Source organism: Globicephala melas, chromosome 3 (genome assembly GCF_963455315.2).
Source record: "Globicephala melas chromosome 3, mGloMel1.2, whole genome shotgun sequence".
Lineage (NCBI taxonomy): Eukaryota > Metazoa > Chordata > Mammalia > Artiodactyla > Delphinidae > Globicephala > Globicephala melas.
The window spans coordinates 103,425,328-103,497,416 of NC_083316.1; the positions used below are offsets into that span (position 1 = coordinate 103,425,328).

Below are 72,089 nucleotides of genomic sequence, written 5' to 3' on the forward strand. Positions count from 1 at the left end.
AGTTAGAGCTCAGAAGCCAAGCAACTCCTATATACAGCTAAAGAACTAAGCAGAAGTAGATAGTAATCTTAGCACAATTATGGACAGAGAATCAAAATTGATAGGAAACTGAGAGATATACTAATGTAGCATCTACTACATCCTTCATGTGAAGAGATGGAGATCAATTAGATTAACTTTAAATTCCTATCACTAAACATTACATGAGTCAAAGTTCCCCTAATTCACACACTAGTTAACTCTTGCTATTTTTTTTCCTCAAATGGCTAACATTTATTGACCACTTATACTGTAGCAGGCACTACTCTCAGCTCTTTATATGAACTAATTAATTGAATCTTTATAACACTCAGTGCTACATATGTATACCTATTTTAAAGATAAGGTAACTTAGTCACAGAGAGTGTAAATAATTTGCTCAGGGTCACAAAACTGATAAACAGCTGAGCCAAGACTCAAACCCAGACAAGCCAGATCCAGAGTATGTGATCCTAACCTCCGCACTTCCTTTAATCATCATTAATGAATGTATTAGTCTCCCATTGCTACTGTAATCAATTACCCACAAATTTGGAGGCTTAAACAACACAGATTTATAATTTTATAGTGCTAGAGATCAGAAGTCCAAAAAGGCTTTCACTGGCTAAAATCAAATGTTGGCAAGGCTGGGTTGCTTCTAGCGTTTCTGGGGGAGAAGTTGTTTCCTTGCCTTTTCCAGCTTCTGATGGTCATCTGCATTCTTTGGCTCATGGCCCCTTCCTCCATCTTCAAAGCCAGCAGGGTCGCATCTCAAAAGTCTTGCTCTCTGTTTCAGTCATCACATCACCTTCTGTTTACCACTCTGATTCTCTTGTCTCACTTATAAGAGGGAGGACTCTTTTAATTACATGGGGCCCACCCACAGAATCCAGGATAACTTCCCCATCACAAAATATTTAATTTAACCCCCACCTGAAAAGTCCCTTGTACCATGTTAGGCAACACATTCACAGGTCTTGGAGACTAGGACAGGGACATCTCTGGGGGACTATTATTCACCCTGCCAGAGTCAGTCACAGTTAATTTGAAAGAGAAGTACCTGAATTGTATATGGGAATTAGAAGTGACTATCATGACTCTTCATCTCTCTCTCACACTTTTTCACATATGAATTATAAATTTTTTCTGAAATAAGACTAAATCAATACTATCTCTCTGCTTTATTCAGAAAATATTGCTTTGAGCTCTTCTTAGCTTGTGTATACTTCTTGATTATGGCTGTAATTTTCAATAGACTATTTTTACTTGCTTCTAGTCACACACAGACCCTAAATCAAAAGCTACACAGCCCAAAGGTCTGGCTTTACATGGAACGCTTCCAATGCAAAAATAATCTATTACCAGACCTGACTGCATTGATGTGGACTCAGGTGGCGCTGAACCTGCAAAGCCATAATTACAGATGGCAGGTGGATGGAGCTAAAGATAGCTTAAGATGGAAATTCCCTGTTTATCTCCTTACCATTTTGTTCTATCAAAGGTAGAGAATTTGAAAGGTAAGTGTGAGAGATGGGGTAGTATGTCAAATACTTAACAAACCTCCAATGAAATAAAAAACTAAATTCAAGTCTAAGCCCAACAATTAGATATTATTAGAAATTTCTTCATACAAAAATTAAATGTGATAATCACCTTCCTTCTTGTTTCCCTCTGCAGGGAATGGAACTGTAACAGTTATCCAGGTTGGGGGAGGGGATGGAGGTGATGAAGAGTCACATTGAGATATTGTCAGAAACATTTCCTGTCTGTGGCTTCTGCATAGACTTCTGTATTCTGAGCAGGGGGAACAAGAAAATTACAGCCAGCTCAATATTACCAGGTATTCTTCTTTACAAACATTTAAAAATGTGTACTGCACTTTAAAAGACTAACTTTATATACTTAATATATGCACTGATCTCTTTGTTGTGCTTCGGGAGCATATATCTGTTTTTCTCACATACTTATCATTTCAAAACACTATTTTTTTAATTTTGGGGAGAATAGTCAATCATTTTAAGTAATGGTCAATTTGAGACTCCCCCTGATATTTTAACATGCCTCATTAGAAAACTGTACACAATTGCAATCAGAGCAAACAAAGACAATTTGCTTTACAGTGAAGTAGCTTAATGCTTTCCTTAAAGGTATAACTTGATTAATTTCTTTTATGAGGCTAAGCAGGATGATCCAAGAAGAAAGATGTCACGTAGCTGCAGACTATTATTATTCATTACAATAAAGGCCAGGATAATAACAACCCAATAATAGAATACGAATCAACTTCAGCGAAATGACACAATGGAATTTACAGAAGGCAGCAAGCAGCTTTAAAGAAAACAGGACTGGGACCTCTCATGACAAAAAAATGAATCTTGTTTATCCCAGTGAAAATGAAATAAAAACTGGTCATCTTTGGGTCTGTATTCTAGCCCTGCATTTGCATTGGCAGAAGCAGCTCAGATCTACAGAAGAACACCCTTGCCCTTTTCCAATGGATGCAGGACGAAGTTCCTCCTATCAGCTTGTGTTTAATGCTATGAATCTGACTTCCTTGTCAGCATCATGATTCATGACAGCAAACAGAGAGAGTGTGAAGCCTGCATTTCTGTGGGTTGGGAACGGATTAGAGTATTTAGACAGCTTTCATGTCCAGTCTCAGCCAGTCATGCTGGACATAAAAGAAACTTCAGAAAATTCACCAGATCTACTACAGACTCAGACTGAGATCCAGGGAGATGAATCATTACTTGCTGAAGGTAAGTGTCATGAATATATCATTGAAGCCTACACTAGCAACCTTAGGGGAAAATCCTGTTCTTGTGTGAGTAAAAAATGCACATTGATCCTAAATAAAATTAGCAATATGTGTTGAGGAAACTTTGTAGGTTTCTATCCTAATGGGCTAGTGAAAAACTACCTAAGGGAGACAGCACATGCACACTATGTGCATTACGCTTGCCACTTGAATTAGGTGGCAATTGTTCTCTGTTCAACAGCAAATGTGTCCAGTGGTGGTTTGAATTCCACTCTTAGTGACTGTATATTATGACTTTGCCCCAGATTTGCTCCCTCTTTGGTTACTCAACACTTATTAGGAAGCTATTATGTACAAAGTACTGTACTATGTTACAGAAATATAAATTTAAATGACAATGTGAGCTCAGAAAAGCTCAGTCAAAAAAAAATATTTAGACCTCCTCCCTCAAAAGTGTTATCATAGGGACTTCCCTGGTGGTCCAGTGGTTAAGACTCCGTGCTTCCACTGTAGGAGGCATGGGTTTGATCCCTGTTTGGGGAACTAAGATCCCGCATGCCACGTGGCATTGCCAAAAAATAATAAAATAAAATAAAATGCTGAGTTAAAAAAATGTTATCATAAAGTTGCATACAGTGTGCTTGGGAGAAAAGGAGGGCATTTCTGAGGAGGTCTGATGGTAAGAGGCACTGTTTCTTGAGGACATCACATATGAATTTGATTTTGTGGGATGATGATGTGCTTGACATTTGGAGAAAAGGGGGAAGGAAGAAGTATTTTGGTTAGAAGGAATAGTGTGTACAAAACCATGCAGCTTAAAATGAAGAATATGTTATGTTAGAAGAATAGCTTGTCTATCATAGTATTGGAATATAGGGCTTATTACTGCAGTCAGGGAAGAAGGGCAGATAAAACTAAAAGGGCTGGTTGGTGAAACTTGCTAAAAATGTGCTACATAGAAATTTCAATCTTTATTATATGTTTTATTTTCTACTGTATTTAAGTTGATCTGTGCGTTAGAAATATAATGTTGATGAAAAGTGGCTTGAGAAGGTGTTAACAGAGGCAGGAAGAATCAATTGAGTGAGAGGCAGTAAGGGTAATATGAGAGCAAAATGCAGAGGAAGAAATGAAATTGGTAAATATAGAGATGAAATGGAAAGAACTTGTAGACATGCAAACACATACAAAAAAGAGCTTGTGTTTATCTTGAGTTACTGTGTAAACATCAATGTTTATAGGGAGGAAGGTGGTAGAGTGGTGGAGAGAAGGTAAAGCACTTGGCCAGGAGCAGACTGAGAGGGTGTGTTCAGGAGGAGATGTCCAGATCAAGCTGAGCTTGGATTGGATACATACTCTGAATGGAATGTAGGATCTGGGAGTCAGCATGATGGTGGTGATCTTTCATATGCAGGATACAAAACAGACCACCTAGAAGCACACGTTGGCAGAGGAGAGAGTGGGACACAAAAACCAAGGCAATGCTAATGAGACATGTATTCATTTTGTTCCCCTCGTTAAGTTTCACCTCCAGTGAGCGTATCTGGAAAGAGGGAGGGCACAGATTTGGCCCACAGACAATGCAGAGTCCTCAAACCCTCCCTAGCTCCTCCAGGTGTCTTCCCCACTTATCAATTACACAAGTCACACGTGCACATCAGGCTTTACTGAGTTGTTCCCCAATATAACAAGATCATAATATGTGAAGAAAAGATTGTGAACCTCTTCTCGGTCAAGTGAAAAGCAGTCTAGAACCTAAATCTTTCATGATGTGTGTTCCAATGACTGCACCCCAGTTCCTAACTTTGCTTGTCATCCATTCCAAAAGATCCTACTCTAAATCTGCTGTTATGAATCGACAGCCATCTTTTCATGATACATACCTACCTTCCAAAGGGTTTGATATTCTCCTAGCCTTCCTCATTCTCTAGCAAAACATGTCTGCACATTTATGTTACAGTCCATGGGGCTTTTATAAAAGAATCCAGGGTGGCTGTAACGATTTCAGATTTAGCCTCTTTAAGTTCTCCCTGTGAGTTTTGTGTGCAAATGTATGTGTTTTATTTTTTGAGTGTCCATTGAATAACTGCTGGAGTACAAGTATACTTCATTCTCTAGCATTCACACTATACCCGTGAAAAACTGATCTTGATTAAATACACCTGGGGTGCACATAGGGGTGATTCAGGTTAGGCTACCTGATGTTGGATTTGGGGGTTCAGTTACACTTCCAACAGCTCTAATATGATGCTCCCTCGTCCACAGACAAGATCATTAGCAACCGTACTTCACACAATGTGGAGCTAGAGGCTGAACCTGCGTCTATCCTGGTAAATGTTTCTGGTCTTGCCACACAGCCCAGCAGAACTGACTCCCTTCTGTTTCTTTAGAACAGATTTACCCACATGGAGTCTGTGCCAGGTCTAGTTCTTCCATCCAAGCTTCTTGTTAAGACTTGTTAATCCAGTGAAAGCCAGATTATAATGGGGATGAGGAGTGATCAAAACATGTAAATATGGAGAAAGAATTTGGCGGTGATGGGAAAGAGAGTGAAGGATACATTGAGAGGAAGGATTTTTAGGATGAGAAAGATTTGAGAACATTTGTACTCTGAACGAAAAGCATGAAGTGGGGAGGAAGAGATTGAAGACAGTAAGGAGATGGTATAACTGACGGTTCAGGAGCTCAGAGGGGACAGGAGAGTTTGAAATAAAGGATTTAAGAAATGGAAGCATCTAAAATTGTGGGTTCCTCTTTTCTGAGAATGAAAGAAATGGACAATGAGAACATTGTTTGCCTATCAAAGATGTTTGTCTATCATAGGTGCCAGGATGAGAGAAAAGCCATTTAAGGACAGAAGCCTATTTTATTCCCCCAGGGTCTGCTAGTCTATCCCCTTGCTTGCATAAGTGCAAACCGAGGCTTGTGGGAACCAGAAGCCTTGTGGGAAACCTTTTTGGTGAAGTGCTTGCTAACAAGAAGCCAATGCTTCAGTGGGGAAGACAGAACAGTATGCAATTATGATAAATAAACACACATAATGTTTTAAGTTGTTAAAGCAATTCTGTACTATTTTCTAAATACGGTCATCTCTCTTTTGTACTAAAATAGGAAGGGACTGAGGGGTCACTTACAAATGTGTCAGCTTTTTACAAGAAAGAAAATGTTTAATGTAAAGAGATGTTACTAACCAGCAATCATCGTAGAACGGAAAACCTAATTTTGCAGGATTATAGAGTTAAAACTTTTTTGCTTCTACTCTTATTTGGATCACTGCATATCAACTTTGTGAATCTGAGAGTTGTCAAAACCAGGAAAATAAACAATGCTAGAATGATTTTGGATTAAACTAACTTTGGAAATGTCTCATTAAAATCGATACTAGAATTAAACACAATGGTAAATATGGCAATTATACAAAAATCACAGGCATGAACCCATGAAACACCAACAGCAATTGGAGGATAGGAAGGGAGGAAAGAACTGTGGATTTGACACTAAAACTCAATAGGTGAACCTTATTAAGAAACATTACATGTGGCCTATTCCTTCTCTCCCTACCTCTGTCTCTCTATCACTTACACACACACACACACACACACACAGAGCAAGATGATTTGCTACAATTCTTCCCACAGAAGGAAACTGTGGGTTGTTTCCCATAGGACTGTGCATTCAGTTCTAGTTCAGGCTGGAGAATCTGGGTTTCATTCCAGCCCCAACAGGACTCTGACTACAAATTACCACACTGAGAAGTTGCCAAAATAAATATTATCTTTTAAAACTCTTAAAGCTCTGTAAAGAAGTGTCTTAAAACTACTTAATGATATGTTACTCAAATTGGCAAACCAAAACAACAGCAATGCCATGAGGTGTATCATAGCAAAGTAACAAATGTTGGCCAAGAATGACATTGGGACATTTATGAGCATGAAACGTTGTGATTATAGAACTTATTTGATAGGCAACCACACAACAGGTTTAAGACAAAATGAAGTAGATATGTGTTTCCTATTTTAACTGGGAAATATATATGTTTCCCATCTGTTTTTCAGATGGAAACAATCTCTATTCCTTCCTAAAAGAATTATGATTTTGTTCAGAGCAGCAAATTGCCTAGCCCTGGTGATGCATCAGCTATTCATGGCAATTACGGGTGACCCTGTGACCTGTTTAGCCAATGAGATCTGAACAGAACTTAGTTGAGAAAGATAGCACCATAGAAAGCTTTCTTTGTAAAAGAGGATAGATGAGGAAGGTTTTATTCTTCACTGCTTCTTTCCGTCTCCCACGCAGATATAATGGCTGGATCTGCAGCAGACATCTTGTGACTGTGAGATAACATTGGAGATGAAAATCAACATTCTGAGATGCCCAAGTAGAAAGAAAGAAAGATCCTAATTGAAAATAAACCAACACTACTAACAGTGAAACTCTGGATATCTTGTCATTCAAGAGAAAAATATATCCCATTGTTTAAGCTATTTTTTGTTAGCATAGTTCGCTTGCAACCAAGTATATCCCTAACTGATACACCACTGGTTTCCCTGGTTAGTAAGACTTTTCTCACTGTCTGGCCACATTCTTTTCTTATTTTTCTCTGGCACTTAGTTTGCCAGAGAAGTCCAACCTAAAGTCCTTAAAACATTGTGCCTCCAAATTTTCATCCATTTCCCTATCAATTGTTGTTATTAAATTCTATTGTCTACTGCTTGCCTACTTCTTCTGTCTTAGAAACCATGCTCATCCCCCTTAACCTCTGTCTACTTTCCAAGTTGAAGTGTACTTAAATTAGTTCATCTTCCTATTACCTCTGACTCCTACACAGTTCTCATCACAAAAAAGGCACTCCTTTATCCATGTCTACCACCACAGTCCCACCTCAGAGCCTTGTCCAGACCCTAGGCCGTGACTAATCCCACTTCCATTTAGTCATTCATCAATACTTACTGAGCCCATGCTGTATGCACATGTTGTGAGCAGGGCAGAAAAGATAATCGTTAAATGTTCGGACTCTAGAAACATAATACCTGGGTTCAAATCCTGTGATTTTGGACAGTTTATTAAACTCTCAGTACATCAGTTTCCTCATCTATAAAATGGAGATAATAATATCACATATACTTCTTAGGATTTTGTGAGTATTAAGGGAGTTCATGCATGTAAAAGTACTTAGCACTGTGTCTGGCTCATCGTAAGAACTCACTACACATTATTTACGAACCACAGCACTTACAAAGTTGTTTAACCTACCCTTATGCAATCAGGAACTTAAAATCACTATGGGGGAGGTGGTGTGGCTAGGAGATTGCAACATATATTACAATTTAAAATGAAATATTTGTGCCAATAAAGGAGAGTTAAGACAAAGAAAAATTTATTTCTAGCTCAGGTGATAAAGACTTCAGCAAAGGGAGATTTTGAGCTTCATTAGTCTTGAAACTAATGTATGCAGGACTCCTCCTTTCCCCATTCAGGCATCTTTCTTCAAGTCTTCCTTGGTCATAAATCCCCACAACTGAATCTGACTTCCTTTACTTAGGTAACGTGAACACCACTCTAAATAGTTTGGGGATGGAATGATGTTATGCGCCAGCGAAGATACTGGTGAATGTTGTGCACAGAGCACTGAGGAGGAGCTATGTCCTCTGCTCTGGCCAATTCCATGGGCCCCTGATGCAGCCAGCTCTCTGCAGCCCTTCAGGAGCAGTCTCTTTTAATTCCTCTCCCAGTCACTTCCTTGTAGACCAGGCTGATCTATCTGATGGTAGAGATGGAATAGTTTTGGTGTGAGTCATACGAAGGTATGGGGCAGGAAAGAGCTGAGCTGCTATAAGTGTTCCAAGTGCTGCTTGAGCACGAGGTGAGCAGGAACTGGGCAGAGGCTGAGTCTGTCTGGGGAGGATTCACGCTACAGGGAAGGGCCATGATGCTCCAGCTGACTCGGGAAGCCTGGATCCACAGCTCCCTCAGTCTGACATGGTGCTCTGGCTCAGGATCCATGTGACAGCGAGCCCTTCTCTGATGGTGTCCCGAGAGGAGGAAATCCCTCTGTGTTGTGTTCTAGTATCTTGCCCCAGTGTTACAGTTCTGCCATTTTAATATATGGCCTCGAGCCAGGGAGCATCCCAGATCATGACTTGCTCCAGGATTCATTACAGGCTCCCTTTGTTTTCTAGTCATTAAGTCCCCCATTATGGCTTATTCCCCCATTTTGGAAATTTACATTAAATAAATGTATGTTTAATATGTAACATTTAATATTTAATACATTTTAATTTTTATTTTATATATTAAATAATATATTTAATTTTTAATCATAACATATTTAATGTAAATTCCCCAAATATATGCATACCCATTATTTAGCTTCCACAATTATAATCAATAAAGCAAGTTTCTAGAAAAGTCACTCAAAATACATATGTCTTGTTAAGCTACTTACCCAGCACAACTTGCTCTATATTTACATAACTATTTAAATATGCATATAAATAAAACTTATGAACATTATAAATATGCAAATATTTATATAAATACTTGCTCTATACTTACATAAATAAGTACCCTAGTGGCCTTTCACAGAACAAGGAATGTTTATCTTAAGGTATTCTCTGTCTTCGTATCACCTAGGATCAGATAGCGACCTCTCTAGTTAAAGGAAACACACACACACACACACACACACACACACACAAATACACACACACAAACAAAAATCTCACCTCTGGCAAAACACCCAGGTATGTTTTCATTCTTGTCTGATTGGTCACATAGCTTTAGTATCTTTCCGTATCCATGGATTTATCTTATACTTAAAACTCCTAACCTCTTCCATCATGCTGCTCTCCTCCCCTCTCTACCCAAGCTGCTGTCAGGACCTGGAACTGAGAAGTTGTGCTTCAGCCCACATCAGAGCCCCAGGGCTGTACTGAGTAACTGTGAATGCTGTTCCTTGCAGCTTCACCCTCCCTCTGCTCTTTTCCCTGCCCTCTGTCACCTCCTTGTTTAGTTAAGTCCATATCTCTCACCCCCACAAGATTGAATGTAGGGGTCATGACCTGTTCATCGACAAATCACCTAGAATAAAATGCATAGATACAGCAGCTAATCTGTGTCCTAAAAAGCCTGATTCAAAAATTCACAATCTCTGCCGCCCACGTTCCTACAGCACACTCTCGATAGACAGGCCACACTTGCAGGCTGAATCATAATCGCTTCCTGTTGCCTAGCATATCAAATTGATACTGCTCAACTTGGTTACAGAGAGCTTCTGCCCAAACTCCTGCCTGTCTCTTAGCTGGTAGCACTTCTCTCACAGAGGATCTATGATCAACTGAAACTAGACCACCCCCTGTTCCTCATCCAGAACATGCCCCTTCCTCTGGGCCACAGCACATTCTATTCCCTCTCTCCTTTTCTCAACCAATAGTCTTTCAGCTCCTCCAAACATCCCTGCAATCACGCAACCTCTCACGCAACCAATCACGCAACCTCTCATTCTCTGCTCCAGAGGACTTTGGGCCTCACACACTTCCTTTAGCTTCCATCTCTCTTTTTTTAACAAAGACTTCATTCAGGAAGGACTCATCTTCCTTGCCTGGGCTGTCTGTTTTCCTAACTGGACCCAGACCCTTGCAGGCTTATGCTTTTACATCATCCCAGCTGGGACTAGTGCAGAGTTCGTCATCAGGAACACACTCAATAAATGTCACTGATCAATATGCAGCAATTAAGATTTTGCTTTGTTTTTATGATAGCAACTTCTCCCACAAAAAGAAGATGGACTTCTTGACCACCAAGTTGTTGTTGTTAAACATGCAGCACAATAATATATCCCTAAGCTTGTTTCCCTCCATGTTTCACACCACTTAGACTAATGAAAGAAATTCATCATTTCCGTGCTTTTTTCAATTGCGATGTACAATACTAGAAAGTGCTACAGGAAAAAAAATCTATGGCTATAGACTGCTTCTTGAAATAAAAATATCTGCCCTTTCTTTATGATGGAAAAAAAAAAAGAAAAGAAAAATACTTTGCACTGGCAAGGGGCAAGTTCAGGCATCTAATGGATCTTTCTGTCAGCTGTCATTTGTTTCTACCAAGTGCTATATACCCTTTACCAGAGATGAATACCACTTATGTCTACAGACAGACCTGGGGTGGCTTGGGGTGGATTGTAGGCATTTCAAAGTCATTCTTCTCCTATATCTCTGCCTGTGTTGTTCCAATGCCTATTTTCAATTTGCAGTTGTGCTGGGAAAACATTTTGATTCTTGATTTAAAATGTGCCCTCCCACAAGGTTCCAAGAGGGTTGCGGGCAGAGAGATAAAGCCTGTCTCTTTATGCTTCTATGCAGCGTGTGCTCTGTGGCAACAATACACACCCCACACTGTGCTCGAATCCCTGGTTTTATGAAAGTCACTCCGATTCCTGTTTGGTGGGGTTTTTGACATGCAAGTACTGTTCCCTGAGGAAGCAAGCCCCTTGCAGCACAGTGTCTCTCTCATCCTTTCTTTGTTTCCCACATTATACATGATTCTCAGGAAAACTGCAGCGTGAAAGGAACAAGAGAAACTGAAACTGCAATGAAAAAGCCAGCTGTAAACAGTATATCCGACACTGCTGACTACAGTTAAAAAACCCTGTTTTATGAAGATAATAAGGTTCAGGTTCTATGCTTTGAGCAGGGGTGAAACAAACATTCAGGCACCAACCAGATGAGTCCCAAACTACCTAGGCCAACTAAGGGCCCACAAACTCTCTTTCTCAGGTAATATAATCTGCAATTAGATCACATCCAGGAAGGCTGAGTGAAAGTTTAAATACATTATGAGCTAAGGCTGGTAAGCCAAGAACATACAATCAGACTCTGTCTGTAGCCAGAGGGGTTTGATCTCACCTCAGAAACATCCTTCCATCTAACAAAATACTAAAGCTTCCAAACATTTCACCATTGGAGCCAAAATGTATCTTTCATCGTGTTAGCAAAGTGCTATAAACTCCTTGGAGAGGAGATTCTATATTTATGCAGAATGTTGTCATCTAGATGCTGGTATTTACTAGATTTTATTTCATAACATTTTTTTCCCCCAATCAAACTAGCTGGGTTGAATTTCAAAACTGAGCTTTCTTTTTGGTGGCAGTCATGGGGAATGGGGAGGTTGAAGAGCATCAAATCAAAATCTAATGAAGTTTCTAATGATCAAATAAATAATCACTTGACATTTATTGCCATGCTTGGCAATCTGCAGAAATGGAATAGAGCAGAGATGCCTAAAGCCCCATTTCCCATAGATTTACATTATGCTACCACACAGAATTAAGCTGACATAAGCTCTTTAAGACCCACTAAAGCATCAGATTTTACACAACTTGTTTAGAATTTTTTTTTCCTTCTCCATGATCCCGTATTCCCTGAGTAACTCTTTCTATCCATTTTCGATTCCTTGTTCTTTTGCGAGGCCTGCTGGAGCCTTTTCTTCATGTCATTTTAGGCTATAACCCTGCAGTTTGAGTTTATCTTAGCTGCAAAATGCAACAGTAATTTATATGCTTCCTTACTCCAGCCTCCTCTGAGGAGCTGGCTGCCAGCTGTCTACCCAGCAGTTTGAAGAAAGAGCTGTAATGAGCGAGAGTGCATCGGGGAGGGGCAGCGCCACATCAGAGTGCTTTATTTCTGCTTCCTTAGTGAGCACTGGAGCCACATAAATGGCATTTTCTGGTGCTGAGTGACAGCGCCATAACCTCCTTCCTCCCCTCCAGCCCCCTCTCCCCACTCCCACCTCACACCAGCCTTATGGGGACAGGGTTTCTTGTTTCTTCCTCTCATTTCTGAATCAAGGAGAACAGAGTGAAAAGATGAGAGGAAGCCTGGGGCAGCTGTGATGTGGTGTGCGTTGTGAGTTTCTAGTGCAAACCTTGCCCCTCTGTATCAAGAATATGCTCTCAGAGCTGTAAGACAAAGCTTCCCAGTAGCTTAATGCACTCCACACTGTTAGATTTTAGCTGGGCTATTGTGAGTATATTTTCTGATGTGATTCAATTGAGGTTTCTTTTCTTTTGAAAAATATTCCATCAGTAGGCTTATTTGCCTCATATTTTTTTTAAAATAGGGCACACTCACTTTTGTCTCAAATCTAAAATATACTCCCTCGGCACACTATTTCTTCAATTTTGGGGGATAAAATATGTCCCCTTTCATGCACAGTAGCATATACAACAAGTTCAGGGAGTGCAATTCAGCACAAAGCAGTCACAAAGGATTTTCCCCTTACACTGCTAAAATCACATGGCTCTTTTTTGCCAGTCCATTGAAAAAAATCCCACTGGACAAAAGGGAAAGAAATATATATACACACACACACACACACACACAGACACACACACACACACACATATATGTGTATCACTGTGCCGGATATAAAGACATGCCCTGGCAAGGGATCTGGTTCCTTCCCTGTGATATTTCTGAATGTGTTGACTATTCACATCTCCAAGGAAGACATTGTCACTTTAGGATTCATATTTCCCACATCTCCCTTTAGCTTTGTGTAATCTTGATTTTGTCCAAAACTGATATATTTCAGGAGACATTGGCAGAGCAAAAACAATGAGCTGTGTTGAGCAAGGTTGAGCTCCAGATCAGTGGAATGCAGTTTGAAGGAAGGGTGGACCAGTAGTTAACTCTTCCAGGTACTGGTCCTTGATTCAGACACTACAGAAATGTCTTTTTGTATCATTTGCTTTACCTTAGTCAAGTCCATTGGCCACAACTGTACTTTCTACTGAGAAATGATTCCTCAGTCTGACAAAGACTTAAAATATGTTTTTTTGGTGTGTGGTACTCATTACCTTTTCTTCTACAGCTGAAAAATGTAGGAAAGATTCTCATATTTAGGAAATGTAAATTTACCGGAGGTTTCACACTACAGAGGGGAATAACAGCTTCTATCTGACTGCTTAACATGATAGCTTTGTGATGTTTCATTATAAGTGTAATTTGGGGGGAATTTACACAGAGAAAATAGGAGAAAGCTAACTGGAGGGTACGCTCTTTCTCTATTAATCGTTCTATACTTTCAGTAAAAGATAAGTTAGAGTCTTTCCAACCTTTCTTCTCATTTCCCTTCCAATGGTACTAGATTTATGAAGAAGGAAAGTAGATCAGAAAGACCCATGCATTTCTGGTGTTTTCTAAATGCACAACATACAGCCATTTTACTGCTGCAGAATCGCAATGCAAATGTACTTCACTGGTTCTAAGGTCTTTGAAGGGCAGGGGACCAAAACTTGCCACCACAAAACGTGTATTTGGCATGAGGATTATTTCAGGCTGAAAACAATCAAGACCCAAAAGACACAGGAAGAAACTTCAACCTTTCCCTTAGCTACCTGAAGAATTTAGATAGAGGGCCTGTTCCCAGAACAGACCTATCACCCGAGGTATCTGCAAAGAACATGGGCTAGATGTGGTGGGGAAAACTCTACGTAGTGCCTGGAGATAAGAGTTACTGTGCGTCCTATTGTCTGTGCACGACGCAGCAAACATTTATTTACCAAACATTTGCTTTTCCATCTCCATGTCAATTGCCTTCTCCCCTACCCCCCTCAATCCCAAACCACTATCCCTAACATCCTTTTTTGTCTTTAGCTGAAGACAGTATTTAAGGTGAAGGCTTAGGCCATTTTGACGAGTTACTCAGTTTTCCTGGGTCTCTTCCGCATATACATGTTATTAAACTTTGGTTTGATTTGCTCCTGTTAATCTGTCTAATGTCAATTTAATTCTTATATCAGTCAGAAGAACCTAGAAGGGTGGGAAAAAATGTCTTCCTTCCCAACAGAAATATGAAGGCCTCAGAAGTTCTCTGAGAAATAAACACTTTGGAAAGCCCAAAGAAATATACCCTATCCTACTTAATATAAGCCTGAAATCAAAGCAGTTTTCCAGACCCAAAGCAACATGAAATACAGTTGACCGCTGAATAATGTGGGTTTCAACTGTGTGGGTCCACTTGCATGCGGATATTTTTCAACAGTAAATACTAAAGTACTGCACGGTCCATGGTTGGATGAACTCACAGATGTGGAGGAGCTGTAGATACAGAGGGCCAACTATAAATTATATGCAGATTAACCCCTGAGTTATTCAGAGGTCAACTGTACAGAGACCAGGAAAAGCGTAGGACAAGGAGAAGGCAGACTGGTCAGATCTACCACCTTTTGGGAAATTCTGAGCATAAACCATAAATCATGGGGCAATCACATCCCACTTTTTTGGTGTTGGTGGAAGTTTGGGGAAGGAAGAGGATAACAGTGGTGGGCAATCATTTTTCATTTAAATGAAGGAAGCAGATGAATCAATGAAATCTATGTACATGATGATATATTGCAAGGGGCATTTTTTAAATGTGATGTTTTAAAACCTGGAGTTGACTGTTCTTCCTTCTAAGTCAGCATTTGCTTTTCATTGATATTCAAACATGGCTGATTTATTGTACTTCAAAGCAATTATCTTTACACTGAATTAATTGTGCTTTTCAGTATGTAAAAAAGTTTAATCCACTTTTATATTATAGACTTTGATACACTATAAAGTGTCTCCATTAAACAAAACCAAAACAAATAATCTTCAACCACCTCTAAAGGTGGAGATTAGCACAATCACTGCTTTCCAGCAGGAGGGCCTTGTGATAAGAGCAGAAGTTAAAAAATAAAGGGAAAAGTGATGCAGCAGGAATGATTTAAAAAGATGTCATGTGTAGACTCCGCTGCAGAGTGACTAGCAGAATGCATGAATGTTAACATCTCTGAAGCATGTTCTCCCTTTTGGTTCTGAGCAGGATCCCTAGAGAAACTGAATAGATGAATCAAAGTAAATGGCATCAACACTAGAAAATAATGCATAAAGAATAATGGTGTAGAAGTTGGGCAATAATCAAGATGACTCATTTATGCATCTTTTTTAAAATTTAACGTCCTTTGCACTAACCGTGACTTGAGGCTACTCTTAGGGTTTAAAAAGAAACTCTACAGCAATGTGTAACAGGATATGAGGCAATTCTTTGCCTATTCCCAATCGGAAATTCCCCTTTAGATTAACAAGTCACTTTTTAGCACATTCTCACTATATTTAGTAGTGAATTCTCCATTGCAATTGCTGGCATAGTAAATGCTAGCATCTAGACCCTAGTTTCACATCACAGGGGTTGTTATCACCCTTCCCTAAATTACTAAGTACTAATTTGACCTGATGATGTGACATTCATTACAAGCACCTTTAAAAAAATCTACATTTTTAGGTTTTCTTAACCTAAATACACATGCTCAGAATATTTACACACACACACAGACTACTTTGACTGAAAGTATTCTTCTTTAAGATGGAAATTTCATTTTGCACCTGAGTTAACTGAACAGCCACATGGAGCAATTGTTTTTCCTCCACACAGAAATGTAGCAGGTAATAAAGCTGTCTTTGTAGTAAACTGAAACTCACTATGTAAAAAAGCACTAATTTGGTGACTATGTTAAACACATATTTGTATAAAACAGTTCTGGCCCTGGAGGAGCTTATAACTAGTGAGAAGGGGCGAAAAAGTATTTAAAAATTTGGAAAATCGCCAGCCACATTTAGCAGTGAGTGCCATGTGAGTGGTGCAGAGAGTAAGGGCTCTCAAACTTCAGAGGAAGGAAGCACTGTTTGGGACTGGGGTGGCCCTGGAAACTTAGCTAGCTGCAAAGTTATGGGCTTAAACTTGGAAAAGGAAAGGGCTAGATATTTAAGAATAATGAAAAAGACATGCCAAGCAGGAGATGGGGATGAGAGTAGAGAATGCTATAGGAAAAAACAGGAACATGAACATGGGAGGAAATACTTGAAGTGAAGGAGTGAATAAATGTTTATTAAGATACTACAGGTGCCAAGCACTGTCTTATTCACTGGGTATATAAAAGTAGTAAGATCTTTGACATCTAAAGATCTTTAATAACAAAGGCCAACCCTATTGGGCAGCATGATGTAATGGCCCTAGGTCCATCCTAGCTCTGTATAAAACAGAGCTATGGTTTCAACTTGTTCTGACTCACAAAATAATAAATACACACCCACATACATTAGAGGGACCAAAAATATTCAACACAAATTCATTGAGGGCTTACTCTGTCCCAGGCACAATGCTACTTTAACTAGAGAATTGAGAATACGCCTGGTGATTAGAACAAGGAGGCAGACCAGAAAGTGGCTAAGAGCATAAGCTTTAAAAAAATTTTTAACCTGGGTTCCAGCTCTTTCACTTAGTTTGCAACCGTGGACAGTTTAACCTCTCTCAACCTCAGTTTCCTCATCTTTAAAATAACAGCAACATCTACTTCCTGGAGCTCTTGTGAGAAGTCTATCATAAAATTCATGGAAAGCGCATATAAGTGCTCAAAAAATGTTAGCTGTTATTAAGAATGCCCCATGAGCCTAACCTCACTCTCTGCAGCCCATACCCTCCTTTCTTCTCTCCCTTACAGGTTAGGCAGACTGATTGCCAACTAGCTTTCCTCTTTAGAATGAGTAGGGGTTGGGGAGGGGGAGAAAATAACAAGAGTAACTCACATATTTTGAGAGCATATTGTGTGTCAGGCCCTGTTCTGAGTACCTTACATGTATGAATTCATAATAAGGGATAAATTATTTCAGTAAAATATTTATTTGAACAGATTGTAATTTTAATAAATTGCTCTATGTCACTCAAAAGAATTTAACCCCACATAATACTGGCAAAGAAAAAAATTTGGCGTGGGCAGAGAGGGCAGGGCAAGAAAACGAAAAGTAGAATCTATCTGTTTTATGAAGTGATTTTGTTTCTCTTTAATCTGTGTGTGTGGTGGGGCAAAACAAGACTGCCACACATACCCTCACTGTGAGACAAACAGGAGCTGTATGACAATCTCAGCCAAGAGTTTACACATAGCGAACAGCATGGACATATACACTGATAGATATACCCACAGTCCTAGTTTTAACACTTGGCATTCTCCACATCATCATGTGTAATTAGCTATAAATGAAACAACAACGAGGAGGGGCATTTTGAAGCAACTGTGACATCTTCGAAGTTTAGGTGTTTGGTGTGCTGGGTAACGTTTACCTTCCTTAACAACTAATCAGAAATAAAAGAAAGTTTCATTCAGCAAACTGCGTGACTGCTGTTCAAAACTAAATGTTTTTAAATTGAGGGATTTGTTTGCAAAATGGAAATAAGCACATTGAAGAAAATATTTCATTGCGTTGGTAAATATCTGGTTTTGCAGAAGAGTTTTCTGGACGATCATCATAATATTGCTTAGAAATAATGTAGCACTTTAGACATTTGGAATTATTCTCTTTTAAAAATAACTTTATAAATTTAGACTCAGAATCCATACTGATTGTACAACTACTGTCCAAACTACAGGACAATTCCTTATTTCTTGAACCAGGATTTATGAAACCATCTGAAATATTTCTGGACTTCAAATAGTATTTACCAAAAAATCATATAAGAAGGTAAGAGCAAATACATGGGAAATACATGATGATATATTATAAACTTATAAAAGTAGTCCTTTTAACAACATGGAAAGCTTTTAAAAGAATGGCCAATTTGTTTGGCAGAATAAGATTTGGTCCACACCAACACCCGAAATCACAAAAGCCTGTTTTCTGATAATTGTGGGACTCAGAGAGTAATTCTAATTCAGTGCTTACCTTATTGTAGAGTGGCTTTTGGAAAATATATTCATTGAAAGATCTAAGTCTCACAGGCCCCAGCACATTCTGTGTTTAACCAGTTACTGCTGGCCACAAAAAAGGCAGTATCCATTCTCAGCAGGGAATTTTCTTTCTTGGCCAAAACTTAGAGCTCAGGGGCCAAACCAGAAATAAATCAATAAAAATCTGTTCATTAGAATTTCCTTGTTAGAGAGAAAAAAATGGAGGCAAATGAGGTTTGGGATTTTCTTTCTTTTCTTCGTAACATTACCTTTTGATTTTTCTAGGCTATCCCTTGCTTTTCTTCTTTTACCTATTTTCCCAAATTTCCATGTTCAACATCATGCCTAAAGCCTCTCCAATTTCATTAATTTTTGTTTCATCACATTCTTCTTCAAATTCTCCTTTGAATCTTCTCCCTTTCTAGATTCCCAGATTCATTTGGGGACCTAATGGATATATGTAAGCATGTGTACATTTATACACATATATACAGGTTTGCAATTAAGATAACTTCAAATGGCAGAAGTTGGAGGTAACCAGGGATAGGGAGGTCATGGTTATGGTGTCTAAGAGGCATAGTCTATTGATGAGAGACCTAGAGGGTCTGACTGGCCTCAAGTAATCTGGGGGCTAATTTCAAAGTCAGAAGCTGATCCTGGGCCTCTTGACTCCAAGGACCTGTCTGCTAAGTGATGCTACAGTCTTTTCAAAAAAACGTCAGAAGAAGCATTAATAGAAAGCTCAAGATTAGTTTTCAATGTTGTACTTCTTCCAACACCAACTCACACATAGCATGAATGTCTAAAGGTAAATGAGTTTACAAAGTTTGACGCTCAAAAGAAAAACAAAGGAAAGGAAATGAATACTTCAGAAGGAAGTCAGATCATGTTACCCAGACTCTTAGCCTTAGGTTCAAGAAGTGAAATCAGGCAACACAGAGGAACCACTTGGTTTAGAATTCCTCTGAATTCCTTTAGTCCCTTAGGTCAGTTAAAAGGAAATGATCTGACGGTTCTGCATCTGCTAGTGATTGAAGGCAAAGGGGAAGCATTGCGCTAGTTCCCCTTCAAGAAATATATAGTGCACATAGCTATTGTGAAAGTAAACACTGCAAATTGCAGCTGACCCAGTCTGACTAATAAACATGGAGACACCTCCAACACATGGGGAACGGATGCTTGAACAGACACAGGAGTTACGAAAAACGTACCAGAGAGAAAAAAACAATTTATTGCAAAGATGTGTGTGTTAGTTCCCATATTATCCTCAATATTTAGTCTGTTACAGAGAGTTATATTCATGATGAAATGCTCTTGAGAACTTGCCTACCCTTCCCCCTGTTTCAGTTCTCTAAACATTCTTCCCAGGCAGTCTATGTGATGACATAATAGAAGTGTAATTAGCTAGGGAAACTTTACAGGCATTTAAACCAACATTACTGGCATGTAGCATTGAAAAGACTCCCATATGGACTTATAATGGGCTGTGATTAAGTAAAAAGAAAACTTGTGTTTATCAAGGGGTGCTATTCATAACAAAAGGAGGTAAAGTAAGGCCAAGCTACTTGCACTTACCCTGCTAGATTAAATCATAAGTTACTGCAAAATGGATGTTTACCCCTTCCCAGCACGCCCATTTTAATGATGCTTGCTCTTGACCTTTGTGAACTAGAAAGTCAGGCCCCTAAGAGGGGAACATAAGTGTGTAGGCGGCAGTGGTGTTTGTTTTGGTCCAGCAGGATTTCTATGATCCAAGGGCTGAATGGGAATATTCTTTCTAAGCCAAATGATTCAAAGCCAAAAATTTCTCAGGCTCAATTCAAACCTAACTTCAAACTTGAGTTTTCCAGAGGAGTTAGAAAGACCCAGAAACAGGGAGAGAAGAGAGAGAGAGACAGAGAGAGGGAGAGGAAGAGGGAGAGGGAGAGAGAGAGAAACCTCCTTTAAGAAAAATAGTTTTAATCTAACAAGAATGAAGACTTAAATTTCACTTTTTGCATTTCCTACATGCTTGGAAAAATAGCAGATTTACTTACAATTTAGTTTGGTATCCTCTCATTCACATGACTCTTCCCAAACCACCAAGGACCCAGCATACTCACACTGCCCTCTTAATGTCCAAAGACAGACCAAGTCCAATTTTCACTCTGGTAGTCTATTGGTATTGTTATTATCTTCTCTGTGATTAATCCTGAAAAGCCTTTATGCGTGGAAAAAAAATTTGGCTTACCTTCAACTCTGAAATTAGGAACCTCTGAGAAATGACTTACGCTGCAAAATTCTATTGCAGGATGGTATTTTAGACTGTTAAGTGAATAATGCCAAAATCATTTTTTTCTGGAAAAATGCATATATTCTAATGTAAATCCAAGATAATAACAAATATTTGAATATTAGCCATTGCAAACACAGTTTTCAAAATGAATAAAGTGGCATCAACCTTAAAGAGAGTGCAAAACTCTTACAGTATTCTGGAATATTTTTGCATTTGTTTCCTAAACAATTTGAAAAACCATGTCAAGCAAGTGAAGACAGAGTAATAATAAAGGGATTTGTCGCATTCATGTTCATGTCACATTCAAGAGTGTGTGAAATTATTTTGCACAGGAATCTAAAATGCTAGATCAGTTCCTGGCATAACTCAAAAATGAGCACTTACTTATTCACACTCCTTGGTCTCTTCCAGATATAAAAAGAGCAGCTTTGGAAACGCTTCTGCAAGCAAAATATCTTTGAGAGGAAAAATTCCTCAATTTAATTCTAGCTATAGGACTTAGATCAACTTGGAGATGTCTGTGTCTATTAATAACAGTATATTCTTACATCTGAAATAGAATTTTTATTTTGCGAAAAGCATCTGACAGAGAAGTTTTGTCTTATTTTTAAGAGAAAGCATAACTGAACAACGCTCTTTTACAGTTCAGGTTCTGCCATGTGTGAGCCAGGAAAAGAACCTCTGTAGCCAAGAAGGACCCAGGTGATGTGACCATGTCTTTCTTCCCTGTGAGTTTTAAGTTCCCCTTGGGGCCTCCCACCTTACTCACCCCTAGGAAGTCTGCTCTTCCCTAAGGCTCAAATAAAAGCCAACCATTTGTTTGACTTTTCTTAGCACAGTTGAGCCATGTTAGAAATTTCCAGTACCATATATTAAATATTAAGTGTTAAAAATAGTTAATTTAACAGTTAATAGTTAATAATAGCTAATTAGTAGTTAATAGTAAGGCTAGATAGGGCTTTGGTTACGGTGCCCAAGGAAGCTGGGAAAGAGAGTTCTCAAGCTTCACACTTTGGCAGGTGGTACTTATAGGGCAGGAAGGGTACCAAACATAGGAAGGGTAGTCAGATGGTTCTGAGCAACTATATAGTCCATGCTTTGGCTTTGTCAACATTCATATATTCCCCTTTCTAGTCTTGAAAATCCCAATAACAACAACATGCTACTGCTTAACACAAATATACTTACTCTTCCTTTCCCCATAGAGGAACAATCAAAAATCTTATCAGTTAATGTATCCAACATTCTTCCTCTAGTTCTATCACTATACAATGATGGACTGTAAGCTGAGAGCTAAACTGTGATATTAATCATCTCTAATATACCCTACATAAGAGCAAGGGAACACATCAGTAAAGAAAACAATCTTTGTTTCTGAAATTGTTATGACCCTATACCTGGCACTAGTAAGTTCCTTCTTCCACTATCCAGTCTATACTCCATTTGTCTTCCTTCAGTAGCACCTGAGCTGATTCAGGGTTCTTTGCCTGGTTCTTTGCAAAACTTCACTCAAAAGCAGTATGCCTGAGTAGATATTATATAATCTTCTATAGAAGAGGCAGTCCCATGGGCATCATCAAAAAATCTACAAACAACAAATGCTGGAGAGTGTGTGGAGAAAAGGGAACCCTCTTGCACTGTTGGTGGGAATGTAAATTGATACAGCCATTATGGAGAACAGTATGGAGGTTCCTTAAAAAACTAAAAATAGAATTACCATATGACCCAGCAATCCCACTACTGGGCATATACCCTGAGAAAACCATAATTCAAAAAGACACATGCACCCTAATGTTCATTGCAGCACTATTTACAATAGCCAGGTCATCTGTCAATGGGCATCTAGCAACCTAAATGCCCATTGACAGATGAATGGATGAAGAAGTTGTGGTACATATATACAATGGAATATTACTCAGCCATAAAAAGGAATGAAATTGGGTCATTTGTAGAGACATGGATGGATCTAGAGGCTGTCATACAGAGTGAAGTAAGTCAGAAAGAGAAAAACAAATATCATATATTAATGCATGTACGTGGAACCTAGAAAAATGGTACAGATGAACTGGTTTGCAGGGCAGAAGTTGAGACACAGATGTAGAGAACAAATGTATGAACACCAAGGGGGCAAAGCCAGGGGTGGGGTGGGATGAACTGGGAGATTGGGAATGACATATATACATAATATGTATAAAATAGATAACTAATAAGAATGTGTTATATAAAAAACATTAATTAAATTTAAAAAAAAAAGAAGAGGCAGTCCCCGTCCCAAGGGGATATTCCTCTTTGTTACCATTGCTTAGCAGCAATCCTATTTCTCTTAATAACTAGGAAAAATAACCCCAGTAAGCATAAGGACCCTCCTTTTTGCTGATTTATTCAGGAACATGAGGTACCTATAATGGCCAAGAGCAGCTTCAGCTTCTAATTCAATGGAACAATTTTTACGTCCTCTGGTAAAAGCATTAATACACTGAGTCCTAATACCTCTAAATTCATAGAGTTTAGGGAAAAGTTCACGTGGAGCAAAAATTGGGGAAGTTGATCACAGGCTGCAAAAGTGAAGAAGCCACTCTCACTTCTGTCTCCTTATTGCCCAGACCCATGTTTTTAGCCATGGGAGAATGATCACAAATAGTAGCCACTGGCTTGTTCTATACCAGATTCTATAGGACATACCCCAGTCTCACAATGACCTCCAGCAATCGCAGAAATTAAGGCTTCAATAGACCTATCATCTTTTCATAATGCCAGATACTTCATATATGATGATGAACAAGGCATTTAATGAATCCACAGGTAGGGTCCTTGGCAGAAAATCATGGTAGACAAGGAAAGGGAATCTAAATACAGATAGTCATCTATTACAGAATAAGAAGGATATATTTGAACTCTCATTATAGGGCTGCTGACTCAGTAAGGTATGGAACCATATCCCATATTTGTCTCTGTTGCTAGCAACTTGGTTCCCTATGAGTGATGGTAATTAGGTTAGCCTTGGTGACAGTAAATATCTACTGGAAAGCTCATGCAAAATTTTATTTCTCATTCAATGACCACATTGCTCATGACCCCTATGGAAAAGCACTGAGGTGGCTTCCATGCCAGGGAAGGAGGCTGACTGACATCCATACAGTAGGTCACATTATCTACCTGAGTGTTGAAAGTATGTTCCACACCAGAGCCTCATTATGGTCACTCACATGGAAAACATATTTTCAAACTCTCAGAAGTTCATCCAAACAACTCTTACTGAATATTCTTTGTCACAAAACATCAGCATCTCCCTCACCTAAAATCTTATTCCTTCCACAATTACACAATTAGCTGCTGCTTCTGTATCAGTGGAGATTGACAGCTTTAGACATCTCTTTGCCAAACAAAGTAGACAGTGAGATGTGCCATTTGGAATTATGACCAAAGAGAGTGGACACTATCCAGTGTTCTTCAGAACTCCAGAGCTACAAAGGTCACAAAAACCTACCTCTGGCTGATGTCAGCGTACATTACAACATATTCTGTTACCTAGGTTTAAATGACATCCCCTTCATGTCAGTGAAACTGCCCGTGAAGCCATAGGTGTTGACTGGAGCAGGAATGGTAATATGAGAGAACTGTGTCTAGTGGGAGTGCTCACATTATCTATTTGTGCTTTCTATAACTATCTATCTATCTATCTATCTATCTATCTATCTATCTATCTATCTATCTATCTATCCAGCTCTATATATTTATCACCTATAATTAATAATAAAGTGATGCCAGCCTTCTGACTTTATAGCTTCTTGAGAAGTTCAAAATGGACACCTCAGGTTACATGGTCAGCTGTTGCCTGATGACCAGGTATTCAGTATATATGTGTGTCCAGGGTAAAACCAGGAACCTTTCTCAAAAGGAAAAGAGCTATTAGGTGAAGAGGCATGGCTTTGCTACAAAATCCTAGGGTCTTCCTAGTTCTACTGTTGTGTCTTTCCACGAGTTCAGACAGTTTCTTAATCTGCTACCAACACTCCTGCACCGAGTACCCTGGTTCAGAGGAGATGGTGCCCTTGTTGCTGCCTTGCAGCCCTGACCAGCAGGAAGTCTTTTCAAACTCTGATCATCTATCAAGTTTAAGCTGTTCCCAAACATCAAAGAGGTCTACCAAGCATTCTTTTTGTGTTTGTTTTACAGGTAGGTGGTGTAAGATATAGCAACTAACTTTCAGTTTGAAAAGGTTATTTTGACATGAGTAGAGTCCAGAAACATCACTGAGGTTCCAGAACTCTATATTTTAATAGAATTTATTTTCTGGTCTCTGGCAGTCATGTTTTATGACTTCTAGAATACTCACTACTCTCTAAGTCTTATAAACGTATCAGTATGTTTGTTGCAGCCTGGATGCAAGTTGATGAAGGTAAATAGCTGTCTGTCAGGTAAAAGCAAATGGCTTCTGATGCCCTTTGCTTATTGACATAATAAAGAAAACAAAAAGCATTTGTCAGCTCAATAGCTGCCTAACAGTCGCCAATACCTGAGCTGATTTGCACATATATGCAATAACAGCTGCAATGGAAGGTGTTACTTAATTAAACCCACAATAATCCCTGTCCTTGTTCCAGACCCACATGTCCTCTGTATATGTCCACCACATGAGTTAAAAGGGGTTGTGATAGAAATCTTCACTCAGGCACCTTCCATGCAAACCAATTCCACACACTCAAGCCAGGCTACTGATTCCATAATCTATTTTACGTGTACTTTCCAAAAACTTCAGACATAGAAATCATGTTCCTCCTTCCCTCACCTGACCCCTTCAGCAACACTTCTCACATACTTTTTCCAAATTTTTACTGATATGCAGAAAAGAAATCTCGCAACTGTTTTGATGTGCAAGCCATCTTCTCCCAAGCTTGACCTTGTAATTGGCATTATAATTACAATCTCTTTGAGCATTCTGTGTGATCTGACTTTTGATATAGGTCTGGAAGCAATGAGGACTGGTGGCAATGAGGACAAATACTGAGAAGTATTGGTTTCCTCTTCAAAGGTGATAACCCGGGGTAAGGTCAATCCAAGGGCTCCAGGCACAAAAAAGACAGCCTAAGCAATGTGGAGGAGGGGTGGAGGGCAAGAGGTTGCTGCTGCTTCTAACAAGGGATGATAATTAGGATATGGGGGCCTTGGGGTATTTTGAGATATCCAATGCCCCCTCATATGGTTTCATTTCATTATATAGGTTATACCATAGTTCATTAATCAATCAAAAGTAACACTGTAGAGAGAAGAAGGGAAGAGCTAGCCAACCGATCATTTACATGTTATATCATTGAGGTGAGGGATAACAAAGGGTCACCAAATGTTATTTATTGGTGACAGAAAATCCAGTTCTACTGAATGGAAAATTATTCCTCTACACATCAGACAAGTTTTCTAAAAACACATATGTAGTAGACAAAGCCTTCCTTTATTGTTCTGTTTGTATTTATGTAGCAAGTTTATAAATATATAACACACTCACAATAGGGAAGCTAAATTGTCCTGCTGACTTTTCACCCCTCAAATGGCAAATTACTTTGAAAATTCTAACTGGGAAGAAACTATTTCATACAGAAGAAGAATAGAGAGTATAAATTCATTGGCAAATAAGGTTTAAAAATAAAATTCCAAATTAAATAACCATTTTATAATGACACTAGGTGACTCTAGGGCATGCTTTACTGGGTTATTAATACATGACTCAAGCAGTTGAAGGCACCCAAGGTGAGCATTAATAGACACTAAAACACACCCTGTCACGCTTTAATGCTAAATTAATTAAGCAATAATGTGACCTGTGTGAAGGTCTTTCCTGGTCCAGCAATTACTGAATGGAAGAGATAAAGATATTTTCAGACATTGCTTGACCAAACAATTGTTAGTTTTAATAAACAAACAAAAAAAATTTTTATAAAGTACAGTTTGATTTTTTTTTGTCCCAAAGTTATTTTCAAAGTTAAGTTTAGGACAAAGAAAAGCAATTTTAGGCCATAGCCCTATCATTGTTTAAAGCATATTCCTTTCTGAGCTTACAAATATAAACACACATCTGATGACTTTGGTTTCACACATTTTTCATTTGAATATTATTAGGCTGATCAGTGGGCCATAAAAGTAGACACAAGAAGGGCAGATTCAAAATACACATGTACTTGCTATAGGAAGCAAGTTTACACTCAACTGAGTTTCTCAATGCCCTTACAATTTCTCTCTATTAACTCTTGTGTTTATCTACTTCTTTTGAGGCTGAATTTTTCTAAACTTAACTTCAGAACTACTGCTGGTGTGAAAAAGCTCTTAAAACATTTTCAGTGATAATTGCTTTGTAACTATAGACACCACTCTTCACATGTAAAGAAGATAGGAAAAATACATTTAGCATATGGTATAGATTATATAATTCAGCTTTTCCCGATTGTGAACCAGAATTTTGTCTATTTTGTACATTGATGTATCTCAAGTGCATAGAAAACTATTTGGTACACAGAAGATCTCAGTAAGCAATTGTTGTATGAATAAATAAATGAAAGAATGCTTGCGTGTACTGTGTATTAGGTTAAGAAAATCAAAGCAAAAATATGTGGTTCTTGCTGTCAAGTTGTTCACAACCTCCCAAGGAAAGAAATGAATGCTTTTGTAACTAGCTATGATACAATTTTGTTATTTATTTTTGTTTTTACTTTAAAATTCATTTTGAAGACCTTTTGGGAAGCATTCACTGTGCCCATTTTGAAAATGTGTTTTCCCTAGGCTGGATGGGGAACTCTGTTTCAGACAAAGAAAAAGATCACAAAGGAACAAATGCACAAAAGTATGTTGTGACAGCAGTATTAGGGCTGCAATGTGAGTGGGGTGCCAGAGAAGGCAGGAGATGAAGACAGACCAGAAGTTTGGACACCAATGGTAGAAGGCCTTGAACACCTGCCAAGAGTTTTTTAAAAAGAAGAGAGAAGTTAACTTATATTCAATGTTGCTTAGGAATGCAATTTAAAAAATGTATAAAGCATCCATATTACCTATTAGGGGTTTCTTGATGATCGCTATAAAAATATGTTAAATAAAATGATAGCCAAAGAAGTCAGATCAGAGTGAATCAAAGAGTAAATGGAATGGCGAAGATAATTTTTAAGAAGGAAAAGCATGGAGGACCACGCCTCATATTTAAAATCATAAATCTATACCAGTCAACTCAGTGGGACATGGAAAATTGAGATGGAACTGAATTAAGAGCCAAGAAAAAGACACACATGTATCGAAAGTGATATACGAAGGAAGTGGTATCACAAATCACTTTGGAAAGAATGGACAGTTAAGTAAGTGATGCTGGAATAATATAAAGCCATAACCATATTTCACTCTACAAATACATAAACAAAAATATCAGAGGGGTTAAAAGCTTAATGCTAACAAGCAAAACTTTTAGAGGAAAATATATTTCTTATATCAGTAAAGAAAAAGATTTCTTAAACAAGACAAAGCACAAATCCATAGAAAAGACTATCATTTGACACAAAAAGTTAAAATTAAAAAACTCTTCATGACAAAAGACACTATGAACCAAGTATAAAGATAAGTCATAGACTGGGAAAAGTTATTTTCAACCTAATTGACTTAGAGCTAGCATACAGAATATATAAACAAATCCTATAAATCACCATAAAGAATCCAATAGAAAAGTGGGAATTATATGAAAAGGTAATTTATAGAAGAAACCTGGATATGCCAATAACCACATGAAGAGTTGCTCATCCTTACTGATTCACAGTACAAATTAAAACAAGCAAATACCATTTCATATTGATCCAATTGGCAAAACTGAATGTGCTGATTGCTAACTAGAAGGTACAGCTACATCTGAGAGAAATTTGACAATACCTACTGAAGTAAAGATGTACAAACCACAGTACTCAGCAATTCCACTTGTAGATATATTCAATATGGAAAATCCAACAAAAGTACACAATGAATCAAGTGTAAGGATGATCATTTTAGCACATGTTTAAGTGAAAACTGGAAAGAACACAGTTGTTACTGACAGAGGAATTAGTGAATAAACTACTGCTGATTCATCAAGGGGAATACCTTAAAGTAATTAAAACATATCAATATGGATAAACCCAAAACACAACACTAAAATAACAGAGTTAATTCATCAAAGACTATGTACAGTATGATAGTATTTAAGAAAAATTGTAACTGTAAACAAATACTATATATTTTTATGTCTACATATATGGAGTATACAATCCTGTTTGAGTATAAAACTCTCTAAATTTAGGACAGTAGTTATCACTGGGGAGAGAGAGGATAGAAATGGGAATGTAGAAATATAGATGAGACTACCATTTTATGAAACAAAAATGTCAAAATGATAACATCTCTTAAACCTGTGGGAAGAATACATGAGAATTTGTCATAACATTTTTGGGTTAAATAATTCAGAAATAAAAATTAAATATACATAATTAGAGTTTAAAGTAATAAGTGCTATATCAAATGTCTGCAAAACATTTGTTGTAAGTAAACATTTTTTTTTACATCTTTATTGGAGTATAATTGCTTTACAATGGTGTGTTAGTTTCTGATTTATAACAAAGTGAATCAGTTATACATATACATATGTTCCCATATCTCCTCCCTCTTGCATCTCCCTCCCTCCCACCCTCCCTATCCCACCCATCCAGGTGGTCACAAAGCACCGAGCTGATCTCCCTGTGCTATGCGGCTGCTTCCCACTAGCTATCTATTTTACATTTGGTAGTGTATATATGTCCATGCCACTCTCTCACTTTGTCTGTAAGTAAACATTTTATGATGTGTATTACTTTGCAGGTATTTTAAACTCAATGAGGGAAAGGGCTACTCTCTTGGATTACTGAGTAGACAGGAGTTTTGTGCAGTTATGTGTAGATAAGGGACCTGGCAAGATAACTACATTTGATCAATAGATATTTGGGGGAAAGACTCTGGATCTCATTCATTAATTCATTTAATAATTACTTGCTGAGTGTATACCATGCTCTAGGCAACAATCTAGATGCTAAAGATCTAAGGAGACAAAAATCCTTGCTTTCATGGAACTTACCTATTAACAGGTGGAGATAGAAAACAGACATAATAAATGAGTAAAATAGAAGATCATACACACATTCAGAAGAAAGAAAAGTTGGTCAAGGTTACCAATGTTGGGTGGCGGAAGAAGTTTGAGGTGTTAAAGAGGGAGTGGTCAGGGTAGTCTCACTGAGAAGATGACTTCTGAGCAAAGACTTAAAGAGTTGAAGGGGAAAGCTACATAGGTACATGGAGAGGCAGCCAGGGGAAACAGTCAGTGCAAAGGTCCTGGAGCAGGAAGGTATCTAGTATATTCAAGGAACAGTAAGAAGGATAATGTAGCTGCAGAAAAGTGGAACAAAAACTAGGAGATGCAGATCATGCAGGGAGTTTTGGTTTAGATTGGATGGTTTTGAGCAGAAAAATGATTGACTTTCACTTTAAAAGACATACTTGTCACTGTGTTGAGAAAAGACAGGATGGAGAGCAGGATGAAATCAGGTAGGAGGCTGTTGTAATAATACAGGCAAGAGGTGATGATGGTTCAGATCAATAGGAAGATAGATTATGGGTATATTCTGAAGTCAGAAGTGATAGGTAGGATTTGCTAAGGAAATACACATGGAGAGTAAAAGCAAGATAGGATTCAAGCATCATTTTTGGCCTGAGCAACCAAAAAGAAGGACTGGCAATTAACTGAGTTGGAATTGAGCAGGTAGGGCATATTTGTGAAGAGAGAAAAGGCATTCAGTGTGCAACACAGAAAGCTCAAAATGATACCAGGAGAAAGGGGCTAGTGGGGGGAAAGGAAATACAAGAGCATGGGTTGCCTAGAATCCAAAAGAAAGTCTGTCAAGGAGGACAGAGTGATAAACTTTATTAAATGCAAGAGCATTTCTATTCAACAGATGCGGGGGAAAGCCAGACCAGACTGGACTTAAGAGATCAATGGAAAAGGCGAATTAGAGAGGCTTAACATAGAGAACTGTTTCAATGAGTTTTTTAAATTAATTTTTAAATTTTTGTAAAGAGAAGCAGAGAAATGGAGTGATAGATGAAGTGGGGGTGGGGGGAGTTCCACCTTTAAGTGAATTCTACTTGCTCAAGTGAGGTCAAGAAAAGATTTTAAAGATGAGAGAAATAATGGTTTGCTCATATGTGGAAAGAATGATGGGTGTAGAGAGACAGAGAAAGGAGAAAGAGAAAGAGGTGAATGTGAATCCAAGTGGAGTGCCTGGCATTAGATAAGAGAAAAGCTATTCAGTCTACAGTAGTATGAGGAAAGGTAGAATAGGTAGATGCAGATTCTGGTAGGAAAGTATAGAAGTGAGGATAGAATTTATGAATGTTCTCTTTCAACTCATTCCTTCTTAATGAAATAGAAAATGAGATCCGCAACTGTGAATAAGAATAGAGGGGGAAGAGTTAGAGATTTGAGGTGAGAGGAAATTGTAAGAATTATTTGTCTAGGATAGTAGGTGAGTGAATGGACTATGGAAAATATGACTGCTGGGCATTATTAAGGATTAACTTTTGAGTTAATGATCATGGATTTAAAGTGAAACCAGGCAACATGGTTCTTCAGTCATGCTTAGGTGTACAAGTACAGTTTATTTATTTAGGGTTGATGTTTGCTAAGAGATTATGATGAAAAAAATATAGAAAATGGAATTGTGGATGTTTGCAAGGAAGTAGTTAAAATGATTGAATTCAAGTTGGCTATATAGGAAAGACAGAAAATGAGATCGGCATGGGAGATGGAAAGATGATAGGATCATGGGTTGTCAGGACTGGCAAGGTAGAAGGATTGTTAGAGTTATGGTACCAGAGAAAGAGAAAGAGTGAAAGAAATATGGAGCATGTTCATGAGACAGTGGGTACTTGAAATTGAGATTGTGAAGGGGTATCAGTTAATAGCAAAAACATGGCTAAGATATTGACTTGAGAATCACAAACATGTAGGTTGAATATGAAACTATGACAATAAGGTCCCAATAACAGCACAGACAAGGAGAATGGTAGAAAGATGTTTGTTTCCTTTAACATTTCCATCTGGAAAAATGTAAGCTACTCTACCCATCCTGATACTATTTCTAAGATTTCTCAGTTCACATTTTCTCCTCTTTTTGATGGTGGTAACAAAATAGATGCAATGAAAAAGATGCTGTGCTACCCAAAAGAACAACAGTTAAGAATGTAAGAGAAGTAAAAAGACTACCATTGCCTTGTTTGCATTACTGCCTGCCCCTTCACTTTTAATCCTACAATTCTAGAAGACTGCTTTCACAATCATTCTCTAACTTTACACTTAGAAAGAATCAGTAAAATTGGACTTGATACATAAACTTTCTCTTTACAGGTGTCTTTTTCAAGTACATTTATTAAAATGGCTATTAAAAAAACCTTCGAATTCATGTACTGAGAAGAGACAATTGCTGCATCATTTGAACAATATTTGGTTTGGGGACTTCAGACAAGCTTGTTTGAAACTATACAGCAATAATATTTCCTTCTAGCTGATTAATCCCCATTCTATTCTACACATATATTGAGTAGCCTGAAGCATCTGAAAAGAAAGACTGTAGTCTTATATGACCACTACATTTGTGCACAAGCTTTAACCTTCCAATTTAAACTTTAGTTATAACTCCACTTTCTACAAGCATAGAAATGTCAGGTGCTGAGTTTTTGTTCATCTCTCTAGCATGCTCATTGAAGAGACACTTGGATATGTTTTGTTCAAAGTCAATGGGACTTCTGTCAGTGAAAGATTTCAGCAGTGTCTACAAACTGAACATTTGGTCTGATGTAGCACGCTGCGACCCAGAGCTGTAACAACCAGCTGAGTCTGCTCAAACTTCAGCCATCAAGCAGCCCCATTCTGTAATGGAATCTTAGTCACAGAATGCCTACATAGCAATGGGCTTCACAAGGTCATTTTAGAGAAACTGGTTAGTATAAACAGTCCTAAAAATACAAAGTTTTAAAGGATTTTGAGTATAACAAAACCAAGAGATACTACTAAGGTTTTACATAGATTGAATGCAGATGAAGCATGAAAAAGTAACCTTACCTTACAGTTCAATCAAATACTAAATTTAACACACAAACTGTGAACTAGCAAATGGAATCACTACTGACCCAAGGACTAAAGATTGGGAATATAAAGAACATTGATACGCATATAGACTCTATTGGTTGGGATCTCAATATTACACTAAGTGAATGAGATCTGTCACCCAAGGAAATGTCCAAGGATGTCACCAAAGAAGGGAAGATTCTGAAATACACTGGAAGGGAAGATTTATTCATATTAGAAAATATGATTATGGAATCACTAAATGTTAAACATATAATCTTTATATTTAGAGCTTATAATAAAGTATAAAGTAATTATGTTAATAACCAAAAAAAGGTTCTGATGTCAAATGGGTAAACCTAAAAAAGCATTGAATAGTACAAATTAAGCAATATCCAAAGCAAGAGTGCTCCGATTCTAAATTACCAGTCTTGGCTTTTATAAAAAATATTCCAGAAGTGGAGATACAATTTCTCATTGAAGTAGCACACCCAACCAGCCTACATATAATCAGATTGTTGAGAACTGACCAAAGCCAGTTTGTTCACATTTCGGCAGATACTGAATTCTTCAGTCTCAAGAGATGAGTAAATGCTACAGGCTCTTCTCCTAGAACTCTGATGCCAAGTGGAGAAATACAAGGAAATGAAGTCTTAGACCAAATTTGGCATTCATGTAAACATTTACTAGTAAAAAGACAACAGCATTTTTTTTAGACTCGCTGATAGCAACTCTTAGGAAGGATTCACTGGAGGCAGATTTATCATGTATACCATCGATGTATTAGATCAATGCGCTCTGCAGGCTATCCAGATGGTCCCAATCTCTTTGGATTATGTTATGGGAGAGACCAGGAGAGTTAACACAGCACTGGAGCAAATGGTTGCCTCTTCCATGTGAACAGAAATTCTAATCCTACATTCTGATTAGAATAGATAAAAGTATTCACCAAATTATCAGCCTCAGACTTTGGACCTGAGGCCATGTTAATGGCTCTAGAAAAATACATCCAGAACAGAAGCTGCAGTTAAGGATACTACTTAGTTGAGTTTTTAGTAGCCTGCTACCTACCATCTTTTAGCATTCAACAGGTTTCTGCAGAGGCCAACCCAGTGAATTAAATGGAAACAAGATGGGGACCTCCACCCTTTAGATCTATGTTATCTACTAAGGTAGCCACTAGGTACATGCAGCTATTTAGATTTAAATATTTATGTATTAAATAAAAGTGAAATAAAATTACACATCCATCTCCTCAGTCACACCAGCCATATTTTAAGTGCTTTGTAACCATTTCCATCATTACAGAAAGCTCTATCAGACAACACTGCTTTAGATCCTTACGGATAGCGCTATTTTCATCTACTCCCCCACTCTGGGATGCTTGTTTGATTTACTATTTTGACAGGAGGAGGGGATGTAGTTTCAGAGGCTTCTATTTGGGCTTCCCCAGAATGAAAGCTCATAAACCACAGGCCAAAGACTCAATTTGGGGGTTAAGCCTATTATGACATGTGTCAACCCAACTGAACATTCAAACCAGGGAACTGACCACTGAGTTGGTTAGCTGACCCAGTGGGCCCACTGTAAGCGAAATGTTGGTCAAGACTCCTTTTATTACTTGGTCCCTAAATGGGCTCCACTATAAGTGGGGAGTCATGATGACACTTTGCTTCTGAGGGTATTAATGTCAACTTGGACACTAAGCCCAACACTCCTAGACAAGCTTGGGTATTTCCCTTTCCTCTGTGTACAGCTACCCGAGTAAATTAATGTAGATTTTTAAAGAAAGGATTAAAGGGATCACCACTGTGTATACTTTCTGTAATGTTGCAGCATCATTTCTCAGGTTGCCTGTCTGAAAACCAGTTTGATTCAGAAACTGGAGGAAGGATCATGATTCTTTATTAGGGCAAGAGCACTCAGCCTCTGCAACGTCCATCTTTGCTTTCTTCTGATGGCTCAGGGTAAGTAGTACCCATGTTGGCTACACAAATATTTTGCCTCTAGGAATACTTTATTACATCCACATAACCGTCTACAAGTCAGGCCCTCTTGTCACTCCAACCCTGCAACTCATTAAGATAATTGTATCCATGTGGTTTCCTGCATCCAAGAATTGCCATTTGGCCTTTATTGTTTCAGGGTTCTGTAATACCTATCTGTTCCCTAATGCCTTTTCCTACCACCAGACCTGGTTAACAGAAGAGAGCCACCATTCAGCTTTCTACTGATGTTTGTGATTCTCTCACAAGTACATTCCTTATAGCCTTTCCATGGGACGCAACCACCTGGTGGGTCTTCTAGCTTTATATACCACATATACTCTAGTATGCCCACCATCTTGAGTCTTTCCATTTCTTTCTCTACCATATGTCAAGACAATCCTGACATTTCAGTGGCACTTACTGTGGGCCATCATTTCTCCATGCTTTTAGGAACCATCCTAGTCATTATTTCACCCATCTCCTGGGATCTTTCCCAGGATATTTCAATGCTGTGTATCTCAGGAAAGTGTTCCAATATAAACTCTTCTCTTTCCACTCTTACAGTATGCTATCCTTAGCCAGGAACTCTCAGACTTTGGTCCTTTCCAGTCCATGCCAACTACTTCTTACAGCTCCTTTGGAGAACTGTCCCCTTCTTTTCTTACTAGACTCATGTGACCATTGCTGGATTATGCAGTGACTCAACCCAAGTTATAAACCTACTGGCCAAGAGGTAGTAAAGGGACAGATTCTGAGGTTGGTAAGGTCCTCAAGTAAGGAGGAGAGTGCTAGGACTTTCTCTCATCCAGAGAGAACTCCGGTGCCCAAAGGAATGCCCTCCTGCATTTGATGGCTGGTTAAGTAAGGTATATCTGTAAGGGGTCAGCATAGTGCCTGAGCTCTCTGTGGATTGTCTAAATTCTCAGCTGAAGTTGTATTGCAGTTTAACTTCTCCTTCTGCCCAATCCTGGCTCCCTTATGCTCTCATAGGTGCTGTTCTCTAGGACATTCTCCAATAATCTTCCTGCAAGCACTTTTTTTTGTCTCAGAGTCTATTTTCCAGGGAAATGTGAGCTAAGGAAACGTGTACATTTTATTTGTACTCTCATGTCCCATTATGTGCCCCTTTCATATAACCCACCCAAATTATAGGCAAAAATGCTGAAATTCATTTGCAAGTAATAATATCAAAGGCCAAATAGTATAATAAATTAATGCATCTGTGAAATACTGAAAATGAGAAGAAGAGTTATAGAATGTTTCCAAGGAGAATAACTAGCAGGGTGTATTTGTTTGCAGATGATGAAGGAGGGATTTCTAAGCAGATAGTGAAGCAAATAAAAAGAAGAGGGGAAGAAATTTGGCATCAGAAAGGTTTATGTGAAAGAACAACATTTAAAGTGATGAGAATGCAATGGGAAGCCGGATTAGGGGAGTAGCACCCTATTAGAGGTGACGCAGGTGGCAACATGTGAAGAGACTGCCAGTCGGGAAAGCTTACGAGTGCTGCTCTGCAGTATACTCAGCCTATATCAGAACTGTTAGAACACCTGGTGCTTTATACTCTTGGTTAAGCCACATCGCACCTCATTAATGGTGTATCTATTCCCTTTCTTCCCTCAGCAAAACATTAAAAACTTGAGATGAAAGCATGTCATTCTAAAACATATTTGGCTCAAAGAAAAAGACGCTTCCCAGAACTACAAAAGATCTTTCTGTAATGAAACTTTAATTAAACTTTGCTTTAATTTGGATCACAATGAAGAAAATAAGGGACTTTTCATCTTGCCCCAAGTGGAAAGTGTCAGTGTGTGTCATGAATAAAATGCTGGCATTGAAATCTCTTGCAATCTTCTAGCTCTGTGAGCGCCACTGAAAACTATGACAACAAACCAATTGTTTGCAATTTCATCTACAAATAGGTATATCTTTAGGATGAATACACGTACCAGAAATATATTTTTGCATGCTCTCTAACGTGCTAACAAGAATAATGGTAATTTGGAGGAACAAAAGCTGGGAAATATAATTTAGAGGTGCTCCATCCTTTAGGGTTAATGAAACAATGGTTGACATCATTTAGTCCCCCTCAAAAGAAGCAGCCAAATGGCAACATACAATTAGCAAGCAACATTACTATTCAGAACAATACTATTCACAACAATTCTTAGGTGCTAAATATTTTAAATTATCTATAAAGAACACATATTTGAAAAATGTCAACCTTAGAAAAGACTCAAGTTCAGCATTTGAATGTGTCACATTTAGAATCTGGTCTGTTTCAAAGAGAATGTTCTTGCTGTCAATAGTAGTGTCTGTTACTTCTTTAATGAGAAGTAGTCCATATGTCTCAGATTTGCCCTGGACTAGAGACACTTGCCAAGAAGAGGCAGGAAATGTGTCCTCATTTGTCAAGTAGGAGGGAAAAGTTCATCTTTTTTTTAAGGAACTGAAATGCGTCCTATGTACTGAACATCATGACAGACATGTGGGTTACAGAGTGGAACAAGAGAGATGCAGCCTGGCCTTGAGAATTGAGAGGTGGTGTTAATGGGTATATTTTCCCCAACCACACCTTTCTTAATCATTTCGCTCCAGCAGGACAAAAATTGGGAAAGGACTGCTTTCAAAACTAGGGAAAGGTCTGCAAATGTTGATCACTGGGCCAAAGCCAGCCCCCTGTTTTTGGAAATAAAGTTTTATTGAAACAGAGTCATGTTCAATTTTTTATGTATTGTCTATGGCTGCTTTTATGTTACAAAGGCAGAGTTGAATTGATGTGACAGAGACAGCATGTTTTACAAAGCCTAAAATATTTACTGTCTGGCCTTTTACAAAACAAGTTTGTAAACCCTTGATCGAGGGGAAGGAAAGCACATTTGAAAGCAGATTCTATCTGTCCAGCAGCCACTACCAGTAGCAAAGCAGGGTAATACCCAGAGCAGTCACTAAAAGGCCTAGGCACACATTTCTTGTAATACAGCTTAAATTTATGAATGCTTGTGCTACAGAGTCATTCCTTTAAATGCATGGCCCATTCCTTTTGGTTTGGTTGTTACATATATATGCTGAATAAATAATTATAACTTGCAGTGAGATTAGCACACAATTACCATACTCTCACCACACTATTAATTTTCCACCCTTTCTATTGACTCTCTAATGGTAGCCACGTTAGTTCTCTCCTATGCACTAAGTAATTTGTTGAGCTTCAATACAATGAACATCCGGCTGCATGGGAGAAAAAAGAAGTTTCTAATATAAGAGCACAAGGTAAGGCAAGACATCACCCATCATCCTCATAGGTGATGTCTCTCAAGGTGTCTAGAGCTCATAAAGGAGTGAGAGGGATCCTGTAAGACAAAGGGTCCTCACAATGGTAAGTAAATTTATGTCTATATTGCTTTTTAATAGGATATTATCTTGAGATATTTATCAGGAAAATGCAGAATGTGTGGACCTGAGACTTGAGAACTGGGAATTACAGCATGAAAATGAGGACCAGAAGAGGTGAGTTATATCTCAATGATGTCCAGGGCTCCAGAGGGTGACTAGGAGCAGCCCCTCACCTGGAGGTGGCGATACACATGCACCTTCTACTCTCCCCTCTGAACTCAGAGGCCACCACAGACAGAAGGAAGGGAGGGGGAAGAATTATGTTGCTGCTAAATATAAGCCCAGAAAAGCTTTTAAAATTCTGAATTGACTGCGTTTAAATGTGTTTTAAATGAATTTGAATGAGTTTAAGCTTACTCCAAATTGAACAAAATTATGTTCTCCACCATTAGTTGAAACGACCTCAGAGCTAAATTAAATTAGAGAAAATTTAAAAGGTACAATTTTACACTTACGTTTGTGACTGGAAATTCATGCCAACCCAGAGGTAATATATCTAAAATCCTCCCTTCACTTTTCCCCTCTTGTCACACTATGTGAGTTGCTCTAACACATGTCAAACTTAGAGCAGGTTATGTGAGAACAGATCTCGCGGTGACACTGCTGTGGTGGGGAACTGTTGACTGAGGCATATGAATCATGGTCCCAGTTGTAGTCTCCTCAACTAGCTGAGGTCCTGGGTTGCTGTACTCAAGGGGCTCTTCACTGCACACAGACAGTAAACATCTTCAAAGGCGCCCAGCCTTATCTTTTTTAAGCTTTTAGGTCCCCAAAGTCCATGACGAGAAAGAGAACCCAAAGTAACTTTTTAAAGTATGCAAGGTAATGCGGTTTGTCTGCAGTACCTGTGGGTTATGCATCCACGCATTCAACAAACCACGGATCTAATTTCGACTGGTTGAATGGTGAACTCAGGGATGCGGAGGGCTGGGCGTACTATGCCATTTTATGGCCTTGGGTATACCTGGATTTTGGTATCCACAGGGGTCCTGGAACTAATACCCCACGGATACCAAGGAAGACTGTATATTATTTTAGACAAAGGAAATAAGATGTCTTTTCTCCCATCCAATAGTTTTGTGCTTACTACTATAGTAACCCCACTTAAACTTCCTTTTAACTGTCTCTGTTTATCCCCCACCTCCAATGGAATATGAACTCCTTGAAGATAGAGGTAGAAGCAGGTTCTTTCATTGCTGGAGCCCCAGTACTAAACCAGCCCCTGGAACCATGCACACAAATAAATGACTCTTCATTACCCTTCATGAGTCCTCCAAAGTCAGTCAGCCTCTCTCTCTTAATCTCTCTCTCTCTCTCTATTTCATTCTCTCTGTGTAATTTTTCCAGGGCACTGGGTATTCCCACAATGGAATCTACTACTTTAATCAGTATAGTAACAGAAAAATATTATTTTCCAATGGGGAAAAATCAAATTCACACCTCTACTTCCTTGTGTGAGCAAGGTAAAATGGTTTGGCTAAGAAAGGACATAGTTCTGAGAGTGAATGAGCAGTTTTTCCTCACAGGGTTGGACTTACTATACCAAAGAATATGAAGCAAGAGCTCCCAAACTTGTTAAGCTGCTAATATTTGGCAGATGTGCAACTTATAATCCTCTCAGCCCTTGGATGCCTGGGTAGTGAAGTAGGAGATAGATGGGCCCCTGGGCCAGACAGCGGGTGTTTGTCAAATGAAGCAAAACTGAAGTTTTGTCCTTAGCCAGACAAGAATGATACCCCTTTCCCTTCCTCCATTGAAATGGAGGGAAAGAACTAGCAGTGGGGAATTTGTTGCAGCAAAAACAGAAATGAGACTTTTCTTTTCTGATAAAGAAGGAAAATAAGGAAACAATGAACAGGTTGGGGAAACAGCATGAACAGGCCTGAAAGAGTTAAGCAACCTTGGTTATACTTTAGCTGTTACTACTAACAAACACTTGTAGCTAGACCTGTCCTTCACAAAGCTAATTACTCTCTGACTCCATATGACTTATACTCTGCACTTGGCATTCTTCTCCCCCTACACTTCCTTGTAGCACTCCTCATTTCAGAAAGAAGGTCATGGGCCGATAACTTCAGGGACACCAGACCCAGCTGCTGAGCCACCTGATGCCAGCTTTGGCCGTGAATTTACAGAAGAAAAGAAAAATAAATGCAAGGCTTTCATTACTTTGAGCCTTATCACCTACCCCAGACCACAAGCTCTGGCTATAAAAACCTTTCCCTATTCCCCAGGGAAGGAGGAGGGGTCACAGTGCTTGAGGCACTAGCCTGCTGTATTCCCTCTTTGCCTGGCAAAGAATAAAGCTACTCTCTCTTTCCTCCAAAATTCTGTCTCCATATTTCTGTTCAGCATTGGTGCACAGAAAGCCAGTATTTTGGCATCAGTAGGGACACTTGGACTGGTGTTCTCTGGCTAATAGTGGCCTTTTAGGTTCAGTGTGTTATATTCTACATGAGTTATGACATGAGAAAGGACAGGAAGCACTGAAAAGTGAGGAAGTTCCCCACAAGCTTTGAAGCTGCTACATGGGTATTGATAGGAATCTGTGGCATTTGAGAAATGGGCTCCTGGTTCATGATAAAAGGCTGCAGACTCCAGCCTGGGTGGAGGAATGGCCCCAGAGAAAATACTTCCCTCTGCTTCTCCTTCTCAGCACAGACTTCCTCTGTGGGTATGTGGCTCCAGTGAAGAGAATTCTTGCTACAGTGCTTCCTGATGTGGTCATGGCATGTTGTGAACTTGCTTGTAAAAGGCATTCCATCACTCTTAATATAACCTCATGGGCTTTATAACCCAAGGGCTCTGATACAAATCTTCTTGTGCAGGAAGAGTTAACAGGCTTGGGTTGTTCAAACCCTGTACATTCCCAAGACTGACCTGTTTTCAGGATCAGCTCTTGGCCAGCTTCTGGGAGATGAGCTCTGAGCCTTGGAATATTCTGCCTTGTAATAGTCTTTTTGTATGCCTTAGACTTGGGCCACAATTTACCGATTGGTTTGATAGTTTATGCTAACAATGGGATTTAAGGTGAATGCCTGCCTTTGCTGTGAGGGGCCGGAGTCTGAGTAGCTGAGGTCAGTCAATCCTGTGTAACTGACGACCAGTTAAAATCCTGAACACAAAGGCAAGCATTTCAGGGGAATATCCTTGGTTGGCAACATTTTGTTTTGCTACATTTTAACACAGATTGAACATCTAACTTGACATAACTTGAATTTTCTCCAAGCATCTCCTTTATTACCTTCAGCTTTGGAATTATAAATCTAATTTCCTAGATTTTTATTTTCATCCCTTAATTTTATGTTTAAAATCTTTGCTCCAATGTCCCCTAATCAGGTTGAGAGGTCTCATTTTCCTTTGGTTCTGCCCAGTCCCTCTTCATCTACCTTCTTTTCCCTTGAGCCTTTCACCTGCCCAGGCATTGTGTGCAAGCCCATGAGTCTTTCCTGATTAACTTGACTCTGACCTGTTAATATGCTCAGTCATCCCTGAAGCAAGTTCCACTGTCAAACCAGTACTTCAAATGTGTTCTTTTCTTTTCATTTCTACCCCCTATATAATTCACTTATTATCAACCGGTGCACAGTGTTTGTTCTCAAGATATCTGCTTTTCTATCATAAGGAAACAAACAAACAAAAACTAACCACAACATTCTAAGACCTCAAATATATTTCAGAATAAATTTTGTTTTTTTTCCCCAAGACTATGGCTACTTTATACTCAAAAGAAAATCCAACATGTTTTTTCCAATATTGCAATATATTTGGGTATAAAACCAGTATTATATTCATCAAGACACTTTTGTTTAGAAAACCCCCAAATTCTCCTTAGTAACTATATCAGTTTTCTATTGCTGCTATAGCTAATTACCACGGACTTAGCAGCTTAAAGCAACACATATTTATTGTCTCACATTTATGTAGGTCAAAAGGCTGGATTGTCTTGACTAGTACCTCTGCTCTAGGTCTCACAAGGCCAAAATCAAGGTGTCAAGTAGTCCACCTGTCACTGAAAGGCACTTCAAAGCTGAGTCAGACTGTTAACAGAATATTCCTTGTGGTTATATGACTGAGGTCCTTTTTTGTTAGCTCTCAGCTAGGAGCCAACCTTAATTCCCAGCAGCCTCACCAGTTCTTGCATGTGGGCCCCCACATTAGCAATTGAATTCTTCTCGCTTTTGGAATCTCTCCAACTTCCCCCTCCTGTTGCATGAATCTTTGGACCCTAGCCAAAGAAGGTACTTGGCTTTCAAGGGCTCATGTGATTACATTAGATCCACACATAAAGTTCAGAATATCTTCCTATTTTAAGATCTGTTCTCTTAACTACACCTGCAAAGTCCCTTTTGCCACATGGGCATTTTTGAGGGGCCATTATTCTGCCTACCATGGTAATTGTAACTCCAACTGTGGGACGGAAAAAGTCTAGTGAGTAGATTAAGTTTTAGGGAGAGCTGAATCTATTAGCTCAAAATACCTACAGGACTCTGACTCTCCATCCTGGTAACACGTTTCTCTGATTTAGCTTCACTCTTAGGTACTCCCCATAAAGTGGGGAAGATGGCCCACAAGATATCAGCTTACACAGGTTCAGTTAAGAGGTACATGTGCTGAGTGTTTGTGAAATGAACATGGGGGTCATATTTTTACTTCTGTTCCCAGCAGGATGTGATTGCCTATCACAGGAGTTGAAACATCCATCTCATCACCATAGGCCTAGAAACAACAGACCTGGATATATGATATTAGGGCTATAATTCTTTAAGAGGACAGGAATTGTAAGAGTATAGAAAGTGGTACATGTGTAGTTGGAAACAAAACAGAGCACAGGTATTATATTGAAAATGATCTATCTTGTCATTTACCTTCCACACAACCTAGGATGTAAAAGCTTAGGATAAGCAAGTAATCTCAGTTCTTGCCCTGACACCAAATGATCAAGTAAAAATTAATTTCTTTCGAGTTCAAAATTGGGATGATTTAATTTTAGTCGTGACATTCATTGTATTTTGAAAACTTAAATATCTTTAAAGAAAGATAGGTGAATTAGAATATATTTTGGCTACACGCCACAGAAAACATAGCAAGCAAAGTAAACAGTATGTGTATGTATTATCTCATACAACAAATGCATGGAAGGAGGGTAATTCCAGGGCTGGGTAAGCAAACATGTCTTCAAAGACAGATTCTTTCTATGTCTTATGTACTTCCCCAGAGTTGTGACTTGTTGCTTTAAGTTTCTTCTCTTCAAGGTCCGCAGATGGCTATCTCAGTTCCCAGAATCACACACAGAAACAATGTCAAGATGAAGAAAAGGAAATATCTCTTCATTTGTCTCTTTTACAAGTGAGGAAAATCTTTCCAGAATTGCTCGAACATCTCATTGGCCAGAATTATGTCACATGATCACAACCTAACCAATTAACTATAATGGAAAATGAAGCCACTAAGTGTCTAGGACCAATCAAGATTCTCCCTCAGAGCTGCTTTTCCAAAAGTACTTGGATACTCTTTAATGATGAACAAAGTCAGCATTTTGAAAGTGAGGAATAAGGGGGAAATAGCTACTGGTTAGACGACAACTTGTGTCTTTCACAGAGTGTGAGAAATATTTACGCTTTCAAAAGCTTCATGGATCATAAAATATTGAAGAACACCGGATGAGAGACCCAGAGCAGCCAGTATTCACCTGTCAGTAATCACTTAACCAGTTTTTTTTTCGTGTATTTGAAGAGTTAATGTGTTTCTTTGCAATCAAATGACAAAGGCTTAGTTTTCTAAACAAATGCAAAGAAGGCCTTGGAGCAAGAAGTGACCATCCTAACAAAATGTGATGGGATAAAAGGTGTGGACACATACGATCCAAACAGCAGAGATATTATTGCCATACATGTTCTGCTAAGGGTTTATCACCAGGTCCACAGGGAGAATAAACTGCAATATTAGTATCAGAATGCATGTGTGTGGGGTCTTTATGAAAGGAAGAGTAATAAAATATATGTATTATTCTCATGGCAGAGTCTGGTTCAGTCGTGTTCTATACATTTTTAGAGTCCATATAAACTTGGTGGTTACAGAATCCTTCTGAGTAATGATTTTTATACGTATAACCACTTTCATTGTTGGTAAATACTTAGAAAATATGAGACCATAGGCTCAAGAAGCACAGAGATGTTATCTGTTTCATTCACTATTTTAATCCAGAGCTTAATACAGTGGAGATAGATAGATAGATAGACCTCTGAGTCTATCTATCAAAAACCAGGAAGCATACCAATTTACAACTGACTTAACAAGCATATTTCTGATAGGAAATGTTTTAACTTGCCCTTACAACAAACTGGTGAGGTAGACATTTTCAAGACTAACATTCATTTTGCCATAACTGATAATGAGTTATCTGATTTCAAACAGTTTTAGAATAAAGTTTGAGCACTATTTTTATTACAAGGGCACAATTCTTAGATTTATATCTTTGCATATATCCCTGACTCAAGTTTTTTTTTTTTTTAAGTAAAGTTATTTGACATAGAATCAAAAAAACAATACCTTCAATGTTCTGCTTTCCTCAGTCATTGTATACTACCATTATTTTCCATATGTTATGCCTGGATTACATTCAATAGAAGTTGAGATTAAAAAAACCATAAAGCATATGTAAGTTCCAACCAACATAATAAAATCAATGAAATTCCAAGCATGTCTGTGGCTGCATCCTGAATCTATCTCAGATCCCAAGTGATACAGTACAAATGAAATGGAACACTTCACCCCATTCTACAAATTCCCTCTGCAGCCTTTACAGCAGGATGAGTTATGGACCAGCTGAAAGAGTCAGAAGCTCAGTGCTTTGTACTCTGCTTGTTTTGTTACATGTGACACATTGGGTCTGTGAATCTGGACTAAATTATGGTTAGCTCTAGGTTTGCAACGCAAGCATTTACATAGATCAGCTCTTCCTTGGGAGGTGGGGGTGGGCAGACTGTGAATCTTTTCACGAGCAGTATCATCCTACCAGGACCCAGGCAGAGGTCACACTGTGCCTGTTGACATACTGGGCACATTGCCTGCATCCATTTCATAAATGTTCTCTTGGCCCACTTCCTCACAAGCTGAATGCCGGGAAGTTGACAGGTGCACGAGTAGACCAGGCTGGTGCAGTGTCTGACTGTTTGAATGGCTGGGACTTTCCATCTGACAGGATTTACCCAATCATGATGGATAGTAGCTAGAGCACAGGAAAGAGAAGTGGAAGCTAGAAAGGAAACTAACTGTACTACAGCACGGGGTTCTGTAAAATGCCCACCTACGAAACGATATGAGGAGCTCAATATCTGACAAGAGTTGAGGGAATTAAGAGTAATTTGATTACAGGTGCTCAACTGGCATTCATTTTCCTCTTATTATCTGAGAACCCTCCCTCGAGAGAGAGTACTAACCTTCAAAAGGAGCTGATGAATGGCTCTATTAAAAGCTCTGTAGTTCTTTCATGGCTCTGTAGCATCTGACCATTTTATGAGCCCAGTGGTATTGTAAATAGGAAACAGAAGAGAGGAAATGTCCTCCTCAAAGAGTGTACAGATGACTCTCTCTTTAGTGATTTGTAATCCTGAAAGAGAGTTCGCACATGGACAGAATGATGTGAAATAGTGATATCTTCTCCCACTCCACAGAGTCCCCAACCCTGAGTATACCTCTTAAAGGTCAGATATTGCAATACTGTGTTATGTCGCACTGTGATGGTTTCTTATAGAAAGCAAATGAATAAAATAACTAAGTTAGATGTGCTTGGTTTTAAATAATTTGTTGTTGGTATTTTATATATTTGGTTCATTTTAATCTCGGTTAAAAATAAATCTCTAGGGGGCTTCCCTGGTGGCGCAGTGGTTGAGAGTCTGCCTGCCGATGCAGGGGACATGAGTTCATGCCCCGGTCTGGGAGGGTCCCACATGCCGCGGAGCGGCTAGACCCGTGAGACATGGCCACTGTGCCTGTGCGTCCGGAGCCTGTGCTCCGCAACGGAGAGGCCACAACAGTGGGAGGCCCGCGTATCACACACACAAAAAAAATAAATAAAAAAAAATCTCTAGATATTTTTTGATATCTACTTTCAAATACAATTTCTGCAATAGTGACAACTATGAATGGAAAATATCTTACCTGAATGATTCATAAATAAATAAACCTCACCATAAATATGATTTACCTATAATGAAACCATATGACAATACCTACTTTCCCCCCTCTAGTAAAAAGCAGAATAAATGAAATTTATTTAAAACTTTGTCTCCAATATTGGTATTACTCTTAGCTTATGTAATCTTAATTTAGAAAAAAAGTAAATATTTCATTGGTGTTACAACTTGTTTAATAGCTTCCTTCTGGTGTGTCACTGAGGAAGATAAACTAATATCTATATCTCATCAACAGGAATAAAAACTTGGATACTGATCTGTAACATATAGAAGAGTGCTCTAAGATTCAAAAAATCCAGGACTAATAATTTATGTGAGATATAAATAACTGTGTAAGTTCATTTACTCTCTTAAACCTGGGATGGGGATAAAATCTAATATCTTGAAGTCCTGGTGCTAGAAGTATGAAAGCAAAGTTTCCCTCTTTTAACAAAATGCATTAACTGTACCTAAACTATAAAATATTATTTAAATACATGAACCATAAAACCTGCTATAAAATTCTTCACATCTTCAGTCCCTAAAAGGTTGGTGGCACATATAAAAGTTAGATGGCTCCTCATAAGCTCAGGGATGAAACTAGAGTAGAAATATCCAAATGTTGCATTATATTTTTTTAGGTGGCAAATAAAGTTTTGGTGTTCTGAAACGTCCACTTAATTGCTCATTTAAAGGACAGAACGTTCAACTTTGCCCCGCAAATGGAATCATTCTTGCCTTTGCCCAGTACCTAAAAATTCAAAGTCATCAACAAGTTGAAGGGCACACTCGGATGTGAGTTTCCCTTGTGTGACTCCAGGACCACACTTTCCATATCTGTGCTCCACTGACTCTTTTATGACAGTATGATCAGTTAGTCATTTCTGGTCCAACTTCAGAGTAAAGAAAACACCTAGAAAGAGCAAATAACTGGCCATTTTTATCCACTTATGAAGTGATGATACATGGATTTCAACCCAGCTCTTGAGGACTCTTACTACCCTACCACCACCTCTGATTAGCAATCTGATTATTAGGGAAGTGACATTCATTTGGTGTCTATTATGTACTAAGCTTTGGGTTATATATTTTACACAGAGTATTTGTATCTGTTAAAAAACAAAACAAAAACCCTTGGGGAAGTTATTGTCAAGGAGAAAGAAAATTTTCTCTACTATTCTAGTTTCTTTTGGTTGGTCTAAGAATTAGATTGACATGAGACAGATGAACAGGAAAAAAATCAAACGGAAGTTTAATAACATGTATACGTGGGAGACACCAGGAAAGCTGTGTAACTTCCCAAAACAGCTGAAACACTCACCTTAAACATTATCTCCAGCTAAAGACAAAGTAGGATGTTGGGATAGGGATCTGGGACTTCAAAAAGGAGCAAGGCAATTCACATGGAGATGGAAAAGGAAATGTTTGGTAAACAAATGTGTGTTAGGCCATGCAAAGACAATGAGACACAGAGAGGAATTTTAACAAACAGACTTTGCTAAGTTCCTCCCTGTCTGCAGACCTAGTTTACACCTCATACTGTAGTAATCTATGGTTAATAGTTCCCTTGCTGGAACAGGCCGTCTATCTTCATTCTTTTAGGCAGTTAGGGAGAAGATGAAAGTTTCTTCCTGTGTCTTTTGGGCCTTGATTGTTCTCAGCTCAAAATAATCCACATGCCAATGAGACATTTTGGGGTGGCGAGTTTTTCTCTCCTACATTATTATGAACTTCATTTTACATTAAAGGAAACTGAAGATCAGAGACAAGTTAAGAAAATTTTCAAGGTCACTCAGCTAAAATAATAAAGCCATATTATGAAAACAATTCAGAGGACAAAACAGGTCACTGTCTAACTACCCAAAATTTTTGCTTTGCCTTACAACACACCACAACTCCTAGCACAGTACCTCCAGAATGAAAAGCAAAATTAAACAAAACTAAACAAAAATTTATACAAAATGAAAAGCTAAAATAGCAGTAAACTCTCAAAACAATAGAAAACTCATGAGTAAGAAAGTATAAATAAGAAAAATCTATGGAATTTTCAAGAATGCCTCAATTTAAAAAATTCAGGGAAATGTAACAAGATATCAGACAATAGATAACATTATGACCACTCTGACACATCCCTTGGAAAATCTCAGAAAATCTAAGAGACTTAAGTTTGGGACTTAGTTTTATCTATGCTTTAGTAACCTGCTCTGGAAGGTAAGTGAATAAGTAGAGAATTAGTCTGGGACATTACACACACAGATACAGAGCGGATGTGCACACAAATTCATGCATGCATTTGGTTATATTTTGCTCAATGTTTACCTGAAATATCTAAATGTAAAGGATTAGTGAATAATTTACTTTAAGAAAGACTACTATGGCAGAGACATTTTTGACTCAACAAATATCCATGTGCTCCTTAAGACTCCCGAAATCTCAAGCAGTTGTATGGACTCATGTGACCAGTTTCAGCCAATGAACTATAAGCAGAATTGATGAGTGTCATTTCTAAGTCAAAGCATGGAAGAGCAGGTACAATAGCTCCATGTACTCTCTTCTTCTCTAGCCAGAGGAAAGGTTCCAGATGGCAGAGTCTCAGTCAGTCTGAATTCCTTACTAACTATGTGGAGCAGAGCCTCCTCCATCAAACAGCATTAGAAATACAGCATGAGTGAGAAATAAACTTTTTAGCTTTAGGCCATTGACATTCTGGCGTCAATATGTTATTGCAGCATAACTTGGCCTGTTTTGACCTAGAGATTTAAGAGGTGCCAATGAACACAAAACTTCTTACTTATATGGTGATTCCAAATAAATTCCAAAAATGTCCATGTTGTAGTGAAAATGTAAAATGAGGTGTATGCCAAAATTAAACCTTGTCTTTTTCAGCACATTCTGAATTGCCAAAATAATCTCATAGGTACTTCCTCTTTGAGATCATGAAAATAGAGGTCACTAGTTCAGTGTGAGGTGTACTGAATGAGACACAGGACTATTAAGAAGGAATCCATTAATGTAAAAATATTGATTAAATACCTACTATATGGCAAGCACTCATCTAAGTATTGTAGATACAATGACGAGCAAAAACAGACATGGTTCCCTTCTCTCAGTCTACTGGTTAAGAGACATAAATAAAATTAAGCTACACAGAGGTTTTGAGGTTTGGATCAAGGTGGCAAAGTAAGAGGGTGTGGAGCTCACCTTCCTCCATGGACACATCAAAAATATACCTACGTGTGGAACAATTCTCACTGAAAACGAACTGGAAGCTAGCAGAAGGACTCCTGTATAATGAAGGCTATAACAAAGTTACACACTTTACTGGGTAGGAAGGAAAGAAAAGCACTCAGGTTGGGAGCTGTGCCCCTGGGAGGGGATTCAGAGAAAAAGGGAGATTACACCTATGGACACTTGCCCTGGAGAGTGAGCAGTTTGAGCTACAGTCCTCGGGTCCTATGTAAGAGAGATTAGCCCCCTTGGCTGGTTGGAAGAGAGCTGGGCCTAATAGAAGGGCTGTGGGAAGCCAGGACTCTGTTCATGAGGAGCACATATGAGTGAGCTTGTCCCCAAGGCAGGGTGGAGAGGGTGGACAGAGGTCTGCTCTAGTGGATGGCGGGTCTTCTGCAACTCCCTCACCACATGCCCCAGCCCAAATCAAGCAAATGCTCTGGCCCTGCTCACTCCACATCACAGTGTGGCAATGGATCTGGGGCAGTCATGACCAGTGAAAAGATGTGACCATGGGACACAGAAGTGACCCAGTCCTGGGGTGGAGTCTGGGTGGAGCAGTGGTGTCCATTATAGTACTTTCTCAAGCAGCAACTCAGAAGAAGCCCAGATCACTGATGGTGGCCACTCCACCACAGCTCACCCTGACATATGTCCAGAATCCACACATATCCCACCAACCCTACTGAGTGGTTCCACAACAGGACAGGGGCAGCGGAGGCTGGGGGCAGTGATCAGCTGTGAAGGACAAAGGGGACTTGCACACGAGGCAGTGTCTGACCAGAGCCGTGTGCGCCTGCACAGGTAGTGCACTGAACCGCTGTCCACAGCCGACATAAGCCAAGAGCCTGTGTGGACTCCACTTACTTCAGCACTCCTCCCACTCTGAGGCAAGGTTCCTTGTGCGAAAGGAGAAAAAAAACACACACTTAAAGGGAAAAGAGCCAGCTCGAGCCTGACCTTCAGGGCTTCTGCCCTAGCAGCTTAGGATAAGATCTTGTCCCTACTAGATCAGTGACAGCCACTGAGCAGAAGGAAATTCCTGCCTCACACTCAGCACCAGCTCTAGCCCCTCCATCTCCAGCCCCAATCCCTACCGAGGTGATAGTTGCCAGCACACCCTGAGGAGAGACATGATTTGCATCCATATCAAATCCTCCTTTTCTATCAAAGGCATTAGGCACACCCAGTCTACATAGGAAAGCTCCCATATAAGAACACCCCTTCAAGGCTGCAATAGGCTACTATTTCACCAAAATTCACAGAGGCAGAGAAAGTTAAGCAAAAAGAAAAGACAGAGAGGCTACTCTCAATCAAAAGAGCAAGAAAACCCCTGAAAAAAATAAGGAAACAGAAATAAACAATTTACCATGTAAAGAATTCAAAGCATTGATAATAAAAATGTTAACTGGATTAGGGAAAAGAATTGATGCACACAGCGAAAATTTTAACAAGGCACTAGAAAATATAAAAAGCACCCAATCAGAAATGAAGAATTCAATAATTGAAATAAAAAACACACTAGAAGGAATGAATAGCAGACTAAATGATACAAAAGAATGCATAGGCGTTCTGGAAGACAGAATAATGGAAATTACCCAATCAGAACAGGAAAAATAAAAATTAAAAAAAATGAAGACAATTTAAGAAATCACTGAGATAACACTAAGCATACCAACATTCACATTATAGGGGTCTATAAGGAGAAGAGAGGGAGAAAGGGATCAAAAATGTGTTTGAGGAAACTATGGCTAAAAACTTCTCAAACCTGAAGAAAGAAACAGATACCCAGGTACAGGAAGCATAAAGGTTCCCAAAAAAGAGGCAGCCAAACAGACCCACACCAAGATAAATCATAATTAAAATAGCATAAGTTAAAGAGAGAATTCTAAAGATAGTAAGAGAAAAATAAAGTAATATAGAAGGTAACCCCCATGAGGCTATGAGATGATTTCTCTGCAGAAACTGTGAAGGCCAGAAGGGAACAACATGGTATATTTGAAGAGCTGAAAGAGAAATCCTGCAACCTACGACAGTCTACCCAGGAAGACTATCTTTTAGAATTGAAGGCGAGATAAAGAACTCCTCAGCCAAGCAATAACTAAGAGTACATCAGTACCAAGCCTATCCTAAAGGAAATGTTAAAGGATCTTCTCTAAGTGGAAAAAAAAGTAAGAATCTACAGGAAAGAGAAAATCCCACTAAGAAAGAAAAATATATAGTAAGGACTTAGGATCAACAAATTAAATAAGTCTGTACAAAGATTAAAAGACAAAAACTTGTACAAGCAACTACAAAAAATAGTTGAAGGACAAGCATGAAGATGTAAAAAAGGACATGAAAAACATAAAATGTGAGAAAGGAGAGTAAAAACTGTAGATATTTTAGAATGTCTTTGGACTTAAATGACTACCAGTTTAAAACAAGTAGATACAGTAATAGGCTAACACATATGAACCCTATGGTAATCACAAATCAAAAACCTACAATGGGTGCACAAAAACTAAAAAAAAAGGAACACAAGCATACTACTATAGATAATCATCAAACTACAAGGGAAGAAACAAAAGGAAGGACTGAACAGAGAAGAACTACACAAGCAACCAGAAAACAAGTAGTAAAATGGCAATTCGTACATAACTATCAATAACTACTTTAAATGTCAATGGACTAAATGTTCCAATCAAAAGACATAGGGTAGCTTACTGGATCAAAAAACAAGACCCTTCTATATGCTGCCTAAAAGAGACAAACTTCATAGCTAAAGACACACACAGACTGAAACTGAAAAGACAGAAAAAGATATTTCATGCAAATGGAAATGACAAGTAAGCAGGGATGGCAACATTTATATCAGCCATAATAGACTTTAACACAAAATTCATAGCAAAAAACTAAGAAGGGCTTATATAATGATAAAGGGATCAGTACAAGAAGGGGATATTACACTCATTAACATATATGCACCCAATACAGAAACACCTAAATATATAAAGCAAATACTAGCAGATATAAAAGGAGAAATCAACAATAATACAATAATAGTAAGGGACTTTAACACTCCACTTACATCAATAAGAAGATCATCCAGACAGAAAATCAGTAACGCAATAGTTGTCTTAAATGACACAATAGATGGGTTGCACTTTACTGATTATCTACAAGACATTCCATCCAAAAAACAGTAGAATACACATTCTTTTCAAGTATACATGTAATGTTCACTAGAACAGATCACATGCTAGACCACAAAACAAACCTCCACAAATTTAAGAGGACAGAAATTATATCAAGCATTTTTTCCAACCACAATGGTGTGAGATTAGAAATCAATTACAGAAAGAAAAACAGGAAAAGAACAAACACATGGAGACTAAACAACACGCTATTAAAAAAACAGTGGATTAATGAAGAAACCAAAGAGAAAATCAGGAAATACCTCAAAACAAATGGCAACAAAAACACACCCCAAAATCTATAAGATGCAGCCAAAAAAGTTCTAAGAGGGAAGTTCATAGTGATACAGGCCTTCCTCGAGAAACAAAGAAACAAAAATCTCAGATAAACAATCCACTTAATATCTAAAGGAATTAAAAAAAGAAGAACAACCAAAGCCCAAAGTTGGTAGAAGGAAGAAAACAATAAAGATCAGAGAGGAAATAAATAAAACAGACACCAAAAAAACAACAGGAAAAATCAAGAGCTGGTTTTTTGAAAAGAAAAACAAAATTGGTAAGCCTTTAGCCAGACTCACCAAGAGGAAAAGAGAAAGGATCCAAATAAAAAAATAAGAAACTAAGGAGGGCAAATACCAACTGATATCACAGATATACAGAAAAAAAATCATAGGAGTATACTACAAACAGTTGTATGCTAACATATTGGGCAACCTAGAAGAAATGGACAAATTTCTAGAAATGTACAAGCTTCCAAGACTGAATTAGGGATAAACAGACAATCTGCACAGACTGATCACTAGCAGTAAAACTGAATTTGTAAAAAAAAAAAAAACCTCTCAGCAAATAGAAGTCCAGGATCACATACCTTCACGGGGGAATTCTACCAAACATATAAAGAAGAGCTAATACCTATACTTTTCAAACTATTTCAAAATAATGAAGAGGATAGAACACTCCCAAATTCATTCTACAAGGCCACCTTTACCCTGATACCAAAACCAGACAGACACACTACAAAAAAAAAAAAAAAAAAAATTACACACCAATATCTTTGATGGATATAGATGTAAAAATCCTCAACAAAATATTAGCAGACCAAATTCAACAATACATAAAAGGGTCATCCATCATTATACAGTGGAATTAATCCCAGGAATGCAAGGATGGTTCAATATTTGCAAATCAATCAATGTGAGACACCACAGTAACAAAAGGAAGGATAAAAATAACAATAGATGCAGAAAAAGCATCTGACAAAATTCAACATAGATTTGTGACAAAAACTCTCATCAAAGTGGGTATAGAGGGAACATACTTTAACATAATAAAGTCCATATATGACAAACCACAGCTAACATGATACTCAACTGAGAAAAGCTGAAAGCCTTTCCTATAAATTCAGGAACAAGACAAACACGCCCACTCTCACCATTTCTACTTAACATAGTGTTAGCAGTTCTAGCCACAACAATCAGACAAGACAAAGAAACAAAAGGCATCCAAATTGGAAGAGAAGAAGTAAAACTGTTACTATTTGCAAATGACATGACACTTTACATACAAAACCCTAAAGTCTCCACTTCAAAACTACTGGAACTATTAGAATAAATGAATTCAGCAAAGTTGCATTTTAGTTCCCTGACCAGGGAACTAAAATCCCACATGCCACAAAGCATGGTCAAAAATTAACCCCCCCCCCATACTTCAATTAAAAATAAGCTACACATATAAACCAGCAGCCAAAACTATGATAAAGAAAGAGAATATGAAGGCCATAGTGAAATGAACATGTAGGGCATCCAGCAAGGGCTTTCCTGAAGAACTGAATACTGAGCTGGAATAGGCAAACAGTAAAGGAAGTACTTCCTTGGGGTAGAGGGTCATAAGTCAGAGGACACAGTACGTGCAGAGGACTGAATTGAGAAGAAATATGTCTGAGAAATTGGGAGAAGGGCAGGGAGGCTGGAGCAGAAAGAACTAGAGGAAGAGTTGTGCAAGATAAGAAGCAGGTAGAGAACTGATCTTACAGATCCTTGTAAAATCTTTTCAAAGATATTGTTCATTATCTTCAGGGAAAAGTAAAACACTGAAAAGCTTTAAGTTGAAGAGGAAACTACCATCAGAAATACTTTTGGAAAAGATCACTTTGATTCCAGATCGAAAGAGATAAGAGTGGATACTGGAAGAACAGTTAAGAAAGGACTGTTTGTGTGACTAAGGAACAGCATTTGTGTTTTACTGTTTTATATTTTCTTAAGTGGTTGCTCCATTTGATGTACCTACCAGCAATGAATATGGGTTTCACCTTCTCCATATCCTTACCAATACTTATTTTTTGTCTTTTTTTTTTTTTTTTTTTTGCGGTACGCGGGCCTCTCAGTGTTGTGGCCTCTCCCGTTGCGGAGCACAGGCTCCGGACGCGCAGGCTCAGCGGCCATGGCTCACGGGCCCAGCTGCTCCGCGGCATGTGGGATCTTCCCAGACCAGGGCACGAACCCGCGTCCCCTGCATCGGCAGGCGGACTCTCAACCACTGCGCCACCAGGGAAGCCCCTATTTTTTGTCTTTTTGATTTGAGCCATTCTAGTGAGTAAAAAGCAATGTATCATTGTGGTTTAAATTTTCATTTCCCTAATGAATAATGATGTTGAGCATCTTTTCAGGTGCTTATTGGCGATTCGTATATTTTATTTAGTAAAATGTCTATTCAAATCTTCTGCCCATTTTAAATGAGATTCTTTTCTTAATAAGTTACAAGAGCTCTTTATCTATTCTGATATAAGTATTTATCAGATATTTAATTTGCAAATATTTTCTCCTAATCCATGGCATCTCTTCACTTTCTAGTAGACTTTGGAAGTGCAAAGGTTTTAAATTTTGATGAAGTCAAACTTATCAATTTTATTGTTTATAACCTATACTTTTGATATATCTAAGAAATCATTCCTTAGCCCGTTTATAAATATTTATCCCTAACATTCCTTCTTATTATTTATAGTTTACCTCCCATATTTTTGTCTATTATCCATTTTGAATTAATTTTTTGTATGATGTGAGTTACTGGTCCAAATTCTTCTTTTGCTTGCAGATTTCTAAGTGTCCCAGCCCCATTTTTTAAATGCTTAATTGTCTTAAAAAACAAAATAAATTTCTCGTGCGACAGATTGATCCTATCACATAGCTTCATACCTACTCATCCCTGACTGAATATGGGGCCTAGTGCACAAAAGAGACATAGAAAGTCTGGCAGAAAGTAAAAGTCAGAAGCAAAGAAACCACATGTAAATAATTAAAGGAAAGTATAGGAAAAAATGACTTCTCAAATAGAAAATATCAATAAAAAGAAAATAATTATTAAAAAAAGAACCAAATGGAAATTCTGGGATTTATAGTACAATAATTGAAATGAAAAATTTAGTAAAGGGACTCAACAGAATATTAGAAATGGCAAAGAAATGAATCAGATAATGTGAAGATAAATAAAAATTATTTACTCTGAATAACAGGAAAAAAGATAGAATAAGAGAAACTGACAGAGCCTCAGATATCTGTGACACACAATTAAACATACCAATATATGTGTAAGGGCAGCCTCAAGGGAGATGAGAAAGAAAAAGAGACAGATTAAATATTTGAAGAAATAATGCTGACAATTTCCCACATACCATTAAAAATATTAAACTACATATCCAAAAACTTAATGAACTCCAGGTAAAACAAAAAGATCACACCTAGATAAATCATAGTCAAACTGTTGAAAGCCAAAGATAAAGAGAAAAACTCGGAGGCAAAAAGAGAAAAACAAGTTGATTCATATAAGGGGAACCACAGTAGGTTTAAAAATTGTCTTCTCATTACATGCAATGGTGGACAGTAGGCAGTAGGGTGATATACTAAATGTGAATAATAATTTGAAAAAACACTATCAACCAAGAGTTCCATACAGCAAAATCACACTTCAAAAATAAAGTTGAGATAAATCCCCATATAAACAGAGGTAATGTATTGCTTACAGATCTGCATTACTAAAAGTACTAAAGCAAGCCCACCAGATGGAAGGAAAATGACAATATGTGGTTATTTGAATCCACATAGAGAACTACAGAAAAACAGAAAATGTAATTATATAGGTAAATAAATGTAAAATATTGATACCACGTAAATATAACTTTCTCCTTTTTTCCCTTAGCTATTTAAAAGACAACTGTATTAAAAATTATAAATCTGTATTTGGGGGCTTATATGTGTGACAATTATAACACAATAGAAGGAGAATAAATATAGCTATATTAAAATTTTCTATTTTTATTAGATTATTGTAATTTTAATCTGAAGAGATTATAAGTAACGTTACATACTATAATTCCTAGAAAAATCAATAAGAAAATAACTCAAAAACATAGTATCAATAAAAAACAAGGGACTAAAAGAGTACACTGTTTAACACAAAAGAATGCAGTAAAGGAGGTATAGAGGAACAAAACGGACATGAGCACAAGTAATATAAATACCAAAACCACAGACATAAATCCAAACATGTTATTAACTGCATTATATACAAGTATATTAAATAGTCCAACCAAAAAGTAGAGATTGACAGACCGAATAAAAATTAAGATACAACTGTACTGCATATACAAGCGATGCTATTTAGATTCAAATACACAAACAAGATGAAAGCGAAAGAATGGGAAAACATATACTATGAAAACAGTAACCATATTAAATAGATAGGTAAAATGGCTACATTAATATCAGAAAAAGTAGAATATAAGACAAAAGCATTACTAGAGACAAAGCGGGTGACTTTAGAGTGATAAAATTATTAATCAGGAAGTTACAACAATTATAAATATATACACCCATGCACCACACACACACACACACACACACACACACACACACACACACACACACACAAATGACTGAATTTATGAGATAAACAGATAATTAAAAACAATAAGTTGGAGAATTTAATGTTCCATCTCAATAACTGATAGAACAACTGAAGAAAATCAGCAAGGATACAAAAGACTTGAACTATACTACCAACAAATCTGACCTGACATTTATAGAACAGTACAACAATAAAAACAGAATAAATATTCTTTTTCTGTGCACATGACAGTCTCAATGAACTTAAAATGATTGAAATATTAAGTATATTCTTCAACTCCAATGGATCTTTTAAAAGTAGAAATTATCACTAATCATCAGGGAAATTCAAATCAAGACCACAATGAAATATCACCTTCAACTTATCAGAATTGCTATTATCAAAAAGGCAACAAATAACACATGTTGACAAGGATGTGGAGAAAAGGGATCCCCTGTGCACTGTTGGTTGGAATGTAAACTGGTGCAGTCACTATGGAAAACAGTATGGAGCTTCTTCAGAAAATTAAAAATAGAACTGCCATACAATATAGCAATTCCATTCCTGGATATTTTCCAAAGAAAATGAAAACACTAATTTAAAAAGATATATGCACTCCTATGTTCATTGTAGCATTTTTTACAATAGCTAAGATATGGCAACCTAAGTGCCCATCAGTAGATGAAGGGATAAAGAAGATATGAGATATTTATATACATATCTGAGTGAAATTAAGAGGTACAAGCTTCCAGTTACAAAATAAGCCCCAGGGATGAAATGTACAGACTGGGGAATAAAGCCAACAATAATGTAATATCTCTGTATGGTGACAGATGGTAAACAGACTTAACTGCGGTGAACATTTTGTGATGTATAGAAATATCTAATCACTGTGTCATGCACCAGGAACTAACATGGTGTTATAGGTGAACTGTACTTCAACAAACAAATAAACAAATGCCTAGAAAAAGAAATCAGATTTGAGCTTATCAGAAGTAGGAGATGGGGGAGGAAGAAGTGGATGAAGGTGGTCCAAAGGTACAAGCTTCCACTTACAAGATAAATAAGTACTAGGTGTAATGCACAACATTACATCCCTAGTGATAAACAAAATCAATACTGCTGTATGTTACATATGGAAGCTGTTAAGAGAGTAAATCCTAAGAATTCTCATCACTAGGAAAAAAGGTTATTTTTTCTTTTTCTTTCTTTATCTATATGACATGATAGATGTTCACTAAACTTATTGTGTTAATCATTTCATAATGTATCTAAGGCAAATCATTAGACTTTATACCTTAAACTTATTCAGTGCTATATAAATGATACAAATGTAAATTGTATCTCAATAAAACTGGAAGAAAAAAACAAAACCCAAAAAAGTAGAAATTATATAAAGAATGCTCCCAGGCCATAACGCATTAAATTAGAAATAACAGAAAGACATTTGGAAAATCCTTAATATTTGAAAATTAATCATTACACTTCTAAATAAGCCTAGATGTATCAAAGATAAAGTCTCAAGGAAAATAAAAAAAAATAGTATCTTAAATGGAATGAACATACAACTCATAGAAATTTGCAGGACACAGCTAAAGCACTGATCAGAGGACAATTAATAGCACAGAATGCATATATTTGAAAAGAAGAATATCTCAAATCAATAATCTAAACTTGCACCTTAAGAATATAAGAAATGAATAGCAAACTAAACCCAAAGGTAGCAGAAGGAAACACATGGAGAATTCTATGAGGTAAACCTGGAAAATTAGTTTGAACTTAGATTTTAATAGACAAATTCAAGCTTTATTTAAAAACCATGAAGTTCTCCACACTATTCTTTTCCATCTATTTTCTGTAAGTGCCTAGTTAACTATAAAGTATTTTCATCTATGCTATCATTTTCACCAATAGTTTTCTACTAGAAATAGCTGCTTAAAAGAGAGACGCTTGAGCTAACTTGAGATTTGGTGAATTGGTAATGCCATAGGAAGTAGGGCCATGATTTTGGACTCACGGAGAAGGAAATATAACTATAGTACACTACTTGGTTATTCCATGAACAAAATTTACATTGATATAATGTAAATACTTCTTGTTTTTCCCAGTTTTTAGAATATATAGCCAAAACACGTAAGACATAGTTATGTTTACAGATATCAATTTTGATAATGTAGAAGATAGGGGATACTAAGTGGGGACAGGAGGTAGAAGGGAGGTTAATATACTCATGTTACAGTGAGGAGAGTAAGGAAATAACACTGGAATTTGTACACTGAGTTAGAGTACATTGAACATAAGGGTACAAATGGGATCATCAAAAAATGTACTTATGAAAGTAGGCAGGGTGGAGACATGGAATACTTTAAGGGGATGAAATTCTCCAATTCCTTTCTGGAATGTAATTTTTTAAACTAAGAAATTACATTTTGCATTTTATTTCAAATTATGGAAGTGACCTGAAACATTACAAACAGAAGTGGTTAAGATTGTTTATGGGAAATAGACTAGAGCTGGGAAACGGCAGGACAGAAATTGCTATCTTTCATTCATGGTCCTTTCAGATAATTTGGTTTCTGTCATGTGCTGCATATATATTTTGATTAAATAACAAAACAATAAATATAAACTCCACTAATTCTGACTTTCACTCCCTGGTTAAGGGACGTTTCACATCTCAAAAGAGAATAAATCAAATACTATGCAACAGATATGAGTGTATTAAACTATTTCATGGTCTATACTTGTGCCCATGGTTCCTTAAGAGCTGTGAGGCTATTTCTATCATATTATAGCTAAAGAAATTGTAGCCCAGATAAGGTAATACCTATAGCCAGGGAAACAGTGAGGAGTATAGCCCCGGTTTCCTAAGCTCCCAAATTGACCGCATGCTATATATGAATACACTTCAATCTCACAAATTGTCACTGTACATGTTAATGAAGAAAACCATACTGTTGGTAACTGCCTTGGTTTGGGTTCCCCAGAATGCAGAGCCTGGGATAGTTAGTTTATCCTGGAAGCAGGAGTAAGGGAGGGGGAAGGGTAGAGAAAGGAAGAGAGGTCACTATTAGCGTGCACTACAGAGATTAACCTTGTGGGCAACAAGGGCTCAGTTCTAGAAGTTCTTCCCTGGAAGTGGACCACATACTTTCCAGAATTGTCAGCTTAAAGTGTAGGGGACTGGAGACTTTGTCCTCAGCTGAGCTTCCCCCTGGCAGAGGGTTGCCATGGAGGCCCTAACTCCCTTACACCTAGAGCTGCTACAGAGAAGGCCATAGTCAGAAATCAGAAGAACAGATGATAAATATTTGGTGGGACTCTGTCAGGGCACTGAGGAGTCCAGTGTAGCTCTGGCTAAAATAAGAGGCTCAAGAGGGGATGTGATGTGACACGGGGCAACAGAGGCATTTGCTAGAGTATCTTAGTAAATAAAGGCACTTGTCTTTGGCATATTTTAAAATGATTTATAGCCAATTCTGCTACATTTCTCTTCCAGCATATATTTCACAAAATAAATAGTCAGACATTTAAGTTGCTTTTACATATAAGTACTCCATTACGAAAAAAGGGGGCATCAGTCTTATGTTTGTCTACTAGTAATTTGAAATCTTCTTGAGATATTAATTTTTAATATATATTGTGAACTGAATTTTATTTGCATACCCATTACAAACATATGGCTATCTTGAAGACAAGCACAAAAATTTCACAAGCCCATATTTCTTTTTTGACATTCTGCTCTTCCCACAGGCTATGTTAGTCTAGTAACAAAGCAAACAGTCCTTTACTAAATTTTATTTACACTGATTATATAGCTATCCACTAAGTGGCCTTTGACACACAATTCTCACACTTTTTATATTCATTGCATAAAATGTCATATGTACACATGACATATTTTGAGATATTTTAATATGCTTATGTAAATGGATGCTTATATGTAAGGTAAGCCAATCTGCAGATACACCGTAAAGATATAACTCAAAGAGAGTACCACATTTTTTTAAGTTTCTAAAAATATTTCATAAAGTTTAAGAGTGAATATGCTCTTCTTTATTACAAGTAAATTCCTATTAAATAAAATATTATTTCAACAAATATTTCTGTATTTAAAAAGTTATTTTTGTCCCTATAGCAGGGGCAGCAGGGAGGCTACAATTATTGTGCTTTAGAAATGTAATTAACAAATAAACTTGCTCTCCTGTATATATGAAGCAATTGGTCACCACAAGCTTTGCCATGTTTTCTTTTTTTCCTTCCTCATTAGTGCTGACAGATTGGCCAGATTTATCCAACTGAGCTTCATTTCTATGACTAGTGGCAAAGCCACTGTCAGATGAGTTGGACCCTAAGCTCCTTTCCAGGTCTAAAATTCTACTCTTATTCTAGTTTAGATTTATGAGGTGGTTGGCTGGAGTTGGAGGCATAATCTATCCTCACTGAATAGAGAAAAATTAGTAGCCTATAGAGTAACTGTATTTACTATCTCACTAGCAACATATCACCAACAAAACAATATCACAATAAAAATTTTCAGTGGCTTTCCTGATTAAAATAATTTACTGTGTACAAAAGAGGACAAATACAATGTTTATTGATAGATCATTTGTTCTGCCACAAATCCTTCAAGACTTTTTATCCAAAATGATTTGGGCAAATATAAATTTCAAGTACAGCAATATCTCATGCTCATTTATCCTACTTAACTATTATCCTACTTAATAGTTCCTCTAAATTTGACTCTATAGTTTTAGTTACTTTTCTTAGTTCTGTTTTAAAATTTCACTTATATTTTATGTTATGTTATTAAATGCAGTCTAACTGTAAGCCACAGATCAACTGTGGACTGATTTGAAAATAAATAAATGAGAAAAAGAAATCTAGTGAAAAAGAAAGGAAGGAAGGGAAGAAAGAATGAAAGAAGAAAAGAAAGAAGAAAAAGAAAGAGGGAGGGAGGAAGGAAGGAAAGAGAAAAGAAAGACAGAAGGAAAGAAAGAAAGAGAGAGAGAAGGAAAGAAAGGAAGAAAGAAAGATGAAAGAAAGAAAGGAAGAAAGAAAGGAAGGAAGGAAAGAGAGAGAGAAATAGAGGGAGGGAGGAAGGAAGAAGAAAGAGGAAGGGAGGGAGGGAGGAAAGACGGAAGAAAAGAAAGACACCTCACCAAAATTACTGCAAATTGTCCAAGAGCTTAGGAAATATTATAACTTTCCATTAATGTGAGGAAAGATAAAGATAGTCAGCGGAAGAAACAGACAAAGACCCAGAAAGATGGATGTCTAAGAAAGATATTAGAACTAAGACAAGGTACTCTTCCTGCTCTTGTAGACCGGAATGGTGGGTCCTTTCTGAGAAAATATGTACAATGAACAAATTCCAGTTTAACAAAGCATCATGTCTCTGTGAAGGCCATTATCGTAAGACTGACATATATTACCAAAACTAACCTAGAGAAATGATGCTCACTTTTAAACTCAGTTTTTAAAAAGGGCACAAAGAAGAGGCTAGAAGAGACAGACCAGGGAAGACTCTTCCATTTCATGGGAAGTGGCCACAAATAGCACTGATTTCCTACACAACTCAGGAAGGTGTCATGTAATCTTGAGTTTTCAAAAGGTCATTTGTCATTTCAGGGAAAACGTTTCCCCACCCTCTGTTTAGAAATCACTTGCTTGGACGCTTCCAACCAGAGCTGCTTGAAGTGAGGGAGCGCTGGCCCACCTACCCCCACTGCATCATATTTGGGAGTGCATGGCTGCATTACAGGTGTCCACACAGCTGCATACTCCTTTAAAACTACTTTCCTATCTGTTGCCAATGACTGTAAATTTAATGAGAACACCTGCTGCCCTCTTGCTTAGTTAATTCATAGTGATCTGCCTGATCTAAAGAAAATTTCAGAAAAGCCTCTGTTCTTCAGTAATAAATTACCAGTCTCTACTTTGGCCTGAAGGGTATTTGATTCATGTCATATTACACTTACACTAAGCACTGATGACAGTGGACATATTTAGTTTCTCTAAGTAGTGTTGGAGCTGGGGGAAAGGAAATGGCTACTAGGATTAAATGAAATGAGAAGATCAATTGTCTGCCTGAATATTGACAGCTGGGGAACTAGTCATCCTTGACCTCACACTGGAGGCATTTATTCAGTGAGGAGTAAAAGCACTAGGTAATAAATTTTTTTGCAATGGTGATTGACAGAGTGCAAAAAGAAACAATTTAACATCATTTATTTAAAAAAAATAATTTAAGGCTATACTATAGAGCAAAGATAGTCTTTTTTTACAAATGGTGCTGGAACAACTAGACATTCACATGCAAAAAAACGAATCTAGACACAGCTCTATCACTTCACAAAAATGAACTCAAAATGGATCATAGACTTAAATTTAAAACTACAACACTCCTAGAGGATAACACAGAAGAAAATCTAGATGACCCTGGGTTTGGCAATGACATTTTAGACACAACATCAAAGGCAAAGAGTCCATGAAAAAAATAATTGATAAACTAGACCTCATTAAAATAAAAAATTCTGTTCTATGAAAGATACTGTCAAGAAAATGAAAAGAAAAACCACAGACTGTGAGAAAATATATCAAGAAATATTTCTCCTAAAGGGCAGTTTTCCAAAATACACAAAGAACTCTTAAAACTCAACAATAAGAAAACGAACAACCTGATTAAAGAATGTGTCAAAGTCCCTAGCAGACACCTCACCAAAGAAGATATACAGATGGTAAATAAGCATATGGAAAGATGCTCTGTGTCGTATGTCAGCAGATAAATACAAATTAAAACAATAATGAGATACTGCTACCTATTAGAAAGACCAAAATGCAGAACACTGACAACATCAAATACTGTCAAGGATGTGGAGCATCAGGAACTCTCATTTATTGGTGGTGAGAATGAAAATGGTACAACTACTTTGGAAAAACAATTTGGTAAACTATTTATACTCTTACCATACAACCCAACAATTATGCACTGTGGTATTTACCCAAAGAGGTTGAAAACTTAAGTTTACACAAAAACGTGCTCACTGATGTTTATAGCACCTTTAGTCATAATTGTCAAAACTTGGAAGCAACCAAGATGTCCTTCAGTAGGTGAATGGATTATTAAACCATGGGACATCCAGGTAATGGAAAAAGAAATGAGCTATCAAGCCATGAAAGAGATGTACAAAACTTAAGTGCACATTACTAAGTAAAAGAAGGCAGTTTGAAAAAGCTACATACTATGTGATTCCAACTATACAACATTCTGAAAAAGGGGAAACTATGGAGAACGAAAAAGATCAGTTGTTGCCAGGGGTTGGGGGGATGCAGTAGGACAGAATGAATAAGCACAACACAGAGGATTTTTAGGTCAGTGAAACTATTCTGTATGATACTATACTACTGGATACAAGTCATTATAATTTGCCTAAAAGCATTAAATGTACAACATCACTAATGAAACTTCATGAACCTATGGACTCTGGGTGATAATAATATGACAATGTAGGCTCACTGATTACAACAAATGTACCACTCAGGAGAGGAATGTTGATAATGGGGAGGCTATGCTTGTGTGGTAGTAGGGAGTACGTGGAAAATCTCTGTACCTTTCACTCAATTTTGCAGTGAACCTAAAATTACTATAAGATATAAAGTCTGTTTTTTAAAAATGTACGATTTGTTGCTTCAGATTTCCTTTACTTTCCAAATAACTATGATTTAACTTTATATAAGCTAAATGTATTTATTTTAACCCATCATGCTATCTTATCTTAAGTATATTTGGAGATATTAGGCAAAATAGCAAGAACAGTAAAAAATTACAATAATTAAATGTAGATATCATTTTCATGATAATACCACCATCACTTCATTCCTGCCAAAATATTCAGTGAGTGGACTCTTCAGCAAAAGTTTCACTAGAGCTGTTAGAGTGAATCCATGTGGTTCTAAATTTGAGTTATTCTCATATTAAAAGGTCATTCATAAAATCACATGAGGCACAAGAGAGCCTTGCATAGCATCCATGGATACTATATGCTGGATGCTTTCCAGAATCACTCCTCTTTTTTAACAGTGAGTGACTCATTATGAAAATTTAAGTACTAAGAAATGAGGAAACGAGGTCAAACCCATTCACAGATCTTTACTGTATCCTTTTCTACAATTTTCTTGAGATATATTTGCATAAAACAATGTATCTATTTACATTGTATAGTTTGATAAGCTTTGATACTCAAAGTAACTACCACCACAATCTAGAAACTGAACACTCCCCTTACTCCCAAAACTTTCCTTTTGCCTCATCCCTGCTAATCCTTCCTCACCCCCAATCCTTGGGACCTGGTCCTAGGCAACGACTGATCTGATTTCTGTCACTATACTTTCATTATGCTATTCTAGAATTTTATTAAATGGATTCATACGGCATATATTATTTGTGTCTAACTCCTTTCACTCATCACATTTTTGAGATTCATCTACTTTGCTCCTTATACCAATAGTTCATTGTTTTTTATTGCTGAGTAGTATTCTACTGTACGAATATGCCACAGTACATTTATCCATCCATTTGTTAATGGATATTTGGGTTGTTTAGTGTTTTCACTATTCTGAATAAAGTTACTACAAATATTTCTCTTGGGTAAATACCTAGGAGTAAAAATTTTGGGTCATACATATGTCTTTTTAAAAAATAACTAGTAAACTATTTTCCAGAGTATTTATACCACCAGTGGTGTATGACAGTTCCATTTGCTACACAATGTCTCAAACATTTAGTATTGTTGATCTTCTTAATTTTAGGCATTCTAGTGGATTTATAGTAATGTTTAACTTTGGTTTTGATTTCCATTTCCTTGATGACTAATAATGTCAAACATCTTTTTGTGTGATTATTAGCCATCCTTATATATTATTTTGTGAATTATCTGCTTAAATCATCTGCCCATTTAAAAATTATATTATCTTCTTATGATCTATTGTAATAGCTTAAAAGTATATTCTGGATATAAGTTCATTGTTAGATACAAATTTTAAGAATATATTCACCCATTCTATGGCGTGTCTATATACTTTTTTTCTTTTTTTTTTTTGCGGTACGCGGGCCTCTCACTGTTGCGGCCTCTCCCGTTGCGGAGCACAGGCTCCGGACGCGCAGGCTCAGCGGCCATAGCTCACGGGCCTAGCCGCTCCGTGGCATGTGGGATCTTCCCAGACTGGAGCACAAACCCATGTCCCCTGGATCGGCAGGCGGACTCTCAACCACTGCGCCACCAGGGAAGCCCTTATATACTTCTTTAATGGTATCCTCTGACAAAGATTTTGTCCTAGGATCTTCTCTAGAATTTTTATAGCTTTGGCTTTTGAGGTCAGCTCTAAAATCTATTTGAGTTTCATTTTTTTCTATATGGAAATCAAATTGCTTCACAAAATTTTTTGAAAAGATCATCCTTTTTCATTTGAATTACTTTGGTAGCTGTATAAAAAATTAATTGACCATATTATTGTAGTGACTTTCTGGACCTTATAATAGTTGCTTTTAGATTTAGTCTGATTATCAATTCATTTTAATTGGAGTTTTTAGACATGTACATTTAATGTAGTTATTGATAAGCTTGTGCTTGTGTTGACCATTTTGTTATTTATTAAAACTATTTTCTCTATTAGTTCCTTAATCCTTTTATTCTTCTTTTTCTGTTTTGTTTTAGGTTTTGAGTTCTTCTTTTTCTATTTTCTCTATACTATGGCCTATTAGCTGTATCTCTATATTTGATTTAATAAGTATCTGTTCAAAGGTTTACAAAATGCACCTTTAACATCAGTATACTTTCCAGTAATATTATACTAATTCAGGTGCTATGTAAGAGCCTTACAACATTATACTTTCCTCTTCCCTTCTTCTGTGCTACATAGAGTCATGCAATTAGCACTTGCAATACAAGTCAAGAACGCTTATGTTTGCAAAGATATAGAATCTCTTCTCAAAATAGTCTTTATATCTATCAGTATATAATAGCCCATGTCTTCAAAAGGAAGAAAAATATGTTGAAACGGCACATTATTTAAGACTACATAGTAACTCATCACATATTTCTTACACTGAAAAATAATCTTTACTTATATTTCTGAACAAAAACTTATTTTTCATTTATTTATATATGTGTATTAACTGTGACCAAGATATTGTGGAAGATACAAAGATAAATCAAATATAAACCCTACCTTCAAATAATTTATATCTTCTAATGAATGAAAAAAGATATGATTTTTAAAATGCTGTAATTCAGTATTCATAATGTGCTCAATGAGAGGTACAAAATGCTGTGATAGTTCAAATAAAGGAGGACAACTGGGAGAGAAGTCTAGAAGGGATCATTGAGTTGCCTTTGGAGTAGCTACTAATAATTTAATCACATAAACAGTACAATTAGAATCTTGCTTAAAATATAAAACTGATAAATGCATCAGATGACTTAGAAAGATAAATTAGGGGCTTCAGTAATCCAGAGGAAAGTCAATGGAAAGCTGAACTGAGATGGCAAAGAAAACAGGACAAAAATCTAAAGGATCAAGCAATTGATTTGATGAGAGAAATAAGAACAAAAATGGCTTCAAAATGATAGTACCTTAATATACACTGGAGTAATTAGGAAGAATGGAATTTTCATAGAAAAGTGACCATGGGAACCATGAGATTTGATGAGCTTAAGGTGCCAATGAGGCATCCATATGAATATTGCTTAGGCAGCAATTAAATATGTAGGACTGAATTTGGGTGAAAGTTGGGATTTTGTATATAATTTTACCTAGAGATGTGAACAGAGATGACAGCTGAAGTTGTCTGCTGGGATGAGATATTTAACAGAGAGAATGTAAGAAGACAAACTTGGGAAATGATGACTTTAGGATACACACAAGAACAGAAAGAGCAGACTGAGAAGACTTGTGAGAAAGTATTAAGAAGCTGGGAAGATATCCGGGATAGTAATTTTCAAGGAAATTTTTAAAAAGAAGTTAAAAGAAGAAAAGGTCATCAGCAGTAATGTGAAGTCAAAAGAATGCAAATAAAGAAGAAAAAAATCCTTGATTTGTAGACTTAGAGGCCATTTGTGCATATGAGAGAAATTTCAGGTAGAGTATTTGAGGAAGTAAAATTGCACAGAGTTAGAAAATGCGACAATCTATAAACATAGGATTTTTTTAATAGTCTAGAAAGCAAAAAACAAAGAAACAAAAAGGAGTGTTAGCTTAGCCTGAACATATAACTAGGTAAAGAAAAAAGAAATATTGATAAGTGAAGGGAAAGAGAGGGTAACTGAGAGCCAAGATTTCCAAAAGAAGAGAACAGAAGCAGAAGAGGGGGTTTCAGACGGGAAACACTGCTTTATTCTATGATAGAAGAGAATAAGTAAAGACAAAAGATAGTGTGATGTGAGAGAAAGCTTATAGACTTCTTGTATGCTGTTGTCTATCTATTCCTAAAGCAGAAATGTTAAGAGTGAGGATATTATAAAAAGAGCGTCAGAGTAGTTACAGCTGTGACGACAGGAACCTGCAGACAGATTCAAGTGTTATCTAACCTGAGGTTAAACAGCATAAAAATAATTGGAATTCCATTTGGAGTAAAGATTTTTGAGATACATTCTGCATAACTGTCTACCTGTTTGAAGATTTGCCAAGTATGATATTAAGTTTTGCCTTGTGAATAAAGATACTTGAATATTCTTTAAGAGAGAAAACTAGATATCGAAGTGCTCATTGTATTAAAATCATTCTAAAACTTCTTATTTTCTTATCCAGGATTTTTAAAACCCAACCTCATTTAAAATAAACATTTTCTTGTATTTCAAATATTGTTTTCCCTCATGCAAATGAAATAATCTTGAATATAGAAATCACTACAGTAAAGAAGCTGAATTTACAAAGATAATGTTATTTTTCTGTTTTTAGGAAATCTAAGTTCATGGATTATTCAAAATCTTTGTTGTGTAAAACCTAAAATTTTCTTTCCAGTAAAATTTATATTTTACAAGAAATCCAAAAATATGTAGTAAGCCTTTGGAACAAAATGCTCACTAGAGATAGTTAACCTGTCGAACCTGTGAATAAACATCTCTTTGGTAGCACATGGTGGTATTCACACAACAATTGGGTTCCAAAATATGTTTCTTCAGTGTTATATAAAAACATTCAGTTTGTGTAATGAACAACAATAGTGCCAGTAATCAAAGAAAATCAGGATTGTCAACAAGCAGAAACAATGTCTCCTAGCAACCAAGTTTCAATTACTCTTTGTTTGCTAACAAGCACTGAGATATTTTCTGCTGGTAGCTTTATTCTAGAGAGTAATGCATTATCAAAGACCGTAAGAGAGAGCTCCTGTTTTAACCGGCTCTGGTTTCCAGTCAAACATCTTGCAATTAATTTTATTAATGTTTTAGACCTAATTTACTTTGAATAAGCCATAACTATGATTTGTTATTGTCATGTTCAAAAAGAAATTGTAATGTAGGATAATTATTTGTTTAAATAATAGAATCATTGGCATACAGATGATATTCCAATGAAGTAAAAATTTATTATCATTAATAATAAGATTAAACAAAATCATATCCCAGAATAGATCCCAGGAGGACCCTTTAGCTATTTTAGTTGAACTAGAAATAATACTACTAATTAAGATATAACATGACTGTCATAGCAACAGTCACAAAGGCGATTTGCTAGTGCCTAATAAAAACCCTCTATTGCCAACATGATACAACATGAAAGTACACCCTTATTTGAAATCAGTTTGCATTATGAACATTACATACCAAACTTCAGGAACAATTTTATTCAAGGCATCTGTACAAATCCCCTTACACCATTCAAATTTGGGAAATGACCATAGAAACTGAGCTGTTTTGGCTGTACTTTCTCTGTGATTGGTGGGTTAGGTTAGGTTTGTACCTCTTACTTCTTCTTTACACAGAGGCAATTCAGGAGACTGAGTGCTCCAGGAGCTCACTGTGTGACTAAGACTATGTCTGCACTGCTGCTGCTACAACAATTATTACTCTCATTGTTGGATTTTTGCAGTCCATCTCATCTGAACCTACTGAAGAGAAGGGGCTCATGGAAAACAGCCACACAAACACACAAACTACTAGAAGCCAAGATGATAATTAGTAAAAATCCATATCAAAGTGGTCAAAGCTATACTTGTGTAGCCACTCAAAGAAATGTTTTCAGACTGGTCATTTGGAGACACATTTCTGTTTAGTTGATATCTCACTTTTTGTTTAGTGACACTGGTATTATGTAGGAAGGACATTCTACATTTCAGATATGATTCTGTAGCAACTGAGAGCTATTCAAATTAGCGTTTGTAAGTATTTTAGGTAATTTGTCTATTATTTGTATTATTGCTTAACTAACAGTGAAAGATGAGTGATCTGATTTAAATTTACCTCAATAAATAAAGTATTTGTTTTTGTAAATGAATAAAATTATCAAACTGAAATGCAATAATTTCTGCTTAAATGTTTCTTCAGTTTCTTATCGTAATTACAGTATAAGAAATATTTAAGACTCTCTCTTTTTTTCCTTCCCTGATTGCTTTCTTCAGCTAAAATGTCAAATTCTCTACTTTTTTTTTGGACTTCTGAATATAAATGTGTTCATCCATGTCTTAACAACCTCTATGTTCTAAAATTCATGTCTTATTACTTCCTAAGCAGGAGCAAGCAATCATAAATCTTATGACAGTATTTTAGTCTATTTCTAGCCCTAAACTGCATAGTTGACTTTGCCAAGACAGAACTATTGCATATAAAGAGTCACATAAGCACATAAATGAGGTTAACTGTAGAAAATGATTAGGTTGTCTATGTACTAGTAATTCTGTGGACTGTGTTATTTTAAATTATTATTATGGAATATAATGAACAGTGTAATATAGAATACATGATTTCAAAACATTTTCTGGCAAACAAATTATTTTTCTATATGCAAGAAAGAAGATTTAATCAATCTAAGAGCAAGGATTTCAGTAAAATGCCATTTTAAGAGAAAGTCATAATTTTACCATTTTTGTCCAAATGCGGTTGTTGCAGGAGATACTAAAAAAAGATTGGCCACAGTCTGCTTTTGAGCAATGACTTAGAGTGAGAGTCTGAGCGTGCGAATGCATCGTCTTTCAGAGGCACTTCCACAGCCACCGTTTTTACAGTTTTAATACAAACCTCTGCAAAAATATTTGCCAGCTGACCTTGACAAATATAAAATGATTTGTCACCCTATCCTTGAG

At 37.3% G+C, this 72,089-nt stretch overlaps 1 long non-coding RNA gene across 2 annotated transcripts; it reads left to right on the forward strand.

Moving 5' to 3' along the window:
- Nucleotides 1-2,498: 2,498 nt before the first annotated feature.
- On the forward strand, nucleotides 2,499-44,780 carry LOC132597008 (uncharacterized). 2 transcript variants are annotated; one of them, XR_009563293.1, is made up of 3 exons: nucleotides 2,499-2,777; nucleotides 38,350-38,445; nucleotides 43,572-44,780. It is a non-coding gene; the product is annotated as an uncharacterized lncRNA (long non-coding RNA). The 2 variants fall into 2 exon arrangements; XR_009563292.1 differs by having other exon boundaries at nucleotides 43,587-44,780.
- Nucleotides 44,781-72,089: the final 27,309 nt, after the last annotated feature.